Consider the following 72,089-nt stretch of genomic DNA (forward strand, 5'->3'; position numbering starts at 1 on the left):
AAACAACAGACGTATCTAGAGTGTAGTTGTTCCTTAATTTTATATTGGGCTTGTAGGTAATTATTTTTCTCTAACAAAAAGATGTAAATAGTTTTAAAAAAAATTCTATTAACTACTTATTTTTTTTAATTGTGTTTTAAATACTGGATCAATTTTAGTCCATTAAATTATTAATATTCTCATCACTATTTGTTTTACATAGATTGTGAGAGACCAAAATGTAATTTGGCAGTAAAATCTTATGCTGCACTTCCATAGTCTCAAAGTACTAATATGCAATCTTGCATAACTTTACCTTTTGATTTATTTTTATTTACTCTGAAAACAACCATATTAGTTCAGACTAGGGAGGAAAATAACTGCTTTGAATAAAATATGAACCAACCCAGACCTGCAACCAGTCCAAGCTTTTTTAAAAAAAGGTTCGGAAAGGTTTTATAACATGTTATATTTCTGTGTCCCTCTGTTCTTTCTGAATTTAGTTAAGGCTTTTGTCAGCTCTCATGAGTAGATAAATCTCTCAATATTTTCTGCTTTATTTGAAGTCCTAGATCTTATCATCAAGTAATCACATGAGAATCTTTTTTCATTTAATAATAATAATAATAATAATTAATAATTAGTAATAATTTAATATTTGTTTCTAATCCTGAAGGTTATAGAGAAAAGTTTGAAAACATGAACCCTAATGACTTTAAAAAGAGAAGGCAAATAAAATGACCCAATAATGTATTATTTTTTTAAAATCTCATGCCATAGGTCAATCTTGATTTTGGGGGGAGATGGAGGAGGGAGTCATGATTTTTGAATGTTTGGGGATAGCAATGTTGTGTACTTTATGTCTAAGCCAGCACATTAGCTGTCCCATTGACTTCAATGAGACCTACATTTGGGTAAGCTAAATTAATAACAAAAAATCAGGGAGATAGAAAATCATTCAAGTCTGTTAGTGCCAGTATTATTTCTTAACGCACCACACACATACATGTCTGTGTCTGTGTGTGTAATCACTTATAGATAATACTCTCTAATTTCATATGAAATAAATGCACAAACAGAATCTAGAGAAAAAAACAAAAGCTTTAGATTTCCCAGTAGACCAGTCCAAGAGTCAAAAAGTAGCAGACCTAGTAGTAACAACAAATGCTGATAAATTTTGGAAGGGGTATTAAATTTTGCGCTTCAGGATTTACGCCAATCTCTTACCACTAGTGAGAAGGATGAGATTTATGGAGGTGAGGGGTGGAGGAGGGTCAGATTGTTCTACATCTGCCTACTGCAGGGCTCTTACACCTTCCCCTAAAGTACACTATCAAGACAGGATAGTGGACTAGACTCAGCTTGGGTTTGATGCAGTGTGGCAATTCCAGACTCTATCCAGTGTTTGCCTGTGTATAAAATCCAATAGTGAGGCAATCAGACTTCAAAAACAAAAAAGTAGATACTCCACATTGTCCTTGCACTATCAGATTCATATCATATACTCACAATCTCAACTGACAGTGGATATCCAATCTTGTAACAAATATCCAATCTCAAAAGATTGTCCTTTAAGATAAGTGTTCTCTATCCAGTTTTTACATTAATAGTGGGTATCTCATCCAACACTGGCAGCTGGTAGATGGAATATGCTGAGGGAAAAAAAAGGTAATTTGAGAGAATTCTCAAAGTCTTTGCAAACCCAAATACTCCAGTGACAGCATATCTAGAAGGTACTGTGCAATATGCACACTTATCTTTTAAGAACCTTTCTGATACCTTCTCAGATAACAGATCATTAGAAGACTTTGTTAGGGAACAGAGTTATTAACATTTATTATCAAACACTGGGTGTGATGAAATACTGATTGGATTCCCTTTGTACATGAATATTTGAATTCGTGGAACTCTGATCCAAAAAAGAATCTAAAAGACCCTCACAGTATTTTTTTCAATATAATTACAAAGATTCACAGTTTTAAAAAACAATTGATATCTACAGCTTTATTTCTTTCCATGAACACACAATATTTATGAAGATACTGGCCCTGATGCTACATTGTGATGTGTATTGTCTGATCTCTGCACCTACCTGGAATGCCACTCTCTTTGATTGGGCTCTGTGTGGGTGCAGGCATCTATGCAGATCTCACAGCCTATATTTATTCTTTATACAGAGTCCCAAACATGCTGCAATTCTGTGGACATACAATTTGCCACAGGATTCATCCTTTGGCACAGAATTGTGTTTCTGAATCAAAGTATTCATTTTAAAATGCCAGGTATATAAATTTGATACATCAATGCCATCCTGAGCCTACAAAAAGCTTGAGATCGTACCTATGAACAGTGTGACCTGTTCCTGTCCATCTCAATGAGTTGTTGACTCTGGACAACCAGAGAAAATTCAAGTCAGGGACTCTCCGGATGAGACATTATCCGTTCTCCAGTCCCAGAAGTGCACACCTAAGACCTGGTAAGCATAACATCCTAGCTGCTGCAAAGGTACATAAGGAGCTGAACAGTCTTTGGCTCAAAACTGTTGCTCTAGTGCTGCAAACATACGCATGCATAATTTTACTAATGACATTTGAATTCAGTGTGATAGACTGATTTCAGTAAGTGTCTGCAGGATCAGCACCTATCTAGGGAAACATACCCAAAGAGAACCATGTAATGAATTTTATAGGCAGGGTCAGACATTACCAAGTAAAAAAAAAACTATTGATCATAGTATGAGTTGGTCTTATAACACTCTCAGCTTAGAGTGGCTTTCCAGCTATCCAGATGCCCAACAGTTAAAATTATGTGGAAAAAGTAAGGTATCTGAAGCCAGGTATTGGGAAAGACCAGATGCCTGCTGACTAGATATGGGGGATGGCTTGAGAGCTATATGCCAAGTGGGTGGATTAAAGGAGGTCAGGAGCCTGGAGAAGAGCACATAGGTAGTCCCTTTGGAAGGGCAAAACAACTCTTCTTTGTAAGTAAAGCCTGAGACTTTGCTTGAAAAAATAGCCTGAGATTTGCTTTCATAGGGACGGGATCTGCCACCATCACTCATACTGAAAAGAACCTTAACTCCTACTTTCAGAGTAAGGTACTAGCCGCCGTGAATAAGAGTGGCATAATCTGTCTCAGAGGATGCAATTTCTTCAAGGGGACGGCTTCCTCAACAAGCCTTGCTTGTGCTGTGTAGGGCTGCCCAGAAAGAATATCTAAATGAAGTGCACTACAGTGGCCTTTCTTGGTGGCCATGACAGCTCAAATGTCACAGGATATCACATGCATGTTAAATGAGTCCAAGCAGTCTAATTAAAAAAATAGGGATGCTAGGCTTTTGAGATAAAAGCTATGCTCTGTCAATTTACAGTGCAGCATGTCATCATTTGGCTCCATATTTCTATGTAGTTACATGTGTAGACAGCTAGTAAGGTTATTACTGCAATAGGAGTGAAAGAATCTGTAAGGAAGGAAATGTGGAAAGGAAGACTTCTGTAGTTTTATGTAGGAAAAAAACAGCTGCTGCTAGATTTATTTATTTGTATTTATTTCTGTTTTGCTTCAAGTTACATACCACTGAAAACACAAGTCTGGCTGCAGAGAATGGGTGCGAGGCGGGAGGGAACCTACTCTTGTAAACAAAATGAACTGTCTCACTAGAAAGGCTGATTTATTCTCCAAATGAATGGACATCCTTTGAAAATATACCTGAATGCCTGAGCTAAAGTGATAAGAATGTTCTAACTGCATTAGCCAGTCTTTTTGATTTTTATTATTTTCCAGACCTGTCACTTGAATAGTGCTTTTAATTTTTCTTTCTAGCACATCATTTTTCATTCAAGCCAAATAGGTTGGTTAGTGGTAAGGGCACCAAGAACAACCTGATCTAGCTGATTGAAACTAATGTGTAAATGCAATATTTTCTTTCTAGTGTTCTTTTGAAACTAATGTATCAGCTTTATTGTTGTCTATTTCACTAAGTCACATGGTACATTTTAATGCTTCCATTCTCACTTTGTGGTTCCCACTCACTTGATGCCTCTTAAAATACAATGGAGAGTAAAATAAGTTAATAAACACATTGTAGGTTTAGTAGTAGCCTAACTCTGGTCCCATTGAAGCCAATGGAACTTCTACCACTGATTTAAAAGAAGACTTAAACTGATACTGAGCACTTTTGAAAATCTCACCCTATATATATTTTTAACTTTTTTTAAAGGGACTTCACAATCAGAATGGTCAAGCCCATGGAGAAAACAACAACTCCTCAAACTATCGTTATATGTGACAGTCCAAGAGACACAAAGGAGGGAAAGGTGGTCTTTTGACTAAAGCACAGGATTGCTGCTCAGGCTTCTTGTCCCAACTCTGTTGGGAACTGCCTGTGATACACTGAGTCCATTAGCCCAGTCTTGCCTCCAAGGACAAAGGGAGTGCTCCCAATGATTTCAATAGAACCAAGACTGTAATCTCAGCCTTCCTGTGCCTCAGTTTCTCATGGGTAAAACGGACTATAAGAATAACTTCTTACCTCACAAGAATGTTACAAAGCCAAATATAGTATTTGCAATGTGCTTTGAAAACCTCATAGAAGGGTTACATAAAGCTTAAGTATTATAAATTACTCTAGGAATATGCTGGGAGAATATGCTTTGCCTCTGGTGAGGAAGTCTCCTTTCTTAAATCCAGCAGTAAAAGGTAGAATCTATCAATAGGGCAGCTTCCTTTGACATGAAAATATAAGAGATACACAGAGCAATTAGGGCCATAATCTCCCATGGAAGCCACACAGCAGATATGAGCTAAACTGAAAAGTTTGTTTACCCTGGTTGCACTACATACAAGGAAAATGTACTCATTTTCCTCACTTCAGAAATTCAGAAATGTTCAGAAGTTAAATTCTAAGCATAAAGACACGAAGGAACACAGTAGAAAGTAACTAAGATATTCATACCTCACTGAGAAAGCAAATAGAGACAATGGTTAGTGAATTGCTGTCAAATACCATGCAGGAGAGAACTTCACATAATGACACAAGCCACTAAAAAAAACCCCCATGGCTTCCTGTGATATTCAATGATGTTTAGCATGAATGTGAGTAAATTGTTCTCTGGTCTGCATTATTTCATGAGCATAGTAATTTGTTTGCTCCTGGTATAATAAATAGCACTGTATGTAAACCTTGAAAGAATTTCACACTTTAAGATGATTCCTAAGTGGGGTCAGCGATGGGGTGTTCACCCCCAAGCTAGCCTAGGAAGGGTTAGTAATGCTGAGAAGGTGCCAATTAAGTGGATAGGCCACACCTGAGGGGATTAGGTGGCCCAAGTAAACCTGGATGGATGGAGATCAGTTGAGAAGGAATAGGTGGAGCTAGTATGAAGCCAGGAAGTTGACAGCAGAAAAGAGGGAGCCTGCAGCTACTGTTTGGGTGTTCGGGAGGGAGGGAAGGAAGGAAAGAAAGAAGGAAGGAAGGAAGGAAGGAAGGAAGGAAGGAAGGAAGGAAACCTAGGGGGAGAGTAGAAACCCCAATGGCTCCTGCCCTGAAGGAAAGGTTTATCCAGAAGAGTGAAGGAGCAAAGGCCTGAGACAGGCTGAGTAGAAAAAGACTCAGAGAAATGGAAGAAAGGTGAGACGTTGTAGATCTTGGCTGCTGATTAGTGTTGTCCCTGAGCTGGAACCTGGAGTAGAGTGGGGACCAGTTTTCCCTACCAGATGTTGGGGAAGAGTATAGTGAATGGAAAGACTGCCTGAGACAGTTCCATGGAGATACGTTGATACCACAGAAGAGGGAAAACACACAGTGACTTGGCTGAAGGACCAAGTCACAAAGAGGGAGCAGCCAAGCTCTGAACAGAGAGCACCCTGAGGTACAGAGAGAGAGAGAGAGATGTCAGGGCATGTGAGTGAGTGACAAAAGGGGGCTCTCCAGAGCAGCCAGGAAAAGGCATCCCAGAGATGAATGAACCCCTTGATAGGGTGTCTGAAATTTATGGATGATCCCTAAACCATTCAGTTGAGAAAAGGGCAGGAGAAATCTGCACAAAGACCAGTCATTTTATTTCAGTTTTCATAGAGTATCAGTGAGCAGAAAAGAGAGTAACTTCCAATTAAGTCAGAAGATGGTACGGGTTGAAGAGATTAAGCAGATACAATTTTGCTTAATGGTGAGAATGACTCTGTGTGAGTTATATTATTTTACTATTCAAACAGATATAATAGGAATTGACCATTGTTAATGAAAAACTAAAATCATATTAAGGGAAATGTAGCTTAAAAATGTTAAGAACTTGTCATGCATTATTCCAGTGGTGTAATCTGATTTGGAAATCAGCAACAAAGGAATGGATATAAATACAATATTGTATTGCACTTTTAAAAGTGTGTTTTTTCCTACACTGTCTCTTTGGAGCAGGCTGAACAGGAAAAATGATCATCACTTTCACCAAAGGGTGTATTCACATACAGGAAGACTGGCAACCCTAGGCAGAATGACTGATTTGGTAAATGAGTCATTATCCAAACCCTGCCCCGTGTTTGTTTGTTTTTTGTTTTTGGCAAATTTGAATACTTCCAGTTTGCTTGAAAGGACTAATCTGGGTACAAGCAGTAAGTGTTGAGTGAATTAATATGCTATAAATGTAATTGCCATGTGTGCACCTAAAGGGAGACAGGATCCAACTCAGCTCTAAGTAGACTGGCACAAAAGCTACAGATTTCTTAAGCAAATCTTGTTGACCACTGTAAGTGAGAGGAGTCCATGAACTGAGAGCAAAGCAAGGTCATTCCATCAACCAGGAAAAACCTTTTAAACCTAATTAACTGGAAATAAGATGACCCAACACCTTCTCCGTACAACCAAAGACTGTTAGGGCATCTGTTTCCTGATTCTGGGTGCCTGATGCATCCCATGAGTGAGATACCATTCTCCTCCTGGTGAGAGAAGTACAGTTACATCCTGGCAGTTTCTACTGGTGAGTTCTGCAAGTAAACTGATACTTGAAATATTTTTTTCATCTCCCCATCAGACAAGTCAACATATGCCACCATTCGATCCACAATTGTACCCTAAATGTGTATAATAATTTGGCCCACCAGTAATGACTGACTATCCACTCTCCTCTCCTCAATCAGTAAATAAATGTGATAGCCAGTTCATACCCAAAACAACTTGAAAAAATAAATACTTGGAACTAGGTGATACTTCCCTATTTTTGATGAGGGGTGGGAGATGAGGGGGAAAGGCAGTTGTTAGTAATAAACATACAAGGTGGGATTTTCAAAAGTGTACATTAGCCTAATTTAACTTCCATTAAAATCAATGGTAAAATTCTCCTGGACTTCAATGGAATCATAGTTAGGCCATCACTGAGGAGTTTTGAAAATCCTACCCATTGTGGCAACTTAACAGTGACATTTCAACAACATTGGGCTAAGTTCTCTGCTAATATAAGTCTGTTGACTTCCATGGAGTTATGCTGATAGACAATTTGGTCCAGTATTTCTAAGTAAAAATACCATTACTGTATCACATTGGTGGATGAGCAGAAAAGCTTCCTAGCAGGTTGAGGAAGTGTGGATAATGACCAAGTCTTATTTAGCTTACCCTATTCAAATGGACCATCCTGAAGTCAGCAAACTAACCAAGGATTTCCTCTCAGGGCCATATGGTGTGATTCAGAGTTAACAGAAAATGGCTGGCCCATTGGTTGACCCTTGTATTGTTCCCCTTGCCATTCCAGTTGAGAAAACCTTGCTGCTGTATTTAAAGCTTGTATTTAAACCACATTTCTTCAGATAGTTGAAAAATACTTATCTTCATGAAAGACTTCATTCCTTGTCAGGTCTGAAATCTTAAATATATATATATTCTTTCTGAGATATTTGAGAATTCCCAAAAGTTGTTTTGGTGTATAGAATTATTCTATGTCCATTTTAGAAGAAAGTTCCACCATAAAGTAGTGATACATGCAGAGAATTTTCAATGAAAATGTGTAACATTATCTATTGTTGCACTTTGATGGACCACAATTACTGTGAAAATGTAAAAATCTAATTCAGAGCTGGTGTAAATTTGTGTAGCTCCAGTTAAATCATTGAATTAGCCCAGGCCAATTTACATCACCTGAGGTGCTCACGTTTCTGTGTGGGAATTCACTCTTATCAAATTTGTCCACTACTGAAATTAATGACAACTATTATTTAACTTTTCATTAGGATATGGTTTTACACCATAAGTATATCTAACAATTTGTTTTAATGAGCATTGTATCTTATAGAAAATCCTTATGAAAAAGGAGCTGCTTTAGACCAGTTTTCCTGCTGTAGGTTAGCCTACAATGCGTCTTGATTAAATATCTCCCTAGATAAATTATTTTTTCTCCCATCTAATCTACTTACTTAATTGCCAGCAAGCGTGTTTCCATAGCACAACTAAAGATCAAGTAAGCATTGATTCTAGTGAAAGCTCTGTAAAATGAACTGTAGCAAAGATACAATTTATCAATAACATAAAAATAATATAGCTCTTAGAACACTTTTACTCCTCAGCTCTCAAAGGACTTTACAAATTATGGGTGGTATCATTACCATCATGTTACAGAGGGAGGAACTGAAGTACAGTGAGGTGAAATGTCAAAGCTCATGCAGCAGACTAGTGGAAGAGCTGGGACTTAAAACCAAGGTCTACTGAATCACAGTCCAGGGCCTTGTTCACCAGGCCACACTGCTCCCCTAGCCACCCCAAGGATTTCATTCTTTTGGTCTGTGTAATAAGGGATAATAGTGCAAGTGAAAATGAAGGAGAAACATTCGTTCATTTAATTATAGGTGAAACATGTAGAGAGGAGAAGTTATACTACACTGATCACCAGAAAGAGCTGCTGTTTGTTAGTAATTAATAAGTGCCTGATTCCTCCAGGAACTCTCATATGGAAAAAAGTGACATTTTTGCTAAGTTGTACTGAATTATATATAGTCATCTTGGGACTAAACTGTGACCACCAAATGTGTTCTCTTGCTACCTTAAGATAGACAGTGTAATTGGAGGCTCAGATACAAAAGCATTTCAAGTATTTACTGGTCACCAAGCCATCCAAATCCCATACCAATCAGTTCTTTTAAAAAGCTCAGTTTATGAAGTTGTCATCTTCTGAGGAAACATTCATTACACAAATTGTAATAAAGACAAGGTAATCCAAGAGGGTCTCTGGATATGATCCAAATACCTAAACCTATGAGAACAGCAAATGAAATTGCTTAATTCAAAAGGTAAAGAATATCTGGGGAGAGAATGAGAAGATGGGACAGAAGTCCTTAGGGATCCAACTTTAAATATGTAGTAAAGAACAACTGGGAAGAAGGTGGGATATAGTTTGATTGAGTTATTGCACTGGGATTTATGATTCATACTCTATTAACATCTACAGCTGGTGACAAAAGGAAGGATGCTGTTTAAAATTAAATCTACCAGGTTAGACACGTGAACAGTGAATTCATAATTTTGCTTTATCACAAAGTGACATTGTCAACCTGTTTAGGCCTGTCATAAATCTAAGGAGAAGGGTAAATCCCTTTGAAATCCCTCCTGGCCAGGGGAAAGCTGTAAAGGGTTAAGAAGCTAAAGGTAACCTCGCTGGCACCTGACCAAAATGACCAATGAGGAGACAAGATACTTTCAAAAGCTGGGAGGAGGGAGAGGAACAAAGGGTCTGTGTGTCTGTCTATATTCTGTCTTTGCCGGGGATAGACCAGGAATGGAGTCTTAGAACTTTTAGTAAGTAATCTAGCTAGGTACGTGTTAGATTATGATTTCTTTAAATGGCTGGGAAAAGAACTGTGCTGAATAGAATAACTATTTCCGTCTGTGTATCTTTTTTGTAACTTAAGGTTTTGCCTAGAGGGGTTCTCTATGTTTTTGAATCTAATTACCCTGTAAGGTATCTACCATCCTGATTTTACAGGGGGGATTTCTTCATTTCTATTTACTTCTATTTTTATTAAAAGTCTTCTTGTAAGAAAACTGAATGCTTTTTCATTGTTCTCAGATCCAAGGGTTTGGGTCTGTGGTCACCTATGCAAATTGGTGAGGCTTTTTTATCCAACATTTCCCAGGAAAGGGGGAGTGCAAGTGTTGGGAGGATTGTTCATTGTTCTTAAGATCCAAGGGTCTGGGTCTGTAGTCACCTAGGCAAATTGGTGAGGCTTTTTACCAAACCTTGTCCAGGAAGTGGGGTGCAAGGTTTTGGGAAGTCTTTTGGGGGGAAAGACGTGTCCAAACAGCTCTTCCCCAGTAACCAGTATTAGTTTGGTGGTGGTAGCGGCCAATCCAAGGACAAAGGGTGGAATATTTTGTACCTTGGAGAAGTTTTGACCTAAGCTGGTAAAGATAAGCTTAGGAGGTTTTTTCATGCAGGTCCCCACATCTGTACCCTAGAGTTCAGAGTGGGGGAGGAACCTTGACAAGGCCCCAAGATGTATCTAACAGTACTGAAAAATTGTTAATCTGTCAAGGAACTTCCTTTGTATGCTGCACAGCGTGGGCCTAAATTTAGCCCAGAGTACATAAGATTTAAATGGCATCTGCTTACACCAAAATTAATTTGGCCCTATCTAGTTCATAAAACTTTTTAAGGTAATATTCAAAAACATTAATCATTTATTCAGGTTTACTGATATTTTTTAATCAGGCAGTTATAACAAGAAAAGTGTTGGGCAGAAGCCATTGTTTTGTATGGCAAAAAAACAGCTGGAGTTCTTTAGGGGCATAGTACTGCTGAGTGAGTTCTCTGAGGCCATTTTTTATGTTTTTACAGTGCCCACCACAATGGGGCCGTAATCCTTAAATGAGCCCTGTAGATGATACCACAATACGTACAATAAATAATCCGGAGTTATGAGTGGTAGCCTTACTTTTTTTAAGACAGGTTGTCTGCCCAGTAGGGCCTGATTCTGCAAACACTTACACATGGGTGTAACTTTCCTATTGTAAGAAGTCCTAGAAATAGTAAAGTTAAGCATGTGCATAAGTGTTTGCAGAAATAGGGCCCAGATTTGCCATATGGAAGATTTGTGGCTCATTTCTTAGCCATTATCACTGAAGCATACTTTCACGGTACATTTTTCTGAGTTGCAGTACAGGTATGTGGGTGGGAAGGATTCATATATTGGGATGGGGGTAGACTTTTAAAGCTTTAATTTTGAAGTAAGCACATGTAGAAAAACTAAAATATGGCAAAAAATCTACTAGTTTACAAAAAAGTCAAATTTTATCCTTCTAACCTTATATTTTATATGTTAAATTTAAAAAAACCTTCCCAAACTCTCTCTGTTACACTCAATTTAACTTTCTGTGATACCTTGTTTTAAGAAGTAAACAAATTTCCTATCTGGAAAACTCAAGTAATTCAATACTTTGACAATTGTCTGAGTATTATGAAACTGAATTGTTGCTATGAAAACTCATTCTGTGATATTATTAAAGCAAGACTGGCTACTGTAAAACTCAAATTAAGTGTATGTCAGTGCTTCCTATTTCAGGGGTTCACAACTCTTCGGTACAAATTTGCTCCCAACTACAACTTGGATTATGAAATCTTGGCTCATAAGTAATTTTAAATGAAAAAATAAAATTTGAAATTAAAGGGGTATTCAGATGTATCTCAAGTCTTGCTAAGATTCTGCCTTTACAGAGGCATGTTCTCAGGAATGTGTGCCTTGGTCCCGTGGATCTTACCAGCCAGCAAGGCAATATACGTTGAGAATTTGTTAGAGGTCAATAACTTTCTTTCATTCAGTGAGAATGCCATTGCTGATCCTCCCCCTCCCCCTCAGGAGACCATCTTGCAGTAACAAACTTTTGTAGTGGGACTGAAGGGAGTACTACAGTAAATATTGAAGCATTACTATCTGACCTGCCTCCTACATGGAGGGTGGTGAGATGTAAGAGTAATGGTGTGAAATGTCTTGCAGCAGCTTTGCAGGTTTCTCAAATGTCCAGTCAAAGGTGTAGCCTAGATTTAGCCAAATTATACTAGAATATCAACGCTATGTTATGACAGGACTGAATATACATTCTAAGGCTTTGCAACCATTTACTTAGAGATTGATTTCTCTTGGAATTATGTCCCTATATCTTGGAATCTTTAGTTTGTCTCTGCTCTAAAAAGTGGTGTATTAGCCACTGTGCGAATGGCGTCCATGCCCAGGGGCCCCGGCCTATTGGGGGGACCCCATAAAAATGGGCACTCCCATGCCCTGACCCTCTCCTCGTGCCCAGTGCTCCTGCCGGTGAGCAGGGGAAGCCCCACACCCCAATCTCACTCCTCGGCAGAAGCGCTGGGGGGAGGGGGAAAGGACTGTCGGGGGGGGAGGTGCCCCCACTTGCTTTGGTCCAGGGCCCCACAGACCCATAATCTGCCTCTGGCTCTAAAGCATTCTTAAATGTGGAAAGCCAATTCTTTGTAAATTATTGATACAGCTGACATACAACTAGTCCCATGAATCTGGGTTCATTAGACCGCCTGTTGGAAAAGGAAATTCCGCTGACACTCTAATTTGAGGCAGACCAGGGGTTAAAGGTCCTGCTCATGAAGTCTGCTTCTACAAAGCATTCTAGAAATCTGGCTTAGAGGTTCAATGGTAAAGTTGTTTCACGACACAAACCTTTTTAAATCCAGATTTTTTTCTTTTCTTTTTCTTTTTAAAATCTCCAACATTGTGAAGTTTAGATCTAGCTCACACACCAAACCAAAAAATTCTAGTTAATCCTACAACAGATGATTGTGTTATTAATGACATCACAACACAATGCAGAGTACAGAGAAGTGGTTTCAAGATTTGCTGCCTCTGGCGTGATAGGAATGGAGGGCAATTGGATCTTCAGTCTATCCAACAGCCAAACAGCACCAACATGTGTGCTTTCCAGGAGTGACACTGCAGACAAAATGTTTTGGTGGTTATGTTTGTACATAATATAAAGTCAATTCTCAGCCTCATTGCTACTCAAGCACAATTCACATTGAAGTCCATGTGCTTTCTCTCCTGGATCAAACGTATCTCCCATTGTGGTCCCTTGGGAGTTCTTGCTTGAATATGGATGATAGGATTAGTCCCTCAAATCAGCTGATACTAGAAAGATAACATTTATCCCATGGCATTAATGGTGCTTCACCATAATATCCCACACTAGGAATGGGTGAATATCCCAGCTTCTCATAATCAGATCAATATTTGTGATGTGTTAAATGCTTTGGTAGATTTTCAGAAACTCTCCACATTTGCATAACTCTTCTCTCTCTGAAGATAAACTCCTATGCATTTCAATTAGGGCTTTCAAGCAATTAAAAAAAATCACAATTAATTGCGTGATTAAAAAAGATTAATCACACGATTAATCGCACTGTTAAACGATAATAGAATACCATTTATGTAAATATTTTGGATGTTTTCTACATTTTCAAATGTATTGATTTGAATTATAACAAATTCAAAGGTACACTGCTCACTTTATATTTATTTGTATTACAAATATTTGCACTGTAAAAAACAAAAGATATAGTATTTTTCAATTCACCTCATACAAGTACTGTAGTGCAATCTATTTATCATGAACATTAAATTTACAAATGTAGAATTATGTACAAAAAATAACTGCATTCAAAAATAAAACAATCTAAAACTTTAGAGACTACAAGTCTATTCAGTCCTATTTTTTGTTCAGCCAATTGCTCAGACAAACAAGTTTGTTTGTATTTGCAAGAGATAATGCTGCCTGCTTCTTGTTCACAATGTCACCAGAATGTGAGAACAGGTGTTCTCATGGCACTGTTGTAGCTGGCGTCGCAAGATATTTACGTGCCAGATGTGCTAAAGATTCATAAGTCCCTTCATGCTTCAACCACCAGTCCAGGGGACGTGTCCATGCTGATAACGGGTTTAGCATATCTGACATGTAAATACTTTGCAATTCCAGCTACAAAAGGACCATGTGAATGCCTGTTCTCACTTTCTGGTGACATTGTAAATAAGAAATGGGCAGCATTATCTCCCATAAATGTAAACAGACTTGTTTGTCTTAGCAATTGGTTTAAAAAGAAGTAGGACTGAGTAGACTTGCAGGTTCTAAAGTTTTGCATTGTTGTGGTTTTGAGTGCAGTTATATAACAAAAAATCTACATTTGTAAGGTGCACTTTCATAATAAAAAAAGTGCACTACAGTACTTGTACGAGATGAAATGAAAAATACTTTCTTTTATCATTTTACACTGCAAATATTTGTAATAAAAATAATACAAAATGAGCAATGTACACTTTGTATTCTGTGTTTTTATTGAAGTCAATTTATTTTTGAAAATGTAGAAAAACCTCCAAAAATATTTAATAAATTTAAATTGGTATTCTATTGTTTAACAATGCGATTAAAACTGTAATTAATTTTTTTAATTGCGATTACTTTTTGAGTTAATTGCATGAGTTAACTGATTAATCGATGGCCCTAACTTCAGTAGAAGCAGAGTTTATCCAATGCTGAGGCTCTTGAAAATCCTATCAATATTTTTTTGTGCATTGTACCACATATAATAAACCCAGATTTTTTTAATATACAGTAGTGAAGCTTAACTTAAAATGTGTTTTGGTAAGAATGTGCTGGATATTAGTTAATACAGATGTGTGACTACAGATATTTTGGAAGAAAAATGTAAAGTGATGTTATTTCATATTAAAAAAGCAACTTCTCACTAGTGGTATTTAGTGATTTAAACATAAACAAGCACCCAGCCGTTATTGCATCTTAGGTCAAAAATCTGCCCCTTAGCATCATTTAATATTAATTTCCTTGGTTGACTGTAGTGGATCAAAAGTGTTATGGTCTATTTGGTTGATATTATTGCTTTGCAATAGAGCTTTATGGTGTATTTACACAATACATCATAAATCTTGCTACTGTTAGGGGTGAAATGTGTATTACATATGGATTACAAGGTCAGTTGCAATAACTGGCTTCAATAAGACTTCATAGAATTAGTATAGTAGTTAAAGTCAATCACTTTATTTGGAAAGATCTGTGCATTTCTTCAGTTCTGTCCAGACTCTCACTTTCATGAGAGATTATATTTTCATAATTCTTAGACTTCAAAGAAAACACACATACATGCACATACAGAAATAAAAAGAAAGAAGGAAAAAAAGAGAAGTCTTTTATCACTTGTTGCCAGTCAAAGAGCTTCTGGATAGCTCTTACTATGAAGAAACCAGTTCCCGTTCTCCTCTGCACTACATGGTCAATGCAATTGGATCATATTGAGCTCTCTTCCTAAAGGCATTTGGGATATTAAGGGTTTGGTGCTGTAAATAAGCTACCAGATAGGAACATATAATGCAGCCATTAGGCTATCAGAAGAATTATCCCTAGCCCATAGGGCAGCAGGAGACAGGAGCAACACACAGGTTTTGGGAGGGATAAAGCAGCTAGCATCGCTCTTGAATAACCTTCCCTGGCTGAAGAGTAGACTTACATTCAAAATCTCCCTATGGAGTGTGTTCTACTCTTGTTTGTTGGACTTTGCCTCTGGATGTCTCACAGCACAGCAACCCAATGATGTAATGATGCTAGGGATCTCTGGGGGCTCAGAAGAGTAGCATTGGTGGGCTGAGGTGTAGTGTGGTGGATGGGAGCCTACATGGAATTAGTTCTTTTAGTTTTTTTTTCTAATAAACTAATAAAAAATTAGTTTTTTTTTCCTTAAACCAACAAAATGTGGAAGTTTAGAATCATGTCTTAATTTTCTCCATAGTGTGTAGTTGTAACGATTGCTGGATTTTCTATGTCGTTTCAGATAACTAGGAATTTTAGAAAGACTACTGTTTCCCCAGGAATGAGGTCTATTTAAATTTTTTTGATGTACTTCCAAATGTAATGCAGAAATGCAAAATGCATTTTTAAAAGCCTCTAAACCGTCCAGGACCAAAGGATTAGCAGAATTAAAGTTTATATATAGGTAATCTGAATAAATATATTAATTCCATTGTTTTAGCTTAATCCCTGGGTGAAAGATGGCTGGATTTTAGTTAAACAGTAACACCTTATTGTGCTGAAATCTTAATGGACTGTACTAAGGAGTCTATAAATTAACCCTTGATCTAAAAAGTGAGTGGAGCAATGCATGTGCATGCTGTGTATCAAATTCTCATGACACCTAACTTATATGGAATGCATGGGAGTAAAGGAAGGTCCCAGTGTGGCCTTATCACTTGTTGCCAATCAAAGCTTTGGGGAAGCCAGATACTATGGAGAAATCAAGTACAAATTAATCAAAACTTGCTGCATTTAATACATCATTTTCCCAGTTTTAGTGATTTGTACTTTGGATAATTATGGGTGTGCATAAACTCTGCAAATAGCAAGACACTGATACTTAAACCATCGTTTAAAGGGAAACATGAATTTCCACTTTGGTTTAGTTATACTATAAGAAAACATTTTGGAGATTGTGATATTTGCTAGAGTTTAACACCGCTGTTCATTGCAGTTATCTGGGTGTACATAAAGGCCATACTTTTCACACCCAAGTGCCCCTCACTTAAGTAAGTGTGTGATATATAGATAGGTGTCTACATATATATTTAGGAGACTAAGTATAGGCACCGAGGTTTGAAAAGTTTGGCCAGTATGACTTTGCTAACCACATAATACATCCCTATAGCAGAAATTATAAGTTGATAATTTGTTAAAAATCTATTCCTGGGGAAATTCCCATTAATGTCGATGAAATCAGTGGAAAGACTCCTGTAGACATCAATCAGAGTTGGATCTTCCTTTAATTGGGTAGGAGAGAGAAGGAGCAGGAAAATGGTCAATAGCAACTTGTGTTGCTGCAAATATTCTCTAGTGAGTAATATACTTGAAAGCAAGCAGGTATGATCCTATATCACTTTGTAGTTTTCTAACCATCATGTAGGAAACAACATTGATGAGCAATTTTAAGTGAGGTTCAAAGCAGGGTAAATGGGTGCAGCTGGGCCATGGTCCTTTGCTGCACAAATCATATTAATATCATTATCTGATATAAATGATTGATACCTAAGTAATGGTGCTGGGCTCTTTCTCTAATGGATCCCTCCTAACCCACCCTAAGTAATGAAAAGTGGAACAGCATGGAATGTGTATAGATCAGCAGCAATCCTTACACAGCACATGCAAATTCTGGCACACACTGCTCTTTACTTTTATGTTTTGTCAGAATGGTATCTGGGGGCAGAGGCTGAATTAGCCAGAGCTGCAGGAGAGAGAGAAGGTGCAAATAAGATTTATCCTAGTCCAATGACAGTAATGATAATATATCAAATGTAATAGGCTAAGTGATTCATTCAGAATAATCACTCTCATTTCTTCTGATCTCCAAGACATTGTTAGACCATTTTCTTTTCTGTACCTTTGCTGAAAATGAGCTGTAAATTAGCTGGCAAGGGATTCAACAAGCATAGGTGATGACACATGCCACAAGTGGCTAACATAGAAGGGCTCTTGATCTTTTTTTGTAGATTATTTGGAGGATAAGGCATGGACTTTCTCTATAATTTTGCTTTTTGTGTATGTTCAGAATGGTGCCTAAGCAGATGAGTTATTGTAAGTGCAGTGCTTTCCCAAACTGTGGCTTGTGCCCTTGGGGGGCCTACATGTGTAGATGTAAACCAATCGTGATTTGTGGAAGGTTTATACTTTCACCAGTCCTCCTGATTCTCCCCTCAGAGGCTTTGTAAGAGCTGGAGTATCAGGCCTGCAAACCTAGTGGATCCCAAGGATCCTCAGTTATGACAAAGCATGACTCTTCAGGTCCCAAGCAATCCCTATGGGGGTGAGGGAAATCTTCCATTCTAGTGTCCTACCTCTTGCCTAAATCCCAGATACTCTGCAGTCTTAGGAGCAATGCTACTCTTAGGTAATTGTGTTGGTGCTGGAGCTTTACATCTTTCCATGGTGGCATAACAGATATGGAGGTGGAGTTGATCTTGATCTGAACATTATAGCTTCCAGTCAGAAATCTATCCAGTCCCAAGAGCAGTATGCTACTTTGAGAGAAAAAGGAAATCCCATTTATTTTCTATGAGAAGGTAGCTGTGATAAAAATAGGTTCAGCTTCCCTGTGCCCGAGCAGGTGCTCCTAGTTGAGCCAGTTTGGGGGTGGATCTGCACGTGGGCTATAAAAGCTCAGAGGGAGTTTCAGTGAGGGTATAGCCTGAAGGGGAACTGCAAAGTGAAGTTTCAGGAAGGAAGATCTCCTGCAGTGGTCTCTGAAGAAGGGAGTTGGGTCTGGGTAGGAAGACCTAGTGACAGTTTTGTTCTTCCTTTGTGAAAATGCAGGCCAGGACTTGCATCAGCTTTGGCTGCTCAGATATCAGGGAGGAGGAGCTGTGCTTAGCTTAAGGCTGAGTGGAAGACTTGTTTTTGTTTGCTTTTTGTAACTTTTGTGTTAATAAACTGGATACCAAAAAAGGGCTGTGAGTGGGTGATCCGGACTGTATGGAGTCTTGTTTAAGGAGCTCTGAAGAAGAGGAAAATAGGACCAGCATACAGCAAAGGCGCTGCTGGCCACGAGGGGGCACTCAGGTCGTGGCTACTATGTTATTCCGTGGCTCCACAGAGACCTTACTAAGTACCTCTGGAGCAGCGGGGCCCCCATAGTATCAGGGACCAGAAGAAGCATGTAGAAAAGTCACTGCTGTCCACCCTATACATATCTGGGGGCTTTTTACATAGTAAAGGGTAGCAGGAAGCCCTTGAGCTTTCCTGGAAAATATACTGAGAAAACGTTAGGGATTTTTCACTTATGTCCCAATTCTACTGCCAGCAAAGTCACAACTAAGCTAGACAAATATAAAGAGAGAATTTGTATTGCTGTGGATGCTGAGTACTGGTCTTATTTTGAATGCAACACAGAGACAGCAACAGAAGTAAACATATTAAAATTTTGCAAAAAGAAAAGGAGTACTTGTGGCACCTTAGAGACTAACAAATTTATTTGAGCATAAGCTTTCGTGAGCTACAGCTCGATGAAGTGAGCTGTAGCTTATGAAAGCTTATCCTCAAATAAATTTGTTAGTCTCTAAGGTGCCACAAGTACTCCTTTTCTTTTTGCGGATACAGACTAACACGGCTGCTACTCTGAAACCTGTCATATTTAAATTTGTGACCTAAAACCACTGGTCACCATGCTGATAGTGTCCAGCAAAAGAACACCTGGAGATTAGCAGGCATTCAGTGCTGGCTGCCTACCTAAGCAAACACATCTTACTATTAAAAATCAAATAAAAGAATGTGTGTCAAGGTTCCTCCCCCACTCTGAACTCTAGGGTACAGATGTGGGGACCTGCATGAAAAAACCCCCTAAGCTTATCTTTACCAGCTTAGGTCAAAACTTCCCCAAGGTACAAAATATTACACCCGTTATCCTTGGAATGGCCGCTACCACCACCAAACTAATACTGGTTACTGGGGAAGAGCTGTTTGGACGCGTCTTTCCCCCCAAAATACTACCCAAAACCTTGCACCCCACTTCCTGGACAAGGTTTGGTAAAAGCCTCACCAATTTGCCTAGGTGACTACAGACCCAGACCCTTGGATCTGAAGAACAATGAACAATCCTCCCAACACTTGCACCCCCCCTTTCCTGGGAAATGTTGGATAAAAAGCCTCACCAATTTGCATAGGTGACCACAGACCCAAACCCTTGGATCTGAGAACAATGAAAAAGCATTCAGTGTTTTACAAGAAGACTTTTAATAAAAATAGCAGTAAATAGAAATAAAGAAATCCCCCCTGTAAAATCAGGATGGTAGATATCTTACAGGGTAATTAGATTCAAAAACATAGAGAACCCCTCTAGGCAAAACCTTAAGTTACAAAAAAGATACACAGACAGAAATAGTTATTCTATTCAGCACAATTCTTTTCTCAGCCATTTAAAGAAATCATAATCTAACACATACCTAGCTAGATTACTTACTAAAAGTTCTAAGACTCCATTCCTGTTCTGTCTCTGGCAAGAGCAGCACACAGACAGACACAAACCCTTTGTTTGTCTCCCTCCTCCCAGCTTTTGAAAGTATCTTGTCTCCTCATTGGTCATTTTGGTCAGGTGCCAGCGAGGTTACCTTTAGCTTCTTAACCCTTTACAGGTGAGAGGAGCTTTCCCCTGGCCAGGAGGGATTTCAAAGGGGTTTACCCTTCCCTTTATATTTATGACAATGTGTTATTTTGTAACCTTCCTCAGCCTATTTGGCAACAGCTGACTGAACTGTTAAAATACTGGGCTAAAATAACAAACATGCAAGAAATTGCAGAAAATGTTTGAGGGCAGATATGTCAGCAGCTCCTGTAAAAGTCCAGTTCCACATCATGAAATTGCTGTAATTCATTGGGTCCTTTGGCCCTGGAAATATTGAAGTTATTAAATGGCAGTCTCTCCTAAGGGGGAGAAGATAAAAGGAAGCGTTACATTCTAACCTGGATTGTTTGCCTGGGCAGGGGAATAGGGCAGTTTATAACGTCTTTAACCTTTTCATGGTCTACCAAGACTAAAAGTTTGTTAAGTGGAACTATGTGGCTATTTGTTCCCTTCTGGGAGAAAATGGACAGTGAGGAAAGAGTTTATTTACTCTCTGATCAGCGCAGCTGAGGTATAATGAGTAGTCATTAGGGCTGTGAAGCGATTTAAAAAAATATTCGCAATTAATTGCACTGTTAATAATAGAATGCCGTTTATTTAAATATTTTTGAATGTTTTCTACATTTTCAAATATATTGATTTCAATTACAACACAATACAAAGTGTGCAGCGCTCGCTTTATATTATTATTTTGATTAAAATATATTTGCACTGTAAAAAAAAACAAAGAAATTGTATTTTTCAATTCACCTAATGCAAGTACTGTAGTGCAATCTCTTTATCATGAAAGTTGAACTTACAAATGTAGAATTTATGTACAAAAAACCCCTTACATTCAAAAATGAAACAATGTAAAATGTTGGAACCTGCAAGTCTACTCAGTCCTACTTCTTATTCAGCCAATCGCTCAGACAAACAAGTCTGTTTACATTTGTAGGAGATAATGCTGCCCACTTCTTATTTACAATGTCACCTGAAAGTGAGAACAGCCGTTCTCATGACACTGTTGTAGCTGGCGTTGCAAGATATTTATGTGCCAGATGTGTTAAACTTTCGCATGTCCCTTCATGCTTCAACCAGAATTCCAGGGGACATGCGTCCATGCTGATGACAGGTTCTGCTTGATAACAGTCCAAAGCAGCATGGACCGATGCACGTTCATTTTCATTATCTGAGTCGGATGCCACCGGCCGAATGTTTATTTTCTTTTTTGGTGGTTTGTGTTCTGTAGTTTCTGCATCAGAGTATTGCTCTTTTAAGACTTCTGAAACCATGCTCCACACCTCATCCCTCTCAGATTTTGGAAGGCACTTCAGATTCTTAAACCTTGGGTCAAGTACTGTAGCTATCTTTAAAAATCTCACATTGGTACCTTCTTTGCGTTTTGTCAAATCTGCAGTGAAAGTGTTCTTAAAATGAACAACATATGCTGGGCCATCATCCAAGACTGCTACAACATGAAATATATGGCAGAATGCTGGTAAAATAGAGCAGGGGACATAAAATCCCCTCCCCGCAAAGAGTTCAGTCACATTTAATTAACGCATTGTTTTTTTAATGAGTGTTATGCTCATGAAAGCATGTTCTCTGGAATGGTGGCCAAAGCATGAAGGGTCATACAGATGTTTAGCATATCTAGCACATAAATGCCTTGGAATGCTGGCTATAAAAGTACCAGACAAATGCCTGTTCTCACTTTCTGGTGAAGCTGTAAATAAGAAGAGGGCAGCATTCTCTACTGTTAATGTAAACAAACTTGTTTGTCTTAGCGATTGGCTGAAGAAGAAGTAGAACTGAGAGGACTTGTAGGCTCTAAAGGTTTGCATTGTTTTGTTTTTGAGTGCAGTTATGTAACAAAAAAAATCTACATTTGTAAGTTGCACTTTCACAATAAAGAGAGTGCACTACAGTACTTGTATGAGGTGAATTGAAAAATGCTATTTCTTTTGTTTATAATTTTTACATTGCAAATATTTATAATCAAATACACACTGATTTCAATTACAACACAGAATACAATATATATGAAAATGTAGAAAAATATCCAAAATATTTAATAAATTTCAATTGGTATGTTATTGTTCAACAGTGTGATTAAAACTATGATTAATCGTGATTACTTTTTTTGAGTTAATTGCATGAGTTAACTGTGATTAATCCACAGCCCTAGTAGAAATATATGGTACAGATATAGGCTAACAGCAAATCACTTCCCTTCCAGCATCAGGGAGTGGCAGTACCTGTTATTGTCTGAGCCACAATTCCCTCCATGGGATGCACCAGGGCACCTTTTACTATGCCCTTGTGACAAAATGTAGCCCATTTTAAGTACATGATTGGCTCTATCTAAAAAAGCTCCCAGGCATTGTGGAGGCTAAAGCCCCGTAATTCCTTCAAATCTCCTACAGGTATAATAGTTTCTATTTTAGTTCATCCTCACATTGAGTTCAATGCAAAGACTCCCATCGACTTCAGTATTTTTTTTCTGGTTGCCCAATCTCAAAAATGGTATTTTAAAATTGGAATATGTTCAGAAATGGGCAACAAAGATGTAAAAGTCTGGGACTGTGCAGCTGAGAAAAGAGATGACTAGAAGGGGATATGAGAGAGTTCTATACAATCATGAATGCTGTGAATAAAATGAATAAGGAACAAGAACCAGGGTTCACCCAATGAAATTAATTGGCAGCAGGTTTCAAACAGAAGGAAGCATTTCATACTACTCACGGTCAACCTGTGGAACTTGTTGCCATGGGACGTTGTGAAGGCCAAAAGTGTAACTGGGTTCAGAAAAGAATTAGGTACTTTCATGGGGATAGGTCCATCAATGGCTATTAGCCAAGATGGTCAGGGATGCAACCCATGTTTTAGGTGTCCTTAAATCTCTGACTGCCAGAAGCTGGATGGATAGATTACTCAATAATTGCCCTGTTCTGGTCATTCCCTCTGAAGCATCTGGCATTGGCTACTGTTGAAATATAGCATACTGGGCTAGATGGGCCACTAGTTTGAACCTGTATGGTCACTCTTATGAGTTGGATGTATCCCCAAGATGGATCTAAGACATTTGTTCTCTTTGCCAGAAGAAGAAACAGCAACTTGGGACAAGTCTATAAGAACCCATCTTGACACATCTTGAGTTTGACATAGAAGCAGTGTATCAGTTCAGTAGGCCTCCATCTTAATGAAAATAGACTACTGGTATGTAATTCTAAAGTTCATGGACTATAAATCCTCATAGGTCACTGATGTTCTCCCTTCCCCCAACAGACCAACTTCCAATCAAATTGGCCCTAAAAAGAAGCACAGATTTTGTTTTCTAAGGGTTGGATTGTCATATCCTTACTCTCACAAATCTTGGGAGACAGGCCAGTCCTTGCCTACAGACAGCCCCCCAACCTGAAGCAAATACTCATCAACAACCACATACCACACAACAGAACCACTAACCCAGGAACCTATCTTTGCAACAAAGCCCGTTGCCAACTATGCCCACATATCTATTCAGGGGACACCATCACAGGGCCTAATAACATCAGCCACACTCTCAGAGGCTCATTCACCTGCATATCCACCAATGTGATATATGCCATCATGTGCCAGCAATGCCCCTCTGCCATGTACATTGGTCAAACTGGACAGTCTCTACGTAAAAGAATAAATGGACACAAATCAGATGTCAAGAATTATAACATTCATAAACCAGTCGGAGAACACTTCAATCTCTCTGGTCACGCAATTACAGACATGAAGGTCGCTATCTTACAACAAAAAAACTTCAAATCCAGACTCCAGCGAGAAACTGCTGAATTGGAATTCATTTGCAAATTGGATACTATTAATTCAGGCTTGAATAGAGACTGGGAGTGGCTAAGTCATTATGCAAAGTAGCCTATTTCCCCTTGTTTTTTCCTACCCCCCCCCCCAGACATTCTGGTTAAACTTGGATTTATGCTGGAAACGGCCCACCTTGATGATAATACACATTGTAAGGAGAGTGGTCAGTTTGGATGAGCTATTACCAGCAGGAGAGTGAGTTTGTGTGTGGGGGTGGGGGGTGAGAAAACCTGGATTTGTGCTGGAAATGGCCCACCTTGATTATCATGCACATTGTAGGGAGAGTGGTCACTTTGGAACTTTGGATGGGCTATTACCAGCAGGAGAGTGAGTTTGTGTGTGTGGGGGGGGCGGAGGGTGAGAAAAGCAGGAGAGTGGGATGGGAGGAGGTATTGTTTCATGGTCTCTGTGTATATAATGTCTTCTGCAGTTTCCACAGTATGCATCCGATGAAGTGAGCTGTAGCTCACGAAAGCTTATGTTCAAATAAATTGGTTAGTCTCTAAGGTGCCACAAGTACTCCTTTTCTTTTTGCGAATACAGACTAACACGGCTGTTACTCTGAAACCTTACTCCATTGTAATACCTTACACAAAAGTACCTTTTGTAGTCCCATTGAATTCAATGGAACTTCTTGTGCATTGAAGTATCATTTATTGTCAATAAGTCTAGCACAGTCTGGTCCTAACAGTTAACTCACACTTAATCTCAAAATAGAACATGCCATTCCAAAACACAGTTCGACAATTTTTCATTGTTAAAGACAAGACTACTGTTGCACTTGCAGTATCGCTAGGCATTTGAGACTATGTAAACGTGGTTCTCTTGACTGGAATAGTTGCATGACTAATAGGAACCAGACTGATTTAAATGTCAGGGAGTAGCTGGATAGGTGTGGGTGTATATTTATTTCTTGTCTGGGTACAACATCGTCGTAATCTGAGTTAATCATATTAGTTAATACAAATTCCCAGGGAAATGGAAGCAGATAGGAAGATAAACTGAGGAAAGACTCCCCAGTATGAACCTGAGTGAGTAACTCCCTGTTACTATGGTAAAACAATCATGTGACCTGATCCTGACTGTTTTCCTATCTACTAAAGCCAAAGCTTTCTTTAATTAATGCAAGAGGTTATGGGATACTTGAAATGGATGAACAAAATTGTGAGGAGTGCATAATACGTTCAGTTAACATAATTTCCCAACACATACATAAATATTAGGCATAGTGTTAATATATTGGCTAACAAGAAGTTCCATTTGCTATAAATGAAGCATTCTTTTGTATGAGGGTGACTTCTTAGGGTTAAAGTTAGAGGCATTGAAATTTTTGGAAAGTAAAAATACTCTGATGTACTGAATCAAATACATACAGGTTTGGGAGAATTTGAATTTTATCTTTTTGACATCTGTTTATTTTTGAGTCTTTTTTTTCATTTCTCTATTTACATTTTCACAGTTGAGGTAAATTATGGAGGAGAGGTCAGACAATAGTTATTTGACAAAAGAAGCCACTGAGATTCAGAAGGTTAAAGTTTTATAACTCTTGAAACACATCTTATGTTTAAATATACAATATGAATATCTGTAAACTCCAAGTTCTCAAGCAGTGTTTTTCTTTGCCTATCTGTAAATTTTTATTATCACCAATGGAAATATTTGTGTGTGGAGGATGAGGTTGATGTTTACTGATAAAAATCAAATTCTTCAAGTCTAAATATTTCAATAAGTTACAATATCTTCACTGCCAGTACAGATACAACTTTCCAGTGTCTTTTTTGTGAGAGGTGCATGTTTAAATAAGATTCAAGAACACAAACAACGTTGGATTAACATAATGTGAGGTAAATTTCTGGCTCAGTAAATCATTAACTTTAGAATGCATTCTAATTAATCCCTGAGCAAAATTCAGTAGTTCAATGGATGGATTAGTATTATTGCCTAAAACTATAAGTGTTCAATTATTTAAAGAACATCTGTATCATATATATTTAATCTGTGTAACTAAGAGGAGGTTTGATACATGATGAAGCGTATAAATGTTTAACATGCAGAAATACCTGACTGATGTTTAAGGACACAAGACTCTGTTCAGATTTCTTTCTATTCTGTTATCAGCATGTATGGAGAATGTCAAATGCTGTTTTATTGTAATGAATTAATATATCTTTTGCTGTCAGAGGTTTTCCTTTTGGTATAGTTAGACATGTACACAAATGCTTCTGGGATTAGGGCCTTAAGCAGAACAGAAGAGAAACCCCCTTTTCTCACAGATATAATATACATAAAACAACAAAGAGTGTTGGCATTCAAAAGTGACTGTATTTTTCTTGTTTATGTGACTTTTAAATCAAATATTTAGAGTTGCCAATTTCAATCTGTCTATAAAGTGTATAGACACCAAGGAGTAAAAGGAGTATAATTTTAGGTTATTACCAAAAGTAAAGAGATGAAATTAAATAAAAATAAAAAGTCTAAATATCAATACAAATTTTCTGGGTGTAAGGTTGAGTGCACAAGACAACTAAAGAAATTTGAGCTCCATCAACAGAGATGTTTATAACTAGAATGGCAAAGCACTACAAAATGTACTATGGGGAGCAGTCTGACACTGGTGGGTGGGATAGGTTAGAAGACATTTAATAGTTCTCCACTTCTTATTTCTATAATTAAATGAATGTGTCAGAGCCACTTTTCATGGAGCCACTAGCTGTGAAGCTTGAAATGCTTCATGTTTGAACAAAGCAGGTAGCTGAAAAGTAAAATTATGGTCTCAAAGAAATGTACCTCTCTAAACATTGATCATTACTACATACATCAAAAATAATAATGTTCCCAGTAATGGAGGCAATTAGTTCCTTTGGTTGTAACTCTGTGCTGCCATGATACACACTAGGAGCTGGACTCTGGCTTTATATGTTTTAACCCATTGTAAAATTAATACTTTTAATGGAGTCCTTCCTGATTCACACTGGTGGAAATGAGATAATAAACTGTCCATAGATTTCTCTTTCGTGCCACAAGGGAGCTCTGATCCCAGGTAAAATTTCCCTTCTACAATAAGGTTATAATAACCATGTCAGCCACACTATCAAATCATTCAAAAACTAAAAGCTCTCTTCAAAAAGAGTTAAGGCCTAAATTGTGTCCCTCTCTCTGACAGTAGTATCTTAATGTGCAAATACTCTTACTGAAATTAAACTCATACCCTTTAAGGTCAGAAGGGACCATTATGATCATCTAGTCTGACCTCCTGCACAATTCAGGCCACGGAATCTCACCCACCAACTTCTGTAACAAACCTCTAACTTACGTCTGAGCTATTGAAGTCCTCACCTCATGGTTTAAAGACTTCAAGGTGCAGAGAATCCTCCAGCAAGTGACCCGTCCCCCACGCTGCAGAGGAAAGCAAAAAACCCCCAGGGCCTCTGCCCTGGAGGAAAATTCCTTCCTGACCCCAAATATGGCGATCAGCTAAACCCTGAGCATGTGGGCAAGACTCACCAGCCAGACACCCAGGAAAGAATTATCTGTAGTAACTCAGATCCCATCCCATCTAACATCCCATCACAGGCCATTGGGCATATCTAGCGCTAGTAGTCGAAAATCAATTAATTGCCAAAATTAGGCTAGCCCATCATATCATCTCCTCCATAAACTTAACAAACTTTGTCTTAAAGACAGATATGTCTCTTGCCCCCACTGCTTCCCTTGGAAGGCTGTTCCAGAACTTCACTCCTCTGATGGTTAGAAACCTTAACCTAATTTCAAATCTAAACTTCCTGGTGGCCAGTTTATATCCATTTGTTCTTGTGTCCACATTGGTACTGATCTTAAATAATTCTTCTCCCTCCATGGTATTTAACCCTCTGATATATTTATAGAGAGCAATCATATCTCCTCTCAGCCTTCTTTTAGTTAGGCTAAACAAGCCAAGCTCCTTGAGTCTCCTTTCATAAGACAGGTTTTCCATTCCTCGGATCATCCTAGTAGCCCTTCTCTGTACCTGTTCCAGTTTGAATTCATCCTTCTTAAACATGGGAGACCAGAACTGCACACAGTATTCCAGGTGAGGTCTCGCCAGTGCCTTGTATAGCAGTACTAACACCTCCTTATCTCTACTGGAAATACCTCGCCTGATGCATCCCAAGACCGCATTAGCTTTTTTCATGGCCATATCACATTGGCGGCTCATAGTCATCTTGTGATCAACCAATAATCCGAGGTCCTTCTCCTCCTGTGTTACTTCCATGTAATGCATCCCCAGTTTATAACAGAATTTTTTTGTTATTAATTCCTAAATGCATGACCTTGCACTTTTCACTATTAAATTTCAACCTATTACTATTACTCCAGTTTACAAGGTCATCCAGATCTTCCTGTATGATATCCTGGTCCTTCTCTGCATTGGCAATACCTCCCAGCTTTGTGTCATCCACAAACTTTATTAGCACGTTCCCGCTTTTTGTGCCAAGGTCCAGTAATAAAAAGATTAAATAAGATTGGTCCCAAAACCGACCCCTGAGGAACTCCACTAGTAACCTTCTTCTAGTCTGACAATTCACTTTTCAGTGTGACCCACTATAGTCTCCCCTTTAACCAGTTCCTTATCCACCTTTCAGTTTTCATATTGACCCCCATCTTTTCCAATTTAGCTAATAATTCTCCGTGTGGGACCGTATCAAACGCCTTACTGAAATCGAGGTAAATTAGATCCACTGCGTTCCGTTTGTCTAAAAAAATGTTACCTTTTCAAAAAAGGTGGTTTGACATGATCTACCTTTTGAAAAGCCATTTTGTATTTTGTCCCAATTACCATTGACCTCAATGTCCTTAACTACTTTCTCCTTCAATGTTTTTTCCAAGACCTTGCATACTACAGATGTCAAACTAACAGGCCTGTAGTTACTTGGTTCGCTTTTTTTACCTTTCTTAAAAATAGGAACTATGTTAGCAATTCTCCAGTCATAAGGTACACCCCCGAGTTTACAGATTGATTAAAAATTCTTGCTAACGGGCTTGGACTAATTGTAGGAAAAAGTACTTCTTTATCCAGAATAAAGTTATATGAATTTGACCCTAGGGCTGTGAGTTTTGCTAGAGTCCACCTAACACTCCAAAATAACGTTACACATTCTTTATAGAAATTTTGCACCTTAGTACATGATATCTTTGCCTACTTTCCTCATTATGTGAACCCAGCCAATTGAAAGGCCATATTTTATTTCCCCCCTTCTCCCATAGGTTTTGGTGTCCTCAGAGCAAAAACTTCTAGCCAATTAGAATGCCATATAAGCCAGAAAATCCCACCTTAGCAATGACATCTATCTGTCCCAATGAGAGAGGGAGCACTTCTTCAGGAGTCCCTCCTCTTCAATGACCCCTTCTGAGGTCAGTTAGGAAATAGAAAAACCTCCATGTAAGTCTTTAATTAAAAAAAAATAGTGATTCTGAATACACCTGCACTCTCTGCATATGTGTGAAGGTGTCCACCCCCTTTTTACTTATTTTTATTGTGTCCCATTTTCCATAGTTTTTTTGTAGTTGTAAGAAGCTTAAGCATGAATTTCCCCATTATGAAAATGATTTCTAACTTAAATTTAGAGAGACTGTGTTATAAAAAGTCCTACAAGCATAGGATCACAATAGGAAGGAAACAAGGGAAGAAGGAGGATCCCCCTTTTTAAAAAGGGAAGAAAGAGGATCCGGGGGACTACAGGCCAGTCAGCATCACCTAGTCCCTGAGCCTAATGGAATCAATTCTGAAGCTCAATTAGAGGAGACGAAAGTGATCAGAACAGTCGGCATGGATTCACCAAGGGCAAGTCATGCTTGACTAACCTAATTGCCTTCTATGATGAGATAACTGGTCTGTGGATGAGGAGAAAGCAGTGGACGCATTATTCCTTGACTTTAGCAAAGCTTTTGTTATGGTCTCCCACAGTATTCTTGCCAGCAAGTTAAAGAAGTATAGGCTGGATGAATGGACTATAAGGTGGATAGAAAGCTGGCTAGATCGTCGGGCTCAACAGGTAGTGATCAATGGCTCCATGTCTAGTTGGCAGCCGGTAGCAAGTGGAGTGCTCCAAGGGTCGGTTCTTGGGCCGGTTTTGTTCAATGTCTGTTCAATAAATGATCTGGAGGATGGTGTGGTTTGCACCCTCAGCAAGTTTGCAAAAGACACTAAACTGGGAGGAGTGGTAGGTACGCTGGAGGGTAGGGATAGGATAAAGAGGGCCCTAGACAAATTAGAGGACTGGGCCAAAAGAAATCTGATGAGGTTCAACAAGGACAAGTGCAGAGTCCTGCACTTAGGATGGAAGAATCCAATGCACCGATACAGACTGGGGACCGAGTGGCTAGGCAGCAGTTCTGCAGAAAAGTACCTAGGGGTCACAGTGGACGAGAAGCTGGATATGAGTCAACAGTGTGCCCTTGTTGCCAAGAAGGCCAATGGCATTTTGGGCTGTATAAGTAGGGGCATTGCCAGCCGATTGAGGGACATGATCATTCCCCTCTATTCAACATTGGTGAGGCCTCATCTAGAGTACTGTGTCCAGTTTTGGGCCCCAAATTACAAGAGGATGTGGAAAAATTGGAAAGAGTCCAGCGGAGGGCAACAAAATGATTAGGGGACTGGAGCACATGATTTATGAGGAGAGGCTGAGGGGACTGGGATTATTTAGTCTGCAGAATAGAAGAATGAGGGGGGATTCGAGCTGCTTTCAACTACCTGAAAGGGGGTTCCAAAGAGTATGGAGCTAGACTGTTCTCAGTGGTAGAAGATGACAAAACAAGGAGTAATGGTCTCAAGTTGCAGTGGGGGAGGTTCAGGTTGGATATTAAGAAAATCTTTTTCACTAGGAGGGTGGTGAAGCACTGGAATGGGTTATCTAGGGAGGTGGTGGAATCTACATCCTTACAGGTTTTTAAGGTCAGGCTTGACAAAGCCCTGGGTGGGATGATTTAGTCGGGGATTGGTCCTGCTTTGAGCAGAGGGTTGGACTAGATGACCTCCTGAGGTCCCTTCCAATCTTGATATTCTCTGATTCTATGAAGTAGTTTAAGTTAAATGGAAAACAGTTCTTATGCAGCGCTATCAATAACAGTCAAGATCAAAACTATACCTGTATTTGTTTGATTTATGTAGCAACACATGACTAGAACCCCAAAGAAAGGGACTCTTCTGTGGAGTAGCCCAGATTGAATGACTCCGTTGTTGTAGTCTCTTCTGAGAGGTAGCAAAAGCCCCCTTTTCCTGAGCAAACCAAACAGCTGTCCACATAGCATACCATTTGGAAAACCCATGGCAAAGTAACTCTAAGTTTAAACATTATTTTACCAGTTATAGGGCCAGTATCATCCCTTCCTGAAATAATTCATGGGAAGGGGACTCTTGGGGAGGAAATCACTGCAAACATTCCCCTATGAAGAGTGCCCTGCATGGAGATGAGGTGATTGTCTTGTCCACAGAAAAGGTTTGGGTCTGCCCCAACATTGTGGATCCCAGAGGAACCATGAGAGGTCAATGCCATATGTGGGGCATGTTTTGCCTCTGCACTCACTCTGGCTCCTGGTGGGGCTTCCTCAGCTCCCTGATCCAATATCTCCATTAAAACTACATTGGACCCGACCCCCCCCCCCCGTTCCCTGAGGGACTGAGGCTACAAGGAAGAGGTAACACAACCTAAGGATGTATTAACTTCTTTGTGTAAGATCCATGGAGCAAAAGGAGCAATGGGAATGGGCATATGCCCATGCTGGAAAATAAAGGGTTAACAGGGATTCTGAGGGCCCAGTTAGGCTATTTGGTGGCACGAGAGGGGAAACAGCTAATTAAGGGTTAGACTTAGATGGGAAGATTCAGGCTGGGTGGTTCCTATAAAGGAAGAGGATTGTGGGAAACTCCTGTTATTGAAGGAGGAGAGAGGAGGTAAAAAGTCTTCTCTTTCTGCTCCTGTAGCTTCCCTGTCATTCCTTTCCCAGAGTTAGCCCTGTTGTACGCCACAGAAATGGAGAGCATGATCCATGGAGACAGTCCTGCAGGTTGGTGTTCCAATGGAGGAACAAGGAATTGGGAAGACCTAGAGAGAAGTGGAGAGACCTGGTGAACCTGAGAAAGGACTGTATTAAAAACAGGCTATTGGGAAATGGTGCAAGGGGCTTAGAGGTAGGAAGTGGCCGAGGGGAAACAGCAGTACATCTAAAGGACCTATCTGCTTAACACGGACTCCCTGGTTCAGAACGCAGAACAGAGGGTGGAACTGGGTTCCCCTACCAGCCCCACAGAAGGAGCATAAATGCTAGACACAAAATCTATTAAACTCAGAATGGGTCTCAAGACTGAGTACACAGGAGAGGATGAGAAGGAGCTTAAGCAAGGCAGAAGGATCATGTTTGGGGACCTTTCGACTTTTAGTTGGATTATTGTTACCCCAGCAGGGGACTGAATTTAAGTTTGACCTGGGTGGAGGGCTGAGAGACCCAGCAGATGACATGCTGGAGCCAGACTGCCCAATAAGAGGGAGTGTTAGAGTGGAAGAACCTCTGCAATGCCACCTCCTGGCATGTGGGGATGCTCCACTGGAGTTGCCCACAATACAATGGACTAGTGTTTCTAAGCCCCACCCCATTTTGTCTCCACCTCCTTTCCCCAGGTGGATTTTGAGTGCTCTCTGAAGGAGTGGAGTAGAAGCAGTACAATGGAGTTAGCTCAGATTGCCTTTCTGCACAGAGAGGAGGAATATCCATGATGGATGGACCCCTTTTATGCATGGTTCCAAGTGGGATCCTCCAGCCTGTAGTGTTTGTTTACTAATGTTGTCTAAACTAACCTTTACTTCTCTGCTCAGAGACCATTTTTGTTTTATGCTTGTACAATGTCTAGCACAATGGTGCCGCACCCTGTAGGCACTAACACTATACAAATAACGTGTTAAGAGCATCGATACAAACATGAAATTGTAAAGCGCATTTAGTAGAATTTTGGTTGAAGACTATTCCATGTTATATGTTACTATGAAGAATAAACTTGATATTGACTATTAACTGAACCAAATATAGTTTCTGAAGTGAAAAAGAAAAACTTGGTGTTGGTATTTATTATTGGTATTTTAGTTTGTAGACAATATATAATACTGAAGGTAGCAGTAAAACAACAAAATAGTAAAGTACATTTGCAATTATTACTGGCTACCTGTTACTACTTACACCTTTCAATAAAAAAGTATAAATTTTTTGTTAATTAGCTGAAGAAAAACAAATACATTGTTTCTTTAACATTTTAATTTACAGAACAACTAAATCCAATTTTACTCTTTTTCAGTAAAAATTAGTGTGTGTGTGGGTGCTGGTAGATGGGAAAATAGCTCTGAGAAAAAAACTGCCTCTTGCATCTGACTGAGTTGTTAACTCTGAAACATAAAGAACGAGCATGTCCAGTGTCAGCATGAACAATCACACTCCTGATCTTTTTAACAGAACATAATTTAACAAACAATCCCCATATAAGTCACACGAGGGCTACTTTACAGATTATTCATTTTTTTTAATTCAATAAACTCAATTTTTTAATTTTTATGAAACTGACATAGAATTTCCACTTGTGTGAACAAAATTCAGGTGCTTGCCATAGAATTTAGGTACTTTCAATGGAGTACATGTGGCTTCATATATAACCTCAGATTTTTGTCCTGTTTGTGTCCCATTTTTGTCTTTAGAGGGAATAAACCCTATTTTTGCTAATGTATTTTTATGAATCCAGAATATAATCCCCAGGGTCTAATCTTCTCCTTGAAACCATGTTTTGTGTTTATACATACAATTTATTTTTTTTCTCCCTCACCTGCACACAGGATCATTAGTACATCTTGGACTGTGCAGTTATGTAAGTTTTAGCGGAGATTGTAAGTGTCTAATAATCTGCTCATATAATTTCCAATTTTGTAGTCAATTTACTTTCTTGACATAATTCAACATGAAATATAAAATCGTGACATGTACATCAAGATTAACATGCTAAATGAGGGGAAGCCATATTTTCAGATAATGAAGCAGTAAATCAATTTTTTCTCTCTCTTTCTCTCTTGTCCCGGCACACACAGAGAGATGCTGAGAATGGATTTGAATTTATGATGAAAACTGTATGCAGATGCATCACCATAATGACTCTTCTACTTTATGATGTAAATACAAACTACATTGAAATGAGAAGTAGATTATTTTTTATACAATTCTGATAGGAATTCCAAACGTGCTCAGCCTTGTTCAGCTAAAACTATCTAGCTCCGAATATTTTTTTCAACCATGGGAACACAGTGGAATTACTTTCTAAGACAGTATTTCCTAGATATTTGAAAGCTGAGTCCCACTTCAGGGAGAAAAAGACCCCAAAGGTCTCAGATGCAACATATGCAGTAAAGGAAATTGCAATGGGCCCAATCTTGAGAGGTGAGGAACATGATCTGCAGCTCCTATTTATGGCCACAGTTAACTAGTGAGGAGGGTATAGGAGCAACCAAAATTTTAGTGAGAAAAGGAATGATGGTCTTGGGCATCAGTTTTGTAGGACTAGGCCATGAAAGATGGCTACCAAGGCCCAGTCAGATATGTCAGACCAGGCAAGTGAGTGCCCAACAGCTTTAGCTTGACCAAGCCTGGGACTCAAGACACTCTAGTTAAATTCCTAATTTTGCCATAGACTTCCTTTGTGAGTACAGGGTCTTAGTGCCCCATCTAAAAAATGGGATTAACTTTATCTCCAACTGTTTCTCTTTCTTGACTATTTAGATTGGAGTTCTCAAACTCTGTGGGACAGGGGCTGTCTCTTGCAATGTGTACATACAGTACCTAGTGCAATGAAGCCATGATCTTAGCAGATGCTCAGATACCACAATACTACTACTACTACTACTAATTTATTTTCACAAATAACTGACATTTTAGCATTGCTGAAAAGTCAAGTGTATCGAATTTTCATGTGTGCAAGATGTTCCTTCTCTTAAATGCAAAATGTCCTTGTCCCACTCCGGTAATAGAGAAACAACTATCTTGGTTGCAGATGCACATCTTGATAAATGGGGGAGCCAATCAGTGCTGAGAGACTTGTATATTTACTGTGTAATTATCTAAATCAGACTAGCATAGCTAATCACAGTGCAAAGATTTGCACTTCTGAGGGGAAAAAAAAAACTCACCTATGAATCTGGCTGAAGCTGTAGCCAATTGGTTTATTTTATCATTCATTTATTGTGTGTTGTGTGATGTTATAATTAACTCATATGCTATGTTCTTAATAATCTTATGCTAAATAGATTGAAGCTGTAGGATTATAGAAGCATAAACTTGATCAGTAGTCAGAAGGGAGAAGTATGAATTAGGTATCTAAGTAAGTAGGACTGAAATGCAAGGTCTACAGGCTGAGGCTTGTAAAATATCAGCTTAGCCATACTAGGCCATAGGCTTAAGAAATGCTTGACATAAGTGACCAAAGAATAAGACAATGCCACAATATTATGGGAAAAGATGTGTCAGTGGGTGGTATTGTGAAAAATTTATCGCAAGATTAACTTTTGATTACAAGATACCCAGCAGTCACATTTTCCTAACATGTACCCTTATGCAGCCTATGGGCATCAATGCTAATGAAAATAAAAGGAACTACAAACAACCTATGGAAAATGGGGTACCCCAATTTTCTTGTGGGACACAAGAAATATAAGGAAAAAGAGGGTGGACACAGAGTGCAGGTGTATTCAGAATCACAAGATAAAAGAGGTTTCAGAGTAGCAGCCGTGTTAGTCCGTATTCGCAAAAAGAAAAGGAGTTCATGTGGCACCTTAGAGACTAACCAATTTACTGACCGTTATTCCTACCTACATGCCTCCAGCTTTCACCCAGACCACACCACACGATCCATTGTCTACAGCCAAGCTCTACGATACAACCACATTTGCTCCAACCCCTCAGACAGAGACAAACACCTACAAGATCTCTATCAAGCATTCTTACAACTACAATACCCACCTGCTGAAGTGAAGAAACAGATTGACAGAGCCAGAAGAGTACCCAGAAGTCACCTACTACAGGACAGGCCCAACAAAGAAAATAACAGAACGCCACTAGCCGTCACCTTCAGCCCCCAACTAAAACCTCTCCAACGCATTATCAAGGATCTACAACCTATCCTGAAGGACGACCCATCACTCTCACAAATCTTGGGAGACAGGCCAGTTCTTGCCTACAGACAGCCCCCCAACCTGAAGCAAATACTCACCAGCAACCACACACCACACAATAGAACCACTAACCCAGGAACCCATCCTTGCAACAAAGCCCGTTGCCAACTGTGCCACATATCTATTCAGGGGACACCATCATAGGGCCTAATCACATCAGCCACACTATCAGAGACTCGTTCACCTGCACATCTACCAATGTGATATATGCCATCATGTGCCAGCAATGCCCCTCTGCCATGTACATTGGTCAAACTGGACAGTCTCTACATAAAAGAATAAATGGACACAAATCAGATGTCAAGAATTATAACATTCATAAACCAGTTGGAGAACACTTCAATCTCTCTGGTCACTCGATTTCTGATCTCAAAGTGAGTATCCTTCAACAAAAATCTTTGAAAACAGACTCCAAGGAGAGACTGCTGAAATGGAATTAATTTGCAAATTGGATACAATTAACTTAGGCTTGAATAGAGACTGGGAGTGGTTGAGTCATTATACTAAGTGAAACTATTTCCCCTTGTTTATTCCTAACCCCCCCCCCCCCCCCCCCACTGTTCATCAGACGTTCTTGTTAACTCCTGGAAATGTGCTGGAAATGGCCCACCTTGATTATCACTTCAAAAGGTTTTCTCTCCCTCCACCCCACAATCCTGCTGGTAATAGCTCATCTTAAGTGATCACTCTCCTTACAATGTATATTTTTTCATGGTCTGTGTGTATATATAAAATCTCCTCACTGTACTTTCCACTTTATGCATCCGATAGAGTGAGCTGTAACTCACAAAAGCTTATGCTCAAATAAATTCATTAGTCTCTAAGGTGCCACAAGTACTCCTTTTCTTTTTAAGATAAGAGGGCTCCCAGATGGGATAAAATGAATTCCCTATGGGAAGGCTCCAGCAGGAACCATCCCTCTCTGATGATCGATTGGCAAGGCATCCATCAGGCCCTGAGCATATCGTTAAGGATGTGAGTATAGCTATATTTGTAACTTGTGCACAGATCTTTGTAGAATTTTTATATGCATGGGTAATCATAACCTTAATTGTAACTTTAACAAAACTTATAAATGCCATGTACTTGTAAATATATGTGTGATCACTATCCTTGGTCTTTGTGTTCCTACAGACACTAAATCTGAAGCAAATACAGAGGTGACTTTCACGCCTATAGAGCTTGAAACAGTAGCCACTAGAGCAGAACCCATGGGGGTGTAATACAACATTAGTAAATTCACTTTAAATCCTATAAAAAGCTACAAAACAATTTTCATTCAAAATTCACTTTGTTTTCCATGACAGATTTTTTTTTAACTTTTTATTAAGGCACAGTTACAATAAGACATTTACATACTAAATCGTACATTACTTATTCAGGGTCAGGTTAATAGTCAAAGAACCTGGCTAAAAATTCTGTTTTGCTGGCTGGGGAGCCATCCTCTGAAAAGGGTGACCAAATATCTAAATACCTATCCTCTCTACAGTGAATGTGACTACTGATACAGAATCAAACTGCAATATTGTGGCTGCAGTAGAATGCAGAAGTGTAAATGTAAATGCACTAACTTGATGGGCTGCTGTATGCACTGGAAAAAGGATAGATAAAACCCGCTGAATTTCAGGCCCTATTAGTAAATCACTTTGAGAACAGAATGTGAAAAAGATTATGACATAAAACTGCTTCCTCGTGCTCATCTCAATAATAAACTATAGCACTCAATGGCTGAGTCTACTATGCCACAGTAAACTATGCCAGGTGTGACTTTTTGTGGACAGAACTTAAAAGCCTATCCAGTCCCAGCATATTTTTATGTCACACTTAAAGGTTCTTTAAATGCATTTCCTGTAGTATGAATTCCTCTTGGCTACATAAAAGTAACTTCAACCAGATGCTAATTCTTTGAACTGTAATTAACAGCATAACACTTAAGAAATATTTTTTATAATGATTACAGTCACTATACTTTGATTCTTCTGAAGTGGTAAGTACTGTAATCATCACCTGTTCACAGACAGGCTTATTACACCACAGGCTATTAACAACTGATAGCACCATTTAACTAAAGCTTGGTTCCTAATAAATTGCCAAGTAACTGATTTTTTTTTTAAGTCAGATAATTCATCTACTTAACAGTTAGAAATTGAATGTATTCTAGGCAAATAAGTTTTATGGACAAATTTTGTTTGACATTTTTAGCTGTTTTTCAGTTTCTGTTACAGTTACAAAATAGTTTATTGGGGAAAATGTGGATGAGATTCTGTCAACATTTCTAATTTTACCCCATAGTTTGAGAAAGTGTGGCTGTAGAGGAAAAGATGGGAAAGATATACAATCTAGTAAAAATATACATAAATACGGGCAGCTTAATATCTTACAATGGAGTTCTTCCAGACTTACGCGGTTGTGACTGAGATCAGAATCTAACACGGTTATTTTAAAAAAATGGTTATATGTAGAACAGTGCCATAACTTCCAAATAATAATTGTTATTGCTGTTTTGGTGTCTTTTTCTGATTATAGTCATTGTTGCTCTCTTGAAAGCATGGTTATAAACCTGCAATGATACCTAATAGTCTAGGGCTAGATTGTCAACCTTTTATTCACATTTGTGAGCACAATTCTTCACACAAGTGGTGACACTGATGTCATTGAAACTACTCATGAGTAACTGCACCGCAATGTGAGTATGTGCTTCAACAGTCAGTTCATATGTCTGAATGTCTAATATTTAGATTTTTTTCTCATCAGTTACTTCATTTTATGTACCCCTCAGAATGTTTAGGAAGTCCACATGGCTAATGAGGCAGGTTAGTTTTCTTCCTCCTGAGCATCTGGGGCCAGATCCTCAGCAGGTGTAAATTAATGTAGCTCCATTAAGTTAATTGGAGCTATGCTGATTTACATCAGGTGAGGACAGTGTATTCTACATGTAAACAGTAACTGAAAATGCAGAGATTTCTAACTGCGAAGTTAGAATGGATAATCTATGCTTCAAAGCTCCCTCTCTGGTAAGATTGTGACTTCATTCTCATGCTGAGCTTTGCTTCATAGTTGCCATTTGCACTCACAGTATTCATGCAATGACAAATTCATTGTCATCTGACTTAAATATGAGTATTTAAAGGGTGTAAAGACCAAGGAGGGAGACAACTTATATGGGGCTATGACAAGAGTGCAAGGTATGAACAGGTGAGCCTGCACTCTGATCGCTCAGATGTTAATTAGCTCCCCCTGAAAAAGCTGATGGGAGTAATTAGACAATCTGGCTGGCTAGATTGATGGTCTAAGGAGCCAATTATCTCATCAGCCCAAGGCTGATAAAGAGGCAGGAAGGAAGTGCCAAGAGGGAGGAGAGAGAAGGTTGAGCGCAGTAACAGGGAGCCCTCAGGGGAGGAAGATCTCTATTCCCTTCAGGGCCTGGTGCTGTAGGCACTGTAAATAGACTCTTGAACAAAGGTTGTTGTAGAAATGGTGGAGGGAACTTAAAATAAAATAATATGTTGAAAAGGCACAACCATTGGAGTCTGTGCAGTTTCTGTGGGGAGAAGGTAGGAGTGGGCCCAGGCCCATGACATGCGTGTATAACTAAAGAGATAGGAATCCTTGCCTGAATATTAAGAAAAAATATTTCCAATGGACAGAGCTGTGAAACTGGATTATGTAAAGCCTGCAAGAAAGTTTTATATATGGAACAATCCTTCATTGGTAGGGACTTGAGGGGCTCTCAACCTGGAGCTTACAAACAGGTTTCAGGGGAACCACACTCTCTTTCTTTATGGTGACAGAGGTTCAGGATGTTTTGTATAATATGGAAATGAGGTCTGGAATAGGTTGAGAATCACTGGCCTAATACATATCTTCCTTCTCTAATTTACATGGGCCTTTTACAAACTGTCCCAGTCCCTCTCTCTGGACAGACACAGCTGTTGTGAGTGGGCCAAACTGCTGGATCCCATGTGCTTTTAAGCTTCCTGGCTCTGTGCAGTAACTAACTGCTGTTCCTAAAGCTGGGCCTCTCGGGTGCACTCCCAGGGCAGACTCCAGGTCTGACACCCTTCTTGGGCAGTGTGATTCCCCCGTCCAACTGCCTTAATCCCCAGAGCTAATGCCACAGCCCTCCTAAGTGTTCTGTTCCTCAGACGTCCAGAGTGTCCACCTGGATGTGGGAGCCCTGGTTTCTTGATTAACCCCCTCTGGGACAATGTGGCAGAGAAGCAAGGAACACAGGCTTAGCAAAGGAATTTCTTAACCTCACACATTTTACTGTTAAAATATGAAAGAGAGCTACAGATCTTTGGGAAACAACAAACATTCCTGAATTAAGCCCCTCAAGTGTGATCCCATAAAAGAGGTGAATCCTGGATTTGAGCAGCATCCTTAGGCTCAGCCACTCTTCCTGCTTTCTCTCTCCCCTAGCCCTTTCCTTCAGCCAATGTGGCTGTGGACTCCCCTCCACAAAAAGCATTCTCACTTCAAGTATTATTATTTATTTATAGTGATTAGGAGACCTAGGTGGGGACCAGAACCCCATTGTGCTAGTTGCTGTACAAACACAGAACAAAAAGATGGTCCTTGCCCCAAAGGGCTTACCATGTATGGATGTAGACAGGTGGGGGAGTACAAGTGAACAATGAGACAAAGTTGGTCAGCGGGATAGGGAGTAGTCTCACTACACTAGCTGCATAATCATAAAGCTTTACAGAGGCATCATGCCAAAGGATTGTTTTGAGGATGGATAGAAATAGGTGGAAGGATATTTATGCGGAGTGCTTTCCAAGTGGGTGGGGCATGGGAGTTAGCACAAAAGGATTTAAATATAGTTTCTGACACATTTGCTTAAGTGGACAACCAGAGATTGCAGATCTCTCAGTCATGTGCTTCCTGAGGGAGTTCTGGACTCTAGTCCCCCCATTCTTCTGTCAGCTTCTGTACCGAGGTTCATTTAAAGTCAATAACCCTACCAGTAGAAAAAAATGTTTCAGTAGGAATAGTCTGTCACTCTTGATGGCCATATATTGCTCTGTGCCAGGCTGCCAGATTCTCAGACAGAGTCATTTAATTCAGTATCAAGCCGTCAGTGCAAAATGGATGCTCTGATCCCCAGTGGAGGTTGCAATACACCAGGAAAGTCACACTCCAAAATGAAGGTTAAAACACCAGGTGGGCCACTACAAAGAAATGGCATTCACAAAAGACCACTGAGGTCACAATTTGACATAGACATTTCCCCAGTCTGTCACAGGCCCAATTCTCTAAACCTTTACAAGACTAATCCTATGTGCATGGTAAAAATGTTCATGTAAATGACGGCCTACAAGATCAGTCCCCAAGATTTTCTTCCACAGGCAATACTACACCTCCAGTGGCATGTATTATTTATGTAAAAGGCTCTCTTCCTTCTGAAGAAAATGTTGGTGCCTTGTCAGATCTTTACGTTTGCACATTCTTTCCTAGTGTTAATTTCTTCTAAATGAAAAATGGAAACACACAATTGACATGAGCCATAGTTAGACTGAGATGTGGAAAAACCCAGCGATTTAATTTTGCAAATTTTTTTGTGCCTTTTGAATTTAATTTAATTTAATTTAATTTTAATCACAGTGCTTGCAAAACTGCTTTGGCAAGTATATGTCGACCAGTCAATGCTACAGTGCTATTAAAAGGAAAGTTTCCTAGTCATTGTCATTTACACGCCCTGAATATTTGGCAGCACTTATTTAGGTACTTTATGTTCAACTAGACACCCTAACTTTGAGTTCACCTAGTTGATTAATTATCAAGTTATCATTATTACTCATGCTATCATTATTCATATTGTAAAGGATTTAAATTTTGAGTGTTTGATATAGAATAACTGTAACAAAGGGTCATAGTTATTATTTTAACGACAGTATAATCAGTATAACTGATTTATTAGAAATGCTAATCTGGTTTTCACTAAGTTTTAATAACCTTTCTGAATGAAAATCAAGAATTGGTTTAATGTCAAAATATATTTAAATATAGGGTTTTGGAAATGATGGATAGTTTTCTTCTTTATAAGAAAAATGGACACACAAAAAACTGGAATAAAGGGCTTAATCCTGCAGAAGGTAGAGCATCCTCAGCTATTTGTACGTTCAGTTTGGACTTATGGGGCCAGATTCTCAGCTGGTGTAAACTGATGTAGCTCCATTGACTTTAATGGAGAGATGCTTATTTACACCAGTGGAGGATTTGGCCAATGATAACTAGGAACCTTGATTTCCAGGTGGAGGAATACAGAAATAGTGCAAATTTTTTTTTTTAAATTCTCTAAAATGTTCCTAAATAGTTTTATACTTTATCTGGCACACACAAGATACATGATGGTGTGGTGTGGCTTAGAGGTTTATTGGTACTCAGTTGGGATGACCATAACATACTTCAGGCTTTTCCACTTATGAGTAACACAAAAATCACGAACTCTTTCTGATGAAAACTTCAGACCACACCACAATACTATCTGTTCTGAAGGAGATTGATAGGAGCACGTGTGTGTGTGTGTGTGTGTGTGTGTGCACGTGCATGCCTGCATATAACAAATTAGTAGTAGAGCACCTCCTGAGAACAGGTGCATGTTACTCACAGGGTTTGGGCCCATATTTTAAGGCAAAGGAAGTACTGAACAGCAGAAGACTTTGGCTTCAATGAGCTTTGGATTGGGCACTTCATGAATGCATTAGACATTCACAGAGGTGCAAGGTAAATTCATTATGACCTAAAAGAATATCTATAGAAAAAGTGTTCATATTGAACCATATGAATTAGCAAAAGTGATAAATATCTTAGCATACACCTCTAATAAATACATTACCTTTCAGTCATCCAGTAAATACCTTTCTTATATCTACATTAAAATAACAGTGACAATTTCCAACCTTTGTTATCTGCCGAGCAGCTTCCAAATGTGGTAAAACAAAACCTCAACAGCCATCTTCCGCTTTCATTGCTAGTTGTTTCTAGGTATTTTTTTTTTAAATATACAAATAAAATTAAAGTTCTAACTAATCAGATGAAGAGTTTCAAAATATTTTACATAAAATCTATGCTTTGTATACAACAGCCTGGAGTGCAAACTGTTTGTCAATATTTAACCAATCAGTTTTTCAGTTTGGCTGCTTGTTTGTTTGTGAAATGAGCTCGCAAGAAACGTCAACCTGAAAAGACCTCATTGAATTTAGTTCACTTTACTTCATGGTTAGGAAAGGTCAGTTCAGACTAAAGTATTTTTGGTGATGATAGTGAGTATGAATAATGTGTAAGGGCATATTATGTGCTCCACATCTGCAGTATTTGAGGCACTGCAAGACTGATGTTGAAATGGGTTAAATCAATTGCTTCTGAGTTAAATAAATTTGGACCAAAACATTTAGTCCAATAGACACAATTGAACTGGAGGACCAAGCTTTGTCTTGGAATGAAACGGACCTTTAGGCAGTCCTATTGCCTTGCTGTCAGGATCATCTTCTCACTCTTGCAATATGCCTCTGAGCCGTAACTCACTGAAGAAACTTGTCATTCTGATAATTTTATAGATAACTTTTAGTGAATAATGCTCAAAAGCTTGTCTTTACTCTGCTTTTTTTTCCCCTTGTTCACCTTTTAAAGTCCCTTGGTAAATCAAATCTACTTACATCCTTAACCTCACAAGCCCTTACTGCTGATGAGCCTCTGAGATGCAAGTGCTAAACACACACAGGCAACATAAAGCAAAGGAGCATGGATTAAAGATAAATAAAAGGCAGATGACCTGATAGGAGCTGACTAGGAGAATCATAGGACTGAATGTAAATTACCAAAGACAGAGTTTTGATCCACTCCAGCAACCTTTCAGAAGGAAAGAGTCATTACCTTGAAATCACAATAAACTCTGATGCTGAAACAGAATTAGACTAGGATTTTGATATACTTTATTAATCTGCATTTTTAAAGTACATTTCAGCTGTCATTTAGCACCACAGTGCAACTCTAAACGATGAACATAGTAGGCTCAAACTTTTTTGTATGATTTTTGGTATTAATCTCTAAGAAGTCCCACCAAATCTGCAGGACTGGAAAGCTGTTTCATTCTATTATAATTTTAAAATAGTGCATTAATCTATAAGACTGAAAAGTGATTCTGCAGCATTGTTCTGCAGAAAAATAAGAGGATCAAAGCAGAAGCGTCTTGAAGAGTAGAGGTTGTGGGGGGGAAAATAAATACCAGCCTAGACCTTCTCCCTTCTTGGGTTTCTTTGTGTTGACACTAGCTATATCAATCTGTAAATCCTTCTGAACTGGTTATTACTCTATTATTCGAGTGCAAAACCACATTATCTTAAAGTCTTTCCATTAAATTAAACGTTTCAGACATGGGAAAAACTACAGATTGATTTCTTAATAAGATTTCAGGGTAACTGTTGGTAGCTTCAATTATCTATCTGTCTTGGCAGAAAAGTAATTACAATAAAAAGTTTACTTTCATTGTAATGATTGAATATTTAATAATGTTAAAATAAGGGATGCATATAACTTCCTTGATATATAACTTTGCAGAGTGAGACCTATTGCTGGTCCTTAAAGGTGATATGTAAATGTGGACATCAAAAGCATTGAGTTTTTGTAATTAAAGACAAAAAAAAGTTTGGAATGGATATGAAATCTTATTCTTCAGGGTGTAAGCCAGTTTCAAACTATTAGAGACCTATTAGAGACTCTTCTACATCTGCCTACTGTGGGCTGCTTATATCTGTGAAGCATCTGGTAGAGACCATTGTCAGAGACAGAATAGTGGACTAAATGGACCTTGGGTCTGATCTAATATGGCTGTTCCTATGAGGAAAATCCCCTATTATGTTACTTATGATGTAGGTAAAGAGGAGACAAGCAACAGGGAAGCATTTAATACAATCCATTACCTGATGAAGTCAAAACAAAGGCTTCCATTGACTTCAGAGGGCACTGGACTGGGGACATAGTGTATGGGTAAGGATGCCAGGTGTCCGGTTTTCGACTGGAACACCCGGTCGAAAAGGGAGCCTGGCAGCTCTGGTCAGCATCGCCGGCTGGCCCATTAAAAGTCCAGTCGGCGGTGCTGCAGGGCTAAGGCAGGCTAGTTCCTACCTGTCCTGGCACCATGCTGTGCTCCAGAAGTGGGCAGCAGGTCCGGCTCCTAGGTGGGGGGTGATGGGACACCGCATGCTGCCCCCGTCCCGTGCACTGGCTCCACACTCCCATTAGCCAGGAACCATGGCCAATGGGAGCTGGTGGGGGCGGTGCCTATGGGCAAGAGCAGTGCGTGGAGCCTCCTGCCTCCCCCCTGCCTAGGAGCTGGACCTGTTGGTGCACAGTGCAGTGTCAGGATAGGTAGGGACTAGCCTGCCTTAGCCCTGCAGAACCATTGACCAGGAGCCACCTGAGGTAAGCCCAAGCCCCAACCCCAGCCCTGAGCCCCGTCCTTCACCACAAGCCCCTCATCCCTGGCCCCACCCCCGAGCATGGACCCCTCAGCCGGAACCCTCACCCCCCTGCACCCCAACCCCCTTCCCCAGGACAGAGCCCCCTCCCACACCCTAAAGCTCTCATCCCCAGCCCTAGCCCAGAGCCCACACCCCCCCACCCAGAGCCTGTATCCCCTCCTGCACCCCACCCCCTATAGCCCCCCCACATTCTGAATCCCTCGGCCCCACCCCCCAGCCTGGAGCCCCCTCCTGCACCCCAACCCCTTCATCCCTGACCCCAGCCCAGAGCCTGTGCCCCCAATCCAGAATCTGTACCCCCTCCCAAACACCAACCCCCTGCTTCAATCCTCCCACAATCCGAATCCCTCAGCTCCAGGCTGGAGCCCCCTCCTGCACCCCAAATCCCTCATCTCCAGCCCCAGCTGGAGCCCTCACCCCCTCCTGCACCCCAACTCGCTGCCCCAGCATGGAGCCCTCTCCCACACACTGAACCCCTCATTTATGGCCCCACCCCAGAGCCTGCACCCCCCAGTTAGAGCCCTCACCTCCTCTCATGGCCTATCCCACAGTGAAAATGAGTGAGGGTGGGGGAGAGTGAGCCACTGAGGGCGGGGGAATGTAGTGAGCGGGGAGGGGGCGTCAGGGAAGGGGCGGGCCTAGGGTATTCAGTTTTGTGTGACTAGAACATTGGTAACCCTATGTATGGGGCCAAACAAATAGGAAAATGCTGCAAGAAAAAGCACATGCAGTGTTGTAAGTGGACAGAAGTACAGAAGACATGGCAGGGAAAGGTGAAATGGAAAAAAAAGTATTGTGATTAACGTCTCCCAATAGGAATGTTAGTGTTCCCAGACTGGGTGTACACCAATGTGCATAGATGGATTGTTGTTCAGTAGACAAGGAAATAGACTTTCTCTTCATTTCATTTTTCCCTCCCATCTGTTCTGTGCTTCTGTCTACTCACTTTCCTGCATATGCTTCTGGGAGTCAAGGGACCACGATTCTATTCCGGGCTCTGACAGTGCCAGGACCATGAAGCCATATGACCTTGGTCAAGTCACTTCACCTGTTTGTGCCTTCCTGCCTTTCAGCTGTCTTGTCTATTTTGCTTGTAAGCTCTTTGGGGCAGGGACTGTCTCTTGCTATTTGTACCATGCCCAGCATGAAGGAGCCCTAACCACAACTGAGGCCTCCAGAAATTACAGTGATACTGTAAATAATAAACTTACAAGTGAAATTTGAACATGGGAAATTTGAATAATCCATGAAGAAGACAGCCAACTAAACAAGTTTTGGGGAGTCCATAAAGTAGATTCCCAAATTTTGATCCAAATATATGAACCACAGTTGTATTTGCAATTGTAAAACAAATGTAAAAAATAAACCCAATAACTTCATAATATGAGCAAAATAAGTTGGAGAAACACAACAATGAATGAATCCTTCTGTTGAGCACTACTCAGAGGGAGGACTTAAGGGACGTAGCACAGAGGACATGCAAGAATGGCCTGGGATGTTGGAGACTTGTTTGTGCACTAAGTGATAATTGACTGTGAGGGAACGATTCAGATTCAGAAAACTCTTAATTAATTAAAATTTTTCTAGAAACAAATTGTAAAAATGGTGTATTTCAAATATTTTTCTTCTCAAAGCAAACTGGGGAAAAGTGAATTTCTGAAGTAGAACTTGGAGTTACATGTGTTTGTGTATCTAGATCTGAAGGTTTTTGCTACATGAGTTATCAGAGTATGGTACCTATGAGGATTTAAATGGCTTTTGAATTTTTTTAATCGTAGGATGAAAAATCAATTAGAAGTGAATGTGGTATGAAATACTTGAATTCCCATCACTACATCAGCTGCTTTTTCAAGATGAAACTTTTTAAATCTCTTCTTTCTATGATTACTTAAGGGCTTCATCACTTATTGCATTGTCTTACTAGATTCTTTCTTCTCTGAAACATTTCTAAAACAGTAACCATTGAGGAAAACTGTAATTGAACGTTGAAGAAAATTATTTCATTGGAAATTAGTTTTAGGGTTTTTAAAGCTAGAGCAGGGAGGAGAATGCATTTAGACAACAAGATGTTCTTTTCTCTATTTTTATTTTTCTATGGATTTATAAAGAAGAGTGAAAATAATAATGAATATGTTAGCATTTTCTCTCTGAACATTCTTGGAACAGCTTGCTCCATCTTCACTCAGCATTGTCTTCTGTCCTATAGTCATGTGAATAGTAAAACTCTGGAAAAGTTTTTTTGGCAGCTAATAGAACATGACATCACTAGATTTTTGAAGCATCCTGTAGAATTCAATAGAGAATTCTATCCCTTCTCTAGATTTTTTTAATCCTATAATAAGTATATTTCTGTACATGTGTGAAATTTCTACTCTATTAAAGTCAATGACAAAACTCCCATTGACTTCAGAAGAGCCAGCATTTTTAGAATCTCTATAGAAACTTATTACATTCTGATGGAATCCTATTGTTTTAATCCCTATACATTTTACCATAACAATAGTCTCTCAACTGGCATACCCATGTGCTGTCTGTCTTAATATATTTGATCTTAAGGTAACATATTTTGAAAGCCCGAAGTAACTAGAGCAAATCTTTCAAAAAAACCAGAGTAAGCAGCCTTACTGATCCACATCTTTAACACGAGCCTCAGTGAATTCAGTTTTCGCCACTGTCCATGTGCAACATAGATGAGATATATTTTACACTCATTGAGTGAATGAGGATTGATGCTAGATAGGTAAGTAGGACGAATGCAGCAAAATAATATGGAGCACTGAGGAACCCAATTCCTGGACCAACGGAAATACAAAACGTTCTGCTTGGCTGAAATTAGAGTACTTCTGGAATAAAAAGATATCTGCAATTGTGCAAAATTTAGCAGTATATAATGTGGCAGTAAAGCCTCATCTTGAGGTAGGTTTCAGAGAAACAGCCGTGTTAGTCTGTATTTGCAAAAAGAAAAGGAGTACTTGTGGCACCTTAGAGACTAACCAATTTATTTGAGCATGAGCTTTCGTGAGCTACAGCTCACTTCATCAGATGTATACCGTGGAAACTGCAGCAGACTTTATATACACACAGAGAATATGAAACAATACCTCCTCCCACCCCACTGTCCTGCTGGTAATAGCTTATCTAAAATGATCAACAGGTGGGCCATTTCCAGCACAAATCCAGGTTTTCTCACCCTCCACCCCCCCACACAAATTCACTCTCCTGCTGGTGCTAGCCCATCCAAAGTGACAACTCTTTACATAATCAAGTCGGGCTATTTCCTGCATAGATCAAGGTTTTCTCACATCCCCCCCACCCCCATACACACACAAACTCACTCTCCTGCTGGTAATAGCTCATCTAAACTGACCACTCTCCAAGTTTAAATCCAAGTTAAACCAGAACATCTGGGGGGGGGGGGGGTAGGAAAAAACAAGAGGAAACAGGCTATCTTGCATAATGACTTAGCCACTCCTAGTCTCTATTTAAGCTTAAATTAATAGTATCCAATTTGCAAATGAATTCCAATTCAGCAGTTTCTCGCTGGAGTCTGGATTTGAAGTTTTTTTGTTTTAAGATAGCGACCTTCATGTCTGTGATTGCGTGACCAGAGAGATTGAAGTGTTCTCCGACTGGTTTATGAATGTTATAATTCTTGACATCTGATTTGTGTCCATTTATTCTTTTACGTAGAGACTGTCCAGTTTGACCAATGTACATGGCAGAGGGGCATTGCTGGCACATGATGGCATATATCACATTGGTGGATGTGCAGGTGAACGAGCCTCTGATAGTGTGGCTGATGTTATTAGGCCCTGTGATGGTGTCCCCTGAATAGATATGTGGGCACAATTGGCAATGGGCTTTGTTGCAAGGAAAAGTTCCTGGGTTAGTGGTTCTGTTGTGTGGTATGTGGTTGTTGGTGAGTATTTGCTTCAGGTTGCGGGGCTGTCTGTAGGCAAGGACTGGCCTGTCTCCCAAGACTTGTGAGAGTGTTGGGTCATCCTTTAGGATAGGTTGTAGATCCTTAATAATGCGTTGGAGGGGTTTTAGTTGGGGGCTGAAGGTGACCGCTAGTGGCGTTCTGTTATTTTCTTTGTTAGGCCTGTCCTGTAGTAGGTAACTTCTGGGAACTCTTCTGGCTCTATCAATCTGTCTCTTTACTTCTGCAGGTGGGTATTGTAGTTGTAAGAAAGCTTGACAGAGATCTTGTAGGTGTTTGTCTCTGTCTGAGGGGTTGGAGCAAATGCGGTTGTATCGCAGAGCTTGGCTTTAGACGATGGATCGTGTGGTGTGGTCAGGGTGAAAGCTGGAGGCATGCAGGTAGGAATAGCGGTCAGTAGGTTTCCGGTATAGGGTGGTGTTTATGTGGCCATTGTTTATTAGCACTGTAGTGTCCAGGAAGTGGATCTCTTGTGTGGACTGGACCAGGCTGAGGTTGGTGGTGGGATGGAAATTGTTGAAATCATGGTGGAATTCCTCAAGGGCTTCTTTTCCATGGGTCCAGATGATGAAGATGTCATCAATATAGCGCAAGTAGAGTAAGGGCTTTAGGGGACGAGAGCTGAGGAAGCGTTGTTCTAAATCAGCCATAAAAATGTTGGCATACTGTGGGGCCATGCGGGTACCCATAGCAGTGCCGCTGATCTGAAGGTATACATTGTCCCCAAATGTGAAATAGTTATGGGTAAGGACAAAGTCACAAAGTTCAGCCACCAGGTTAGCCGTGACATTATCGGGGATAGTGTTCTTGACGGCTTGTAGTCCATCTTTGTGTGGAATGTTGGTGTAGAGGGCTTCTACATCCATAGTAGCCAGGATGGTGTTATCAGGAAGATCACCGATGGATTGAAGTTTCCTCAGGAAGTCAGTGGTGTCTCGAAGGTAGCTGGGAGTGCTGGTAGCGTAGGGCCTGAGGAGGGAGTCTACATAGCCAGACAATCCTGCTGTCAGGGTGCCAATGCCTGAGATGATGGGGCGCCCAGGATTTCCAGGTTTATGGATCTTGGGTAGTAGATAGAATATCCCAGGTCGGGGTTCCAGGGGTGTGTCTGTGCGGATTTGATCTTGTGCTTTTTCAGGAAGTTTCTTGAGCAAATGCTGTAGTTGCTTTTGGTAACTCTCAGTGGGATCATAGGGTAATGGCTTGTAGAAACTCGTGTTGGAGAGCTGCCGAGCAGCCTCTTGTTCATATTCCGACCTATTCATGATGACAACAGCACCTCCTTTGTCAGCCTTTTTGATTATGATGTCAGAGTTGTTTCTGAGGCTGTGGATGGCATTGCGTTCCGCATGGCTGAGGTTATGGGGCAAGTGAAGCTGCTTTTCCACAATTTCAGCCCGTGCACGTCGGCGGAAGCACTCTATGTAGAAGTCCAGTCTGCTGTTTCGACCTTCAGGAGGAGTCCATCTAGAATCCCTCTTTCTGTAGTGTTGGCAGGGAGACCTCTGTGGATTAGTATGTTGTTCAGACTCCAGCGAGAAACTGCTGAATTGGAATTCATTTGCAAATTGGATACTATTAATTTAGGCTTAAATAGAGACTGGGAGTGGCTAAGTCATTATGCAAGGTAGCCTGTTTCCTCTTATTTTTTCCTACCCCCCCCCCCCCCCAGATGTTCTGGTTTAACTTGGATTTAAACTTGGAGAGTGGTCAGTTTAGATGAGCTATTACCAGCAGGAGAGTGAGTTTGTGTGTGTATGGGGGTGGGGGGGATGTGAGAAAACCTTGATCTATGCAGGAAATAGCCCGACTTGATTATGTAAAGAGTTGTCACTTTGGATGGGCTAGCACCAGCAGGAGAGTGAATTTGTGTGGGGGGGTGGAGGGTGAGAAAACCTGGATTTGTGCTGGAAATGGCCCACCTGTTGATCATTTTAGATAAGCTATTACCAGCAGGACAGTGGGGTGGGAGGAGGTATTGTTTCATATTCTCTGTGTGTATATAAAGTCTGCTGCAGTTTCCACGGTAAACATCTGATGAAGTGAGCTGTAGCTCACGAAAGCTCATGCTCAAATAAATTGGTTAGTCTCTAAGGTGCCACAAGTACTCCTTTTCTTATCTTGAGGTAGGGTATTTCTGAGCATAAATTCTTCTGTATTAAGATTAGCGTATACCACTTAGAATGCACACAAAAAGTCATTTGCTGCAAATATTTTTTTATAAAGTGAAAAGCTGCATAGTAGGGTACCTTGTCCATAGTGGTACCTATGCTTTGTGTATAATTAGATCACTCATATGAGAATCACTAAAATAAACAAATAAAAATCTTAAGCAACTCTTAAAGTACTAATTAAAATGTCCTTTGCACCAGTTCAATAAATCTTCGTTCACTTTCAAGTGGTACCTCATTAAGGCAAAGTCTTCCATACAAATTAGTCCTTCCAAATAGAACTACTGGTGATTATTAATGATGTTTCCATGTGAGTTATCATCTGCCAAGTTACAAAACTAAACAAATCAAATACAAACCATACTAGATTTTGTGTAGTTAGTGGCTCTTTGTTTGTTTGGGTCACTGGCTCACTTCTTAATGCAATCTTGTTTGTACATATGTGGCTTCAGGATTTGGTGGCTATATAATGAATGCATTAGTGTTGATTACTATTTGGAAATATTTAAACAATACTTTAGATATGCAAATATATAGAAAAGGGCACAAAATTCAATTTGCAATTCACATTTTAGGCTACTAATATCTTTCTAACAGACTTTTTCAAAAAGACGAAATAAAATGGGCAATTAAGAGTAAATAAGCTTAAAACTAATGGGAAATGGAAAGTGTATTAGTTGTCAAAGAAAACATTGCAAATATAATAAAAAGAAGACCTTAACTCAATTAGGACCAAATTAGGGCAGAATTTGACCTTTAGACTTAAAATATTATGTTGATTCTATTGGTAAAAATGGAAGTGCTAGCAATTAGTAACATAAAGTATGAGCCATTAATTACAGTTACCATGATTTCTTTTCATCCATACTATTTAAGATTAGATAAAATTTAAAAGTAAACTATTTTGCATAGCAAAGCAGTAGATCACACCATATTCTTAGAGTCTATCTTGAGTCTCATATGGCCCCTTCACACCACTCTGGCAATGCAAATAGGCCATGTAGTTGGTTTGCAAAATCAGGGATTCACCTAATGCAGGGAGAATCCTTTGGAGGCATAAATTTCTATGCCAATGTATCCCCGACGTCTGTCAGCAGGTGGGATCGAACTGGGGATCTCTGGAGCTTAGTGCATGAGCCTTTACTGCATAAGCTAAAAGCCAGCTGCCTGTTAGCTAAAGCTGTAAAGCAGACTCATTTTATCTCTCTCTCTAAGTGAACTTGGTGCCACTAGATGGGACAGAACACCACACCCATAAGGTGTGTGGGTTACACCAGCTCCCCCAGCATAGGATTCAATGACAACTGCATATAAAAGGGGGTGGAACGTAATAGGGGTGAGGGGAAGGGAACAGTGTTCTCTAATTCTTCTTGCAAGCATGCTCTGATTATACACTATTAGTCAGTGTTGTCATAGTTGTGTTTTGATCAAACAGACTGATGACCAAAATTGAGAGCTTCAAGAGCTACCAATTAAAATAAATATCCCCAGAAACCAGGGTCAAGTATCTTCTCTGAGTCCTGACTTGCAAAGAGTGGGTCAGCTTGTGCCATTGTATAATAACAATGTGGCAGGCTCCTTAAATGGGTGCTAGCTACTTGTTGATGTAGGAAATCATGGTGATCTACATGCAGAATTGTGGGGAGAAAGGGGAGAGACATTCTATTGATAAAACCTTATCAAGAACATTCCTATTTATGTTAAGGAGTGAGAGAGGGTGTTAAGAGGTACACAGTTCTGCACGTTTATTTTATTATTGCAAAGACAATTAATTATTGCAGCTTCATCATAGTAGATGGCAGGGTTTGTGGGGTAATTATACATGCCATGTTTATAGAGAGTGACACTGTTAGAACACTTCTTATAAAAATTATCCTTTGGAGCTTGTAGCCTTACCAGTGTCCTTGATTTCATTCCAAGTAGCGTCATTCTGTACATTTTGTAATTTTTTTTTCTTAATTTGCAAGATTTGAAGTGCTGTATGGGTTTTTGAGGCCAGTAGGACTATCCTTCTCTTCAGGAGTGTACAATTCATAAATCGGGAATATTTTTCTTTATACATTAATGTTCTGGAATTATAGCAGACTGATTATTTAATAGTTTTTATAATGTTGATCTTGATATACATTTGCCAGTGTTTGTTCCTTATAAGTCTATTAGCTGATTTATCTGAGAGAAGGTTCAGTTAATTTTTCTGTGAGTTACAGTAGCTGTTACAAGAGTTTAATATCATGTTTTTTAATGTAGTTTCTAGTAGCTTTTCTGGTTAATCCTGTGGTTCCAAGAAATCCCTTCTAGGTATTCAGAAAACCTGGGGCATTATAATTTAGTTCATATCTATCTGCATCTTTAGCTGTCTAAATACCTTGGAAAGCTAGTTCAAGTGCTTAAGTAATTTTGGAAATGGGTTTTAGGCTCCTAAATTTGTATTTTTGAAAATTCAATCCTTAGTTTACCTTTGAAGAGCCATGTAATCTGCATATTTTTCCTGCTACCCCTATTCTAAATATCTCATAATCAATCCTTAAGCTGTTCTAGTGTCTTGTCCAAGGTGTTCTGTGTTCCTTTTGTTAGTGTAACTCATGGGCAAAGCATCTGTGATTCGCAGTCAGGTCTCTCCTCTGACTTTGAAAACCCCTCTAAGATAGGATACAGAGTGAATTAGAAAAGGAGTACTTGTGGCACCTTAGAGAAACATTCAAACTCCTGTTCCATCACTATGGTGAGATTCTGTGTATTGTCTCACACAAACCTTGAAGAATAGAGGTTTATTTCTTTGTTTGTTTTTCCTCCCGCACACCGCCCCTGTTGTGCTTCTTATCAGTGCCAGAAAAATGCAGCCTTCCCCTTCAGGTTTTGTGCTGACCTAATTCAGACTTTTTAAAAACAGATATGTGGCCAGGGATATTTTTTATCATTGTGAAATCCTATATGGGTTCAATGCCTCGCTGCTATAATATCCATGAGGAATGAAGCCAGAGCTCAAAGTTAGGTGTGAATCTCACTTCTAGATCAGCATGACATGAGGCCCTCTTCCAGCCCCACAATTTAATGTTTAATGTGTAACTGAAAAACCTAGCTGTATTTCATCTTTCTCCATAACTTTAATTTCTGAATCCAGATAGAATTTGACTTGCTCAGTATTACAATCCTAAACACATACATCCTTAAAGTACAGCATGGGAGAAAGACAGTCATAAGGTAGTAGGGGCAGGTCTACTATTTATACAATTAATACTGTCCTCTTGATTTATATATTTTCTTCACTAACAATCCATTTCACATCCTTCTTGTCTCCCACAGTTATCTGTGTGTTAGGCAACTATTTTTCCATGACAACCCACAAATCTGTTCATTGGTCAGTATTTTTTTTTTCATTTAAGAGAAAGTCCCAGTTCACTCTTTTCTCCAAGATAAGAGGATATAATTGTATTGTGGTGTGCAAGATTTGAACAGTGTAACTTCCATTCTGAAGGAAAGTTCTGTGCAGCTCGAAAGCTTGTCTGTTTCACTAACAGAAGTTGGTCCAATGAAAGATATTACCCCACCCATCTTGTCTCTCTCTAATTCCCTCCATTCATTAGCTAAGCCGGTCACCCTTAAAACCTTCCTCATTTTTGCCTTTGATAATTGGGTTATTTCCCACTTCCCTATGCTCAGTGTGCGGAATCCCACAATTATTGCAGTACCATTATCTATTTCTGAAATGCAAAAATGCCTTACAAAGGGTGATACTTATGGGTAAATGCCATCCCATTCCTCTCATGTGTTATATATATTGATCTGCATCTTCTGAAATGTGCTAATACACATAACAATAACTAATATACGTATTCACTAAAAGATAAAGATCTCCTTTTCTATGACAGGTTTCAGAGTAACAGCCGTGTTAGTCTGTATTCGCAAAAAGAAAAGGAGTACTTGTGGCACTTGAGAGACTAACCAATTTATTTGAGCATGAGCTTTCGTGATCTACAGCTCACTTCATTGGATGCATACCGTGGAAACTGCAGCAGACATTATATACACACTCCTTTTCTATGGTATCTAACCACATTTTTGGAATGTTTACTCAGTCTGTGTGATCGGAAGATTTGCAAATCTTGCTTCATGCAAAGCCTCATGCAAATCATGAACATAATTAATTGTGTCTAGGAAAATTAACTGTTTGTTGTTTTTTTTTTTATTTCTCCTCTGTGACTCCCCTCCGCCTTCAGAAAACTTCCCTCCTTGATTTTTTATATTTAACAACTTTTTAGCCACAGGAGCCATTTTGTTGTTGTTACAGTTTTACCCTCTGTGTCCAGGCAGTCAGAACATGTCAAACTCTTTGTCAGATTTATTCTGTGTTCTTAAATGTGTCACATCCTCTCTGTCTGCTCTAGCAATTATTTTCTCATTGTATTTTGTCCTTAGTGATGTTAGTAAGGAAAAATATATTGTGTTTCTCACCCAATATTAATTTTCCTTCCTCCAAACCGTGCTTTTAAAGCAAGTAGGTGAGTCATAAGCGTTAGTGGATTCATTATGAGTTTTAATCCATCTATTTACCAACTGTATTTATCCAGGTTTTTAGATGGTTTGAGATACCTCTCTGAATTTAGCCTCTTGTAACCTTCTTTAGATAGCCATCAGAAATTCAGCTCCTTCCAATATGTTAAAGTAAGGCAGAGTACTGCAGAATACTTTCACAACCTTCACAATGATAGGTCCCCATCTTGCAAATTCTTTTGTCCATACTTAACTTTAAGCACATGAGAATTACATCCCATTACTCATATGCTTTGTGCATAAGTATTTAGAGAATTGGAACCCTAAATATTAAAGCCAAGTTTTTCAAACTTAGTTTTCTAAAGTTAGGTGCCTAGATCCATATTTAGGCACCTAACTAAGTGGCTGATTTTAAGACGTACCGTGTACCCACAGTACTTATTAGTTGCAACTTCATTGTGAATCAGGGAATTTAGTGTCAGTGTGCCAACTCTGGTCCATCTCTAAATAATACGTAAGCTTGAATTTTTCTTGTGGAGATAGAACATCAAATTCCTTGATACCTTTCGAGTTATTTTTTTCAGACTATTTTAGGAAAGCAGCTAAAATTCCCGCTATTTGGGGACTTGTGATGAGTTGAAAAAAAAAGCTTAATCAGCCAGCATCTGCAGATCACAGATCATACATGGGAGTACAAGGAGATACCAATTCACAGGGGTAGCATAGAACAAGCCCTTACAGCTTAAAAGATTTAAGATCAATTTTAAATTTGACAGGAAGCCAATGCAAAGAAGGAATCACAACAAGAATAATTGACTAGGTTTATTTTGAGTTAAAAAATTAAACAGCAGACACTTCCCTGAGTAAAATGTATTCTATTACTGACAGTCACATAATGTCTTAAACATGCTGCATGATCTACATTAATGTATTGCTTCTTCATGAGTGATTCATAATGCTAAATTTTTCTTACTCGCACTCCCATTTAGTATTTTGCTAAGAATAAAAGAATATTTAGTTTCAATATTTATCAAACTCAAGGAGATATTTATAGAGTGCCTTTTGTATGCAGTTCTGAGCACTTTATGATCATTGTGAAAATTTTATCCTCAATTTCTGTATGATGACGTTGGGATGGAGAGAGATAATTACTTGCCAAAGATCACACTCTGAGTCAGTTGCAGAGCAAGGAATAGAACCCAAGTCCCTTGATCTCCGGTCTGGGGCCTTAGTCACTGGTCTGTGGTGCCTCATCTGGACCAAAGTGTCTTTCCAGGAAAAAATTCAAACCTAAAATACATAGAAGTTGAATTAAATGAAATTAATAGTCTAGTACTATTGTCAACGAGAGAGATCAAATTAATTATGACAGATAGGGCTTGATCCTGTTGTCGTTGAAATTAGTGGCCAAGATCCCATTAATCTTTATTCCTATAATCTTTATTTTATGTATATGCAAGACTACTGGCCTTAAAACTCCAGAGAAGAATGGTCCTTGTCTTCAGGGACCTACAAGTTCTTAAGAAGTAATAGTATTCTTTTACCAAGAACAGTTTTGCCACCTGCAGATATTCAAACCTCACAACTCAGGCCCCAATGATCATGAGATGGACTTGACAGCGTAAGTGTTCTCCCCTCCCCATCCCACTCCGTAATAAATGCTGGGTTCTTTTTTATTTACCTACTGGGTTTTGAGCTTTTTGTGTACCTGAGTCATATATTTGGGCTTTTATTTGCAATCACAAGGGCAATAAACTGTTTTTAACTGAAAGTTGAAATTTTCACTTAATCAAAGAACTCAGGAATGGGGGCTTTAAGAACAACACCAAATATTGTGAGATTTGTGATTAAATTGTGAAAGCTGACAACGCTGAAGAGATAATCTATATTAATATAACCTTATATCTCCAGTCTAGGGATTTGAACAGCTAATGTGTGCATTGCTCTGTATATTACACGTTTTACCTAAAAGAAAAACAATGTTTTTTAAAAAAAATGTAAAATCAGTTAGTGATTGTCATAAAGTCATTATCCTTTCTCATTGTCTCCTGAGATATTCAGCACCTATCCTTTAAATAATGTTGCTGTGATTGGCTATCTGCCTTTGTATTGTAAAGCAGGGAGGAGAGGTTTGATTGCCAGCCCACTGAACCAAAGCTTAATTTCAAAATCAGACCTGAATCACATCTATTTGTCTAAGGTACTTGTATGGCCCCCATTTCCATAGCATGCCAGTGCCTTCCCATCTTTAATGTATTTATCCTCAGAGTAGCCCAGTGAGGAAGGGAAATACCCCATCCCCATTTTGAAGACAGGGTCTGAGGAACAGAGACTAAGTTCTTGTCTACATTAACCATGCCAATATAACTATTCTACACCAGCAAAATACTCTAGTGTGAACACATTGAAATCAGTATAAATGCTCATATACCAACTGGTTCGTCCAACAGGCATAAGCTATACCAGTAAACTGTATTTATACCACACACACACTTTTATCTGCACATGCCATATAGAACACAACTTTCATGGTTAACATATGTATCAGCTTTTCTTATGTTAGAAGCAAGGTTTAGTGTTGTGGTTTTGCTACATCTTCTTTAAAGGCCCCCACTTTTTCTTTAAAATGAATCCCCAAATTAATTAAGCAAGCCTAAATTTAACTTACATATATGTCCAAAAGTTTTAACAATAATAATTAATAATATAGGTCAGCTTTGTCATGTTTGTTTGTTTCAGTGGACAAATTCATTAGATTTTGTGCCTGAAGATCAATTGTGAGTTGATGCTCATTTGTAGATCAGTGAGAGAAAGCTTGTGTTGATTGTACGCTTGTTGGACCTGTTTTGTGGATAAATACAGAACTTAAATTTCCAGTTTTGTCAGCCTGGCACTTTTCACATAGTGAAATGGTGCTGTCATTTACATTAAATCTTCTAGATTCTGGATAATTTAAAATCATTCAAAAGAGATATAGAAATATTAAACTTAAAAAAAAATTAGCGATCCCAGCTGTGAAGTAATGAAAGCATGACTCAGTATCAGCAATGCTACTTGAAAAATAATTAGGCTCAATTTAATAATAATCTCTCTAACTTATTTAAAATACTTATATAGGATAAATTATGAGCCCACAGTGTGGGAGAAGGTGACTGTTCAGTGATTTGATGCATCATGATAAGATTAGCATAATTGATCATATTAGCTCTGTCATAAAAATAAAGGGAAGGGTAACCACCTTCCTGTATACAGTGCTATAAAATCCCTCCTAGCCAGAGGCAAAACCCTTTCACCTGTAAAGGGTTAAGAAGCTAAGATAACCTTGCTGGCACCTGACCAAAATGACCAATGAGGAGACAAAATACTTTCAAAGCTGGAGTGGGGGCTGGGGGGGGGGAACAAAGGGTTGGTCTGTCTGTGTGATGCTTTTGCCGTGAACAGATCAGGAATGCAGCCTTACAACTGTTAGTAAGTAATCTAGAAATGCCTTAGATTTCCTTTTGTTTAATGGCTGGTAAAATAAGATGTGCTGAATGGAATGTATATTCCTGTTTTTGTGTCTTTGTAATTTAAGGTTTTGCCTAGAGGGATTCTCTATGTTTTGAATCTGATTACTCTGTAAGGTATTTACCATCCTGATTTTACAGAGGTGATTCTTTTACCTTTTCTTTCATTAAAATTCTTCTTTTAAGAACCTGATTGATTTTTCATTGTTCTTAGGATCCAAGCGTTTGGGTCTGTGTTCACCTGTACAAATTGGTGAGGATTTTTATCAAGCCTTCCCCAGAAAAGGGGGTGTAGGGCTTGGGGAGATATTTTGGGGGAAGACGTCTCCAAGTGGGCTCTTTCCCTGTTCTTTGTTTAAAACGCTTAGTGGTGGCAGCATAGGGTTCAAGGACAAGAAAAAGTTTGATCTTGGGGAAGTTTTTAACCTAAGCAAGTAAGAATAAGCTTAGGGGGTCTTTCATGCAGGTCCCCACATCTGTACCCTAGAGTTCAGAGTGGGGAAGGAACCTTGACAACCCCAGAGAATGGTAAATAATATGGTTGCTATGTTGTGTTGGGTTCTTTTTAAATTGTGTGGCCAGGCAGTAAAGGACAGCTATTTTCACATTCATAGAAAAAATCCCACTCAAACGGTGTAACCATTATACTAGTTGCAGAAATCCATGCACACTGAAAAGAGAACGCACTTCAGTATGTTTGAAGTACTTTATATGGTCTAAAGTAGATTTTTTGCCTTGACTGTCCATGTTCTTTGTAGAATTAAATGCATCAAAGATGTATGTTTGTAAACATGGAGGGAAATTGATTAGCAGACAAAAGTATTACACAGAGGAGGTGATCTTTGTAACATCTGTATGGTAGGGAGATAGTTAGTTAGTGCATGGCTGATTTTTGAGCTTTGGGTGGTGGGTTTTTTTTTTTTTTTTTCTCTTTTTGCCTTCCTCGGAATATTAAGGTATTAGTCTCCACCAGCAGCAGGATTAAAGACTTCCTAGACTAACAGTCTGATACTGTTCGCTGAGGAGCAGCTTTCTGTACAAGTAGACCTGTTGACCTCGGTAGGCCTTCTTGTGCCATAAGTGTGGTAAAGGTTTCAGAACTTGGCTGCATGTTTGAAGGGGGTAGTATCTGTGGCAGCACAATCACACTCCTAAGTATTCAAATCCAAAATTTCCCTCTGTTGTTTTTGAGCACAGGATTACTCCATCCATCAACATTACACTTTAGGATAGACAACTTTGTCTAAGCACCAGAACGGGGTGGGCAAACTTTTTGGCCCGAGGGCTACATCTGGGTATGGAAATTGTATGGCAGACTATGAATGCTCACAAAATTGGGAGTTGGGGTACAGGCTCTGGGGTGGGGCTGAGGATGAGGGTTTGCAGTGCAGGAGGGTGCTCTGGGCTGGAACCAAGGGGTTCGGAGGGCAGGAGGGGGATCAGAGCTGGGGCAGGAAGTTGGGGAATGGGAGGGGGGGTCAGGGGTGCAGGATCCAGGCGATGGTTACCTCAAGAGGCTCCCAGAAGCAGCGGCATGTCCCCCTTCCAGCTCCTACGCGGAAGTGCAGCCAGGCAGCTCTGCATGCTGCCCTGTCCACAGGCGCTACCCCTGCAGCTCCCATTGGCCATGGTTCCCGGCCAATGGGAGCTGCAGGGGCAGCACTTGGGCAGGGGCAGCACTTGGGCAGGGGCAGCATGCAGAGCCCCTTGACTGCCCCATGTGTAGGAGCCAGAGGGGGGACATGCCTCTGCTTCCAGGAGCTGCACAGAGTCACGGTACACGCATAGCGGGGCGAGCCCCCAACCCTGCTTCCTGGTGGGAGCTCGAGGGCTGGTTTAAAATGTCTGAAGGGCTGGATGTGGCCCCCAGGGCATAGTTTGCCCACCCCTGCACTAGAATATAGACTACTCTCTTTCCCAATATCCATAACTAATCACAGACTAAACTCACACTCTTTGTATCTTCAAGATCAGATCGTCAGTTGGTGTAAACCTGCAGAGCACTACTGAAGTAATTTTCTAAAACATCTGGGGCCAGATTCTTAGCTAATATAAATGAGCATAGCATCATTGAAGTTGGTTTCCAAAACATGTAGATTTTAAACTTGTAGAAGCAGAGTGTTGTAAAACTCTACCTGGAAGGGCCTCTTAAAGGCTATTGAAACATCTTACTGATGTGTAATATGTATCATAAAGCAACTGCTAGTGCTAGCAACAGTTTGTACAGTGTCACTATTTAAAAACTGAAGAGAGCTTTATAAATAAACTGGGTGAACAGAATACACAGATCATTTGGAATGGAGAGGAGCCCTAATAGTACCCCGTGTTTTTTATGCCACTTAATCACTTGAGGGCTGACACTCCCTATACTCCTAATGATAAATGTCAGTGTCCCTCCCAGTCTGGGTGACATGAAGCCACTCTGTGTTAGAGAAATGTTTCCCCCTTTGGCTCTGTTGGTGAGGGCGAACGTGCAACTGTTGCTCATCCTGTTGGGTGCCACTAGAGAGCGTGTTTAATGCAAGAGGCAGGTCCAGCTTGCACAGCTATATAAACAATGGCAAATGAAAAGGTAAGTCTTAAAAAGTGTGAAATAAAAAGACAAACAGTGAAAAGCTAAAGAATCTTACAAGGAACAAAAAGGGAATATTAGAGCCTGGAAACTGCTCATATAGTAGCTCTAGGTAGATCACACTGGACATTAAAGATGAGTTACCTATGCATCTTTTAGTGTGCAGGACATCCGTGATTTCTGGGAAGATATATAGAAAGAGAAATTGTGGGAGCCATTGTCAGCTTGTTTTATGAGGATTATCAGTGTGAAGCTGGACAAGTAGGCATGGTACCAGCCTCACATGAACATGATGACAAAGAGAGGTGACTGAGGGCATTGTGAGACTCAAGTTGGAATGACTTCAATAACTGAGAAACAACCTTTTATAGTATTAAGAAAGCTATGCAGGAAGATGTGTAATTTAGCCATGTGGATTCAGTGTTGTTACCAGTTGGCAGCAACTCATGCAGCACTGGTATCTAAAGACTAAATAATACCCACTAGAAGCAAGTCAATAACAATTTTATTTTTTTTTAAAATGTGCCAGGCCTAAAGTGAGTGCCCTCATCTTTATTTGCTTTGCACACAGCTAGAGTACCTTGACTAAAATTCAGTTATACATTCTTTAAGACAAGTACTATCTTTTACTTCATCTCTTTAGTCCCTAGCACAATGTGGCCTTTATTTGGTTGCTAGGAGCTACAATAATTGTACACATGATGTGTCCTTGTAACCCCATTCCCTCGTTATTGTTTGTTACCTTCAGAAGTCAATGTCTGAACTGAGATGACAAGGTCGCTGAGGCCTAGAACGCATCTGTTTTTGTTTCTGTGAAGCATCTTGCATAAGCTTGGGTGCAGTAAAAGTTATAATAATTAATAACAAGAGAAAAGCTGTTGTGTGACTAGGTTTTAAGAAAAGTATTGAGGATTATGGAATGGTTCACCAGTAGAGGACAAAGCACCACTATTCACACTAATTGCCTTTGGCTACATCTTCAGGAATACAAAACTGTATAAGAAAACAGGCTTGAATATTTTGCAAGAGGTGCACAGCTAGTAAACAAATTCAGTAAGTCTCCAGCACTCCTCCAGGTTTATCATGGAGCAGAATCGTAAAGAAAGATCACTTTAAATACCAATCTGTTTTATTTTGCATGAGAGAAGCTGAATGAGAATCACAGCACTTCAGCATTTGCTTTCTTTAGATGTTTCTACAGCTAAACATTGAAAACAATTTCTCTTTTTGAGAGTCTTGCAAATTAAGGATGCTTGTTTGGAGTTGTCACAGGCTTGTATTGAAAGAAGTAAACAATCAATGACACAGGGCTTTTTAGAAGAAAGAATAATCAAGGAAGTTAGTTACACTATTCTGTCAATTCAGCTAACAAACAGAATTTCTTTTACACTTGCCTCACATTCTGATATTTGCAAAGTTCATGAAATAAGATCGTTGGTGAGATTTCTTTATCTAAACAGCTAAAGGGATATAATCCCTTCTCCTTTATATTCATGTGTAAATATTAGTAGCATTTGTGCACAGCATTTGGAAGAGAGTATTGAACTTTCTGAATGGTGCATTTGTAATTTTAACCAATTAAACTAAATATCCTCTGGAATTCACTATGATGGGAGAATGCAAAATCACATACTGTAATTAGCATTTAAAAAAGGCTTAAGAATTCTGGATCCACCACCTTTACTCACCCATGGAATGTGACAAGGACCCTGCACATTTGTTACACATATTCCTCAATGCACGTCATTCTACTGCTGTATAGAAAAACCTAATATAGGATGGAATTTATTTCTTTTCATAGAAAATTCCTCACACTCTCACAAACTACAGTAAAAGAACATTGAAATGTGAAGCATTCAAAATTTAATTACTGTTAGCACCTTAATTCTGCTCCCTTTTGTTGTATGCATTATGGTTAGTCTTTAATGATACAATCACATATTATTTCTCCTCATCCATTCAGGACTCAACTGAGGAGATTTTAAGCCACAGATCTACATAGTGGGATAATGAGGAGCCATATAACCCCTGGAAGAGCACAGGAAAAATTATGCATCAGAGAACTAGGAGGCTGGTGGTATCCCCAATTTAGAAGTGAGTAACTGAGGCACAGGGAAGTATATTGACTTGTCTACTTACACAAAAAAATCTGTGGCAGAGAAAAGAATTAGAACTCAGATGTCTTGAGGTCCAGTCTAGTGTTTTAACCACTAAACCATCCTTCCTTTTCCTGTGGGCTCCAGCTCATTCATTGTGCAGCATCTAAATTCTGTTAGACACAGGCCTCATCATTAAACACAACACAACACCTAAATAAAGCTCCCTATCTGAAGTATCCAGGGAGTTAAGGCTAAGCAGGCAGCCTTATTATTGTTGATATGACTTCTGAGTTGTTCATATGCAATCTTAACATTGTTTTAATGTAATTTATTTCTGTTCATATAGGAAGAAAATCTATATTTAAGAAAACCTACTGCTTTCCATATTAAGACCCTGTTTCCAGTTGCTTGTAACTAGAGCTGGTCAAAACACCAATTTCTCTTTCATAGGAAATCTGGACTTTTTTCCCCCTTGTGATTTGAAAGAAAACTAAATATTTTTGAAATTCTGCATGGAATGACAATTCAAAAGAAAATGATTTCAGAAAACTTTTGTTTTGTAATTTTTAAATGTTCATTGCACATTTTAAAAATTTCAAATCAAATGTTATTTTTCTTTTATTTTATTATTTGTACATAATTTCATGGTATGGCAGTGGCAGTAGTGTGCTATTACTCCTAATATGTCATGAAATAATATGAAAATAAAAATATTCAAACTGAAATATTTAAATTTTTCCAAATGAAAACTTTCTGAAGTGATTTTTTTTCCCATGGAAATATTTTTCTTGGGAATTTTTGTCCAGATATTTCTTTCCCCAAAATGTTTCATTTATGACAATAGTGGCCTTTTTTGACAAACATTTTGAATATTTTTTGATCAGCTCTGCTTATAACTTTATCAAACTTTAACTGCTTGAGCTAATTTTCCATGGTGTCTGTCTCAGACTGATTTTTTTGTTTAATTAAAAATAAAATGGTTCAACTGTTTCCAAGAATGGGGTTAGGGTAAAATACATTTTGCCCATGTTTTTAAAAATAAATCCTGTAACAATTTCATTGAGATGATACAATGCTTCCATGCTTTTGGAATCAAGGCTTGATCTTTTACGGAGGGGTCAGCCAGGTCTTAATAATGTGACTTTAGATACTCCTGTGATAATCAATCCAAAGTTATGAACCTCTGAAAATTTCCGTTTGCACATGCTTAATAAAACACTTGCTAGAGTTTGGTCCCTAAAGTCTCAGAAGATTCTATCAGAAGGGAGCATGCTCCATCCCAGAGCAGAGCTCCTTCTAGCACCCAAAGGCCTCTATGGTACCAGGCACAGGAACTCAAAGCAAGGAGAATTTTCTCAGTGATGTCCAGTCAGCAAGGAGAAGAGAGAGAAAGCATCCAGACTGGAATGGGGATGGTGCACAGGCCACCTAAATTTTGGCTTTTCCCAACTTTTGCAAACTTAACATTTTTTAAGGTAGTTTTTTGTAAGTAACATACATGCAAAAGAGAGCATGTATACATATTTTAAAAATACTCCACAGTCATAAAATTCATGGCCAAATCTGACTTAGTCCAGAGTTTCAGATGTTTGGTTCTTTAGTACGCTCACTTATATTTCAAGTAGCTATTTCTTGCAAAGTGTGCCATATATAATAAAGTTTTCAGTAACACAATTCATATTCATCCAAAACCTGAATATTGTTTGTGGTCTTCTGTTTCTTTGGTTAGTTGGCTTGAAAACAATTCTTATTAAAGAACAGAATGATATAATTTATATAAATCCTTCTTATTTTCAAAAATCCATACCAAGGAATCCCCACAATGATATTCCAGCAATATTTATTTCCAGTAATAGCAAGCTTATTTAATTTGAAAGACAGTGCACAATCCAGTTACAGCCAATATGGCAGAACTAATTGATTTTTAAACCAGTTCATATATCCCAGTCCCTTCAATATTTGGTGTGTAGAATCTGTTTTCTAAGACTTTTGCTGAAAAGCTTAGCCACTTTTCTCTCATCGATATTGTTTTCCAGCATTTTACTAACATAAAATATTCTGTCAGGTGAAATCTATCAAATTTATGTTGTTGTTTTTTACTTTTCCTTGAGTTCTTCAATTTTGCAACCTAAAATTTTCACTTCTGATGTGTTACATTGTTTTCTAAGGCTTTTATGCAGTATTTGAATAGCATACTTTCAGATATCCTATCTTGTTCTCACATTTCCATAAAATGTGCACCCAAGCACATTCCAGTTTGGTCCACTTTAAATCTGCCTTTTATAGTTAATAAAATTTGTTTTATGTATTATTAAACCTAGTTTCTGTAATTTTCAAATGGGGTAGGGGGGAAGAAGTGTGCACACATCTCTCCACATGGAGGGAAGGGGCGAATTTCATAATATATCTTTGGGTCTGCATTCCAAGGGAGGTGGACATCTGAGTGCTGGAGCAAGTCCCTTAAACCGAATCTTCCCAGAGCTGATCTGCAGCTGAGTGTGGCCCTGCCTGTGTGTGTATTAGAAGAGGTTTGAAGAGCCTGGCTCAGCAAGACAGGCTAAAGGGAGCCCATGCTAGCAGAACGGGTAGATTCAGTGGTACCTCAGCACATCAGGTGGCTTCCCAAGGGGCATAACCTGTCAAAATAAGGACATCATTTAAGTGGCAAACATAGCATACGAGCATTTTTTTTCATGATTCACAGTTTAGTTGAGAAATATTACCTATAACATGATCAGAGTTTAAAAAGAACAGTTGAAAGATAGTCATAATTTGACTAAGGGGTCTCCTAATTAAGACCTTGATTCTGCAAAAATGTACATGAGTATCTTTATGCTTGTAAGTATTTCTACTGAGTAATACAGGATTAATCATATCCATAGTGATACGTGTAAGGTTTGCAAGATCAGTACCTAATCCAAAACACACTGAGGTCAATGGAAGTTTTGTATTGACTTCAATGGGTTTAGGATCAAGCCCTAAGTCAAGATCCAAGAGTAATCACTCTTGGTTACTTGGCCTCTTTCATCCTTTCATGTACAAAATTCTATAAAATGATATTCATTGTCATTAATGTTGAAGTGAAACTGAATGGAACACCATAAATGTAACTTCTATTCAGAAGAACATTTTCTAATGCAAATTTTTCCTTTGCATCTCTACAGTGCAAAGGTGATTTTCTTTTTATATTGACTGATTATGCTAATAGGGCTGGAGATTGCAAGCTTTATTTTGTTCCCATTTGTGGTGGTTGTGCTTGCAGTGTAAAATTGCATTTTGTAAAAATTTGACCTATTGAAAGCTTTCTCTTTATTTTTCAGTAGAAGGCTTATTTGTCCAGGGCAACTATCTCTGAGGGTTTCAATTATAAAATAGAAAGCATCTCTGCAGTATCTGATACCTTTCTTGTGATGCTACAGATTGTTCGAGAAGTTATTAGATGGATAAGGTTCTGAATCCTTCCGTAATTCCCAGAATGCATTTCCTAAAGGGGAAAATTTACCTGGTCCCCTCCAGCCCTATTTCTTTGCCATGGAGTGTACTAGTAGAAAAGAATTAGTGCAATTCTTCAATCCTATGGGGCAGGGGAGAAAAATGTTATGCCAAGCCCAAAGCTCCATGTCTAGTAGCATGCAGGGATTTAAGCATGGTTGGACCAGGGATCTGCTTCTATGTAGATCCTGTCATTCTAAACTCTTTTCCCTCACGTTGACTATTTTAACAAATATGATTCCTCCCTGCAGTGTCTCTCCCCAAAACCTGTCATAGCTATCCAAAGTAGACACTGGCAAAATTGGGATGGCTAAGTAGTTTTGTGTATACGGCATAGTGTAGAAAAGAATATACACCTATAAATTTAGTCAAAGAGTTTGTGCATCTAATTTAAGGTCTTTTTATTGAGTCAAATCCTCCCCTCTACCTTGCAGATGCAAAGGGCTTAGATCAGAGTACAGTAGAGTTGGGATGTGTGGCTGAGAGTGGGCTCTCGAAGTAGAGGAAAATTGCATATATCTTGCTGTGGAGCAAGTTCTTGAGCAAGTCTCTGAAAAACCACAAAGGGTTTATTGGGGAGGCATAGGTCAGGGAGAGGCAGTGAGCTAGTCAGTGGAACTGTGACTACAAAGCCCAGCAACAATTCTTCCCCATTGTGTGCGGGTGTTATAAAGGGGTGGAACAAACCAAATGAAGCATCACGAGTGGTTGCAACTTCCCTGCTGGTGCTCAGTAGCCTGATGGACAGGATTCTTTCCACCTCTCAAGTCCTACGGAGCTTTCCAGCATACAGCCCAGTTACCCAGTCTGTGTAATGCAGACAGGATTTGCCCTTAAAAACCATTAGAAATGAAATGCCACCATTCTAAATTCATTGAGTCAGATTTGTTTCTCTCAGTTACATCACTGTATTTCTAGGTTAAGTTAATTGAATTCAGTCAAGTCCAGAATTACTCCAGTGTAAATGAGATCAGAATTTCCTCCATTTTATTTATCAGTAAAATTCTGTTCATGTTTTGAAAGTTGTGTCCTAAGCTGCAGTACAGTTTATGGATAAGGTTCATTGCCTGGGACATTGACACACTTAATTAAAAATATATCCTATGATACAGCATGGCCAGAAGGCATGGTATAGGATACAGGAGAGATATACAAGTCCCAGGATGAGGAGAAGCCTTATTCCCTGTAGAGGGAAGAAAGTTTTCTATAGGTTAATTAAAAGCACCTGAAGCCAATTAGAGCACCTGAAGCCAGTCACCTGATTAAAAAAACCCCTGCTTCAATCAGCCAGGTGAAGGAGTTGGAGCAGAGTGCAGTGTGGAGGAGTTGAAGTAGAGGAGAGTTTGGAGAAGTGCCATGGCTGCCTAGAAGACCAAGACCCTAGGTAAAGAGACGCCCGACTTGTGCGGAGAGAGGGCAGGAAGCCCACAAGCTGAAGAGCAGGAGACGGAAGTAGCCCAGGGGAAGGAAGCACTAGTTCAAGTGGTTTGCCACTATCCCTAAGGCCCCTGGGCTGGGACTCGGAGTAGAGGGCGGGCCCAGGTCCTTTCCTCTCCACTACCCTTCTCTGGATTACTAGTGGGACAGTAGATACCCTAGTTCAGGGTCAGGAAACTGAGCCCTGAACCCCACAACAAGAAGAGGAAGCGTGGGACCCATCATAATCGTGCCCGCAATTTGCCACAATCCCTTAACTAAAACTAATCCAAATTCTTGTGTCTTGAACAGAGATTTTACTCAATAAAATATTCAAAGTCCTTCAAAAATGTTTCCCTAAAAGAGTGTATATTTAATAAACAACCTTTAACATCTGTTCTTCTCAGTATTCTTTGAGTTCTCTGGAGTTTATTCGAACCTCTCTGCAAAATTAATCATCTTTATTAATCTCAGCTAAAATCATGTTTACATTTTCTTTCTTTTTAAACAATTTGTATCATTTTTTCCTACAGTCATTACATTCTGATGAACTCAATTGCCTCTCTGTTTCCAACAAATACAAATTAGACTTTAAATAGAATTCTTGCACTCAGTGAAATCCTCATACTGATTGAGATAACAGAAATAGCTATCAATTATTTTGTAATTTCCTATTAACATAACATACTGATTTTATTCTTGTCATTCACTGAGTGTATTAATATTCATTCATAGACTTTCTTAAGTTGCTAAGTCACAACATAAACCGCCACTTTCATTTCTTTAAGATTAGTTCAATTGAAAAAAACCTGATTTTTTCTCTCTAGTAATATTGCAGTTTCCATTGGTAATTTGTAAAATTATTAAAATGTTCACACTCAAGCACAGTTGTAGCTGGGTTAATTCCCTAAACTTCCTATTCAGCTTCCTTCACAGCAGTCTGAAAACTGTAGCATATATCATTTTTGTTTGTTGAGTTCATCAAATACCCCACAATGTTACACTTCTTCACAAAAATTCTATGAGTTAAAACACACACACACACAAATCCCAAATACTATGAGAAATGTGGAAATGAATAGGGCTTGCTGGTAAACAAATTGTTTCACAAACAAATTCAAAGTTTCGGCATTCGGTTCTCTTCTGCATTGTGATGAAATCAAGACCTTTTGAAATGTTCACAAAAAAGAAAGAGAGATCTTCCCCCAAATAGCCAATAGCCTAGTGGTTAGGGAACTCACAGGGGATGTGGGAGACCCACGTTCAGGTTTCTGCTTTGTTTGATTCAGTGACCTAACCATTGGGTTGTTCTAACATGGACGTCTGTTTCTGTCTGGGTTTCACCAGAAGTTTCTTCCTGGACCTGAGAAACCTTTCTGTCTGAAAAGGATACATTTCTGTGCACAGTTTTGATTTTGATGAATGGACATTTTCAGATGAAAAAACATTTCACTGAAAAATTCCAAGCCAGCTCTAGAAATGAATTATTAAGGGATCTAGCCAATTCCAGCAACTATATAAAGTATTATCCAACTTCTTCAACCATCCAAAAACACTTTGATATTAAGATTTAGTGGGAGGCACATTTTTATTATTAATTATTATTTGAAGCAGTCCAGCTAGCTCTTACTTTTAGAATTCTGACCATCCTATTCTTTCTTTATAGAGGTCTTGTAAAGGCTGATTTCCCAATCTGGCACTTTGAGTGCAGAAGGTTGGGTCCCACAAGGACTCTAAAAATTAATACTTGCCACTCCAAGCTTATATTAAACTCTTAAGGTTACAGCTTTTCTGTGACCTTGGATTGGTAGATGCTGCCACCACTCAAGTGCAGAACCCCTTTGAGAGACCAGGAAGGCTCACTTGGGAATTCCTTCCTGTGGGGTACCCTCAAGCCCTTTCACCCTTCTTCTCTCCCGCCTGCCCGGAGAAGAGCTGAGAAGGGGGAAAAAAAGAAATCAGCTGTTGCCACCAGCTAATTAAACAACATGTGCACAAATCTCTTAAGACACAAAAATCCAATTCTGTTCTTAAAAAAAGTAAATTTTATTAATTAAAAAAAAGAAAGAAAATACATCTGGGAATTTAGGCATTTGCTAGGTTTAAAAAAAAAACTACAAGGATTAAGCATCAAGAATAACTTTCTTGAGGTCCAGCTTAAAGTTTACAAGCAAAACCAAAGCACCTGGGATTAAAACAGAGGAGTCCACAAGCCATAAAGAAATAAAAAGAGATAAACCTAATCACGTCTTTCTAGATCTACTTACATATCTGGGGTTTCAAATTAATAGTTTCTAGGTATGGTACCAATGATTTTTCATACCTGGCCCCAAGCTTCTTACAGCACAGTTGCAGCCCTGTCTGCCTCTCCCTGGGGAGGCCAAGACAGACAAAAGGGGAATCTTGTTTCCATTGGCTCTTTTGGCCAGGTGCCCACTTACTTCCTTTTACCTATGCATAGAAGTGAGACTTTTTAACCCTTTACAGGTAGATCAATTAGAGAACAGCTACTAAGAGGGATTTTATAGCTATTGGCTGGCTGGGTGTCCATAAAATGGAGCTACCCCTGCCCCTTCATTTATCACAGGTGTCATGCACATATATGTTGGAATCCCAAAATGTGTAGACTCCCTTCTTCTCCAAAAAAGTTCCAATACAGTACTGAACATTTCAGATTTAAAGAGTTAAATGTGATATATA

The sequence above is a fragment of the Caretta caretta genome, chromosome 8, assembly GCF_965140235.1.
Source record: "Caretta caretta isolate rCarCar2 chromosome 8, rCarCar1.hap1, whole genome shotgun sequence".
NCBI lineage: Eukaryota > Metazoa > Chordata > Testudines > Cheloniidae > Caretta > Caretta caretta.